General features: G+C 38.0%; 3 long non-coding RNA genes and 1 pseudogene across 7 annotated transcripts; 2 read left to right on the top strand and 2 right to left on the bottom strand.

Moving 5' to 3' along the window:
* Nucleotides 1-2,597: 2,597 nt before the first annotated feature.
* LOC126765430 (uncharacterized) lies at nt 2,598-6,053 on the bottom strand. The gene is made up of 6 exons (XR_007668383.1): nt 4,927-6,053; nt 4,682-4,873; nt 3,828-4,623; nt 3,397-3,687; nt 2,979-3,342; nt 2,598-2,923 (listed from the first exon to the last, which is right to left on the bottom strand). It is a non-coding gene; the product is annotated as an uncharacterized LOC126765430 (long non-coding RNA).
* A 5,447-nt stretch (nt 6,054-11,500) lies between these two features.
* On the bottom strand, nt 11,501-17,368 carry LOC126765436 (uncharacterized). Of its 2 annotated transcripts, XR_007668390.1 has the most exons (4): nt 17,282-17,368; nt 17,148-17,209; nt 11,656-11,717; nt 11,501-11,583 (listed from the first exon to the last, which is right to left on the bottom strand). It is a non-coding gene; the product is annotated as an uncharacterized LOC126765436 (long non-coding RNA). The 2 variants fall into 2 exon arrangements; XR_007668391.1 differs by lacking the exon at nt 17,148-17,209.
* Nucleotides 17,369-33,812: 16,444 nt separating this feature from the next.
* Nucleotides 33,813-34,015, top strand: LOC126765621 (small nucleolar RNA U3; annotated as a pseudogene).
* Nucleotides 34,016-46,025: 12,010 nt separating this feature from the next.
* On the top strand, nt 46,026-55,100 carry LOC126765427 (uncharacterized). 4 transcript variants are annotated; one of them, XR_007668377.1, is made up of 7 exons: nt 46,026-46,881; nt 53,917-53,989; nt 54,056-54,150; nt 54,209-54,309; nt 54,406-54,583; nt 54,652-54,816; nt 54,890-55,100. It is a non-coding gene; the product is annotated as an uncharacterized LOC126765427 (long non-coding RNA). The 4 variants fall into 4 exon arrangements; XR_007668379.1 differs by lacking the exon at nt 46,026-46,881 and having other exon boundaries at nt 51,074-53,989; nt 54,212-54,309; XR_007668378.1 differs by lacking the exon at nt 46,026-46,881 and having other exon boundaries at nt 51,075-53,993.
* Nucleotides 55,101-63,073: the final 7,973 nt, after the last annotated feature.

Here is a 63,073-nt window from a genome sequence, read left to right as displayed (position 1 = left end):
GACGCCTTACCATCGGATTGCGGCGCCTTGGATTCTGCATGTTTTTAATTATTTCCATCAGGTTGCGATTTTGCAGTTTCAACGCTAACAAATGTGGATCAGTAGGCAAAGCAGATCCCACTTTTGATGTCGGAGATGGCTCAATTTCCATTTTTTATTTTACGCAGCAAGTTCTGTTCGTCTCTCGGTGGCACAACACTAACTAACTCGTCGCGCACATTCTAAGCTACTTCACACTACACTTCTATGCCCCTACGAACAGACCTTACTCAGCAGCAGAGTATATTTCTTTCCCTGAGCCGCTGTGCGTTCTGAGAACCGTTAGCGACATCGTGTCGCCATTCAAAACTGTACATGCATGCACAACGGTCCAACTAACCATTCTATGCCACACATATACAGTGGGCTAATTTACCATTCTACGACATATTTATATCCAGAATAGATAATCTTACAAATTGTCACTGAATATCATTAAAAAGTTTGCTAAAAAAAATACTCAATTCTTTTTGTAAAAACCAATGAAAAACTAACTTATACCACTAACATTAAAGCCGAAGTACGCACACATCAGCGTAGCTAAAATTCTATCAATACTCCATGGTTTTGAAAGACGAATTCAACAAGCAAATTAAAGAACTTTTAGATAACAATATAATGCGCCCTTCTGATCACCCCAAAATTCACCTGTGTGGATTGTCCCCAAAAAATTAGTTGCATCAAATAATAAAAAATACAAAATAGTCATTGTTCAAATATCTTTGAACATGCTTACCATTAATATACAAAATCAAACTCATAAATATGTAAAAAGACATACAGTCAACTAAACATAAATACTTATCTATGTTCAAATGTACCCAGCTAGAACAGTGACGGTAACATTACATAGTGACGAGCTGGTAACGCGAGTCAGTCTAATTGTCACACTGTTCTATCACTTTCTTAAAAGCGAATCAAAAAAGCTACCAAAACTTTTGTATATATTCGATCTTTTATCACCGTCTCGCTCACATATTTTCTACTGTAATAAAATTATATCCTTCTTTTTACTCTTTCATTAAATTTGGAACAAATAAAAAAAACTGCTTTCAGCAAAGCGTGGCGGTGCATTCCACAATAGCTAAATGGGTAAACAACTCGCTTGCCATTCCTTCAATCTAAAGTACGAAACTAAAAAATATAAAGATGTAACGAAGCTTTTTTCTGCCCCTGCTTCTTATAAATAGTTTGTTGAGATATACTCGCCGTGTTCAGGGTTCGTTACAACAAATTTGTAAACATTGGTGCTCTCTACGATTCGTAATTTATTTAGCTTTATAGTATAATTTTACTTATAGTTACAATTTGTGATTCAATATTGTCTCCCGCATTGTAAAGTCGTCGCCCGAGGAAAGTGCTATGCCGGGGTAACGGTTGAATGTGGTCTGTTAGTGCAATACCGTTTTCCGCTCTGGTGAACTCCTGGGTGCTAGACGACGTGCTACTCAGTGCCACGACGATCACCCTCGACTACTTTTGCCGGCGCTCGTGTAGGCTTCGATGACGATGTACTGCGGCGTGCGTTGACGCTCGTGTGCTACGACGACAACGCCCGGTTATTTTTTCCGGCCCTCGTGAAGGCTTCGATGACGATGTCCTACGGCGTGCGTTGACGCTCGTGTGCTACAACGATTACGTACAGCTATTTCTGACGGCGCACGTGTAGGCCTCGATAACAATGTCCCGTCACGCTCAACTACTTCGGTCGGCGCCCGTGTAATTGACGCTCCTGTGCTACACTCGTGATATACTGTTGAATTATTATTACTATAGCCGCATAAAGGTACCGGACCACGGGAAACCGCGTCAGCGACCGCAATGTTGAAGGTTGAGTTAGTCAGAGGATTTACTCACTATCAGGCTCATCCCTAACAGACGGCATTCACAAGTCAGGGTACCAAGACTAGTTAGAGGATCAACTCACTGCATAGTTTGTTGCTGAACGTGTGTACGCTATCACAGTTCCGTAAGGGATAATGGGATACCCAACTTATTTCAGTGTGAGAGCGCCTCAAAATAAGCGTTTTTTTATAAGATTTTCCATTGTTCCATTTCCAGATCGAACAAAATAAGACTTTTTGGGCATTTTAATTACAAAACCCCACATTTATTACGATTGCAAATTATTATACTTGTATACTGAAATTTTAATATATGGCGAAACTACTTAAATCCTTTTTTATGACTTTATGGTATATTAAAACAACTGACTTTTGATTTTTCAATATTTAATAAAGTGAATTATGCATTGCTGTTAAATTTGGATTACGATTAGTAATCAATTAGATTAAATTTGAAAAGGAATGGTATTGATTACATAATTCTCTTTTTAACAATTCCTGATTATTAATTAATTATGATTACAAATAATCCAAAAATAAGTAAGATTAGTTAGGATTACGAGAAAATAATCAAAAATAATCAAAAAAGTAATTGGCTACTTTCAAGGATTATTTTTGATTATTTTCGATTATTTTTAAAAAAATTTGAAAGCTCATCATTTTATAAAAAAAATAGAAAAAAATCGTGGAAAAATAATAAAGAAAATAAATACATTCAATTCACAAAAAAACAGTTTTATAATTTACATATATTTACAATTGGCCTTCATTACAACTAATTTTTCAAAAGAAAAATCAAACAATGATTGCCGCCTTGGACTGTTGACGATCCCGGCAAATGAAAACAGTCGTTCAACTGGAGCTGAAGACGTTAAGGGCGTGTTAAAAAAATAAATGCCTCCCTTAATAAATCATATTTTTGGTAAATCTCGTCAGCACTTGCATTGTCATTTAAATAGCTGAAGAACTGCTGTTTTATTACCATCGTTGATCAAATTTAATCTGTTCTTGTGGAGAAGAACTAACTTCAATTTCATCATCTGCAAAGTCAAATCTTTAAAATGAAAAACAAAATAAATGTACGCATAAGCTCACCATCATCACTGAAATCAAAAAAATCGGGCATAGTCGACACATTATTAATTTGCCTTTCAAAATTAAATGTTTTACAATTTTTGGCGTAAAACCTGTAAAGTGTTTCTAAAACTCTGCTGGTTATATTTTCGACAGTTAATTCTGGCAATTACGGATTTAATCTCAGCAACACCATGACCCATTTCATTTTGATGCTTTGAGTTATCAATATTTGCCTCAGGCTTCAACATGAAATATGGTTGGAACCTTTCTCTTAACCTCTGTTCCATTTTTAAAATAAGAGATGATAACTGTTGCAATTCCTGGGATCTGCATAACTTATGCAGCCTATTGCTCAGTGTCACAAGAGTTGGTATTAAAAATCCTGTAATAATATTAATATAAATTTATATTTTAAAGCACCAAAATATGAAAATACCATAATTAATGTTGCTTTCTCCTTGAAGAAAGTCCTTTACAATTGGTTCCATTACCAAATTGTACATTTCCAGGTACTGTATGTCTCTTGCAGCAAACTGTGGCAAAGTCAACTTATCACACAGATTATTTAATTTTTGTTTGTAGCAAAGTGGTTTTTTAACTGAGTCATGCAATGAGTTCCAACGAGTAACAACGGGCAAAACCAACGATGATCCCAGGTGCCCTTCAATTATTTCCGAGACTTTGGCCACTTGCACTTCTTCCAAAAGTTGTAGCATTTATCGAATGTCTAAAAAAATTAACATTAAACACATTTTCACAATTACAAAACGTTTTCTATTGCATTAAAAATAAAAATGTTTCGTTACATTTTTTCAACTTCAACGATTATTTTTTTAATGCAAAATAATAATTTGTTCTGCGACTTACCATCTTATGCTGGATATACAGTGGCTGCTCAGTTTTTAAAATTTTATCGAAGTCGGTTGAAGCAAGCAAATTCAGAGTATGGCTGCAACATCTCTGATGTGTGGGCAACAAACTCTCATTATCAAAGACTGGCATTTCGTCATTAATTTCATCTTCGAAAAAGTCATTTCCCACACCATAATCTCTGAACGCTTTTACAAAATTTGAACCGTTGTCCGTAATGGTCAAGACAATGTTTGAGCTGTTCAAACCAAAGGCAGTGTTGATTTCAGTAATCATCTGCGCAATATTTTCCGCGGTGTGTGCTTTACAAATTCTTCTACATGCCAAAGCTGCCGATTTGCGTTCGAAATTGTCTGTAAGCCAATGACACGTATATCCAAGGAAGCTTCTATGATTTCCAGACTAAACATCTGCTGTAGTACAAAAATATTTAGAGCAAACCATGTTTTCTTTTACATTTTCCATCATGATGGTATATTTTGTTTCCAATTTCTTAGCCGCTGTTTGCCTACATCACCTTCATACCTGTACTTTGAAAAAGATCTATAAAGGATTTCTTTTCCAGAATGGAAAGGGGAAATAAACAATCAATCATTGCATGTAACAGTTTACCATCGAACTCAGATTGCATGTTACCGCCAAAAGGGCTACCTGTTTTATAACTTTTGTATGTTCTAAAACATTCACTATGCTTGACTTGCAAATGTTTGATGAAATTTGAAGTCACTTCACCGCTTCCTCTAATCACTCGATGACATGCAACGCACTTAGCACAAGTTGTCTTATCGGAAATCTAACAATAAAAATTATAAATTCATAGTGTGCTTTAATTTAAAAACTTTGAAACTAACTTTTTCCACTTCTGTGTAAAATTCTTCTTTGAAAATAATTTTTTGTGAATTCACACAGACTTCTTTTAGGGCCGGTCCTGATTCCGTACTTAATGAACTCTTTCGTTTACTTCCAGTAGTATTAAAGTCCAGATCTTCAATACTGTCGTCTGCAGAAAAATCGGTTTCGGAAACATGAACAGACATTTAGACCTAAAAATAAATTTTATTATTAAAAGTTAACAACAATTATGTTTAATACTCACAATTACAATAGTTCACAATTAATGTTTTCCTTTTGCTAGTTAAACTCACACCCTTCTTTATGAATTAAAACGTGATTTCTTGGTGTCTTGCTACTTGATTTGGCACTCTTAAAATTACAACGCAGCTCAGTAGTAAAGCGAGTTAGTTATTATGTAGTACATATGTTTGTATGAATGTTCAAATGCACACTGGGGAGCAGAAAGGAACGCATGTTTGCCTTTTTGAGACATTAGCAATTTTTTTTTACGATACAATTTTCTGGATAGATTTTTATAAAAATGTAGTTCATCCTCTAAAAAATGTCATATGATTTACAGTTTAAAACTGTATACAAAATTTATGACCACTTACAAAATTTTCGTACAAATTTCAAAGACTTTAATAAGACCGTTTATAATATTTTCGGGTATGCAGTTTTATAGTCCATTCAATGCTAGTAAGTATAATAAAGAATCAACATCAAACTTTCAAAAAACCTATCGAAAAAAATGTATCATGAAAATCAATGCTAATACCTCAAGAAAGCAAATATGTTCTCGGTTTTCCACTGTAAGTACATTCAAGCAAAAGAGTTACAAAACAAAGTGGCAAAATTCTAATGAGCACTTATGCTAGCAAAGGTACATATGTTACATACATATGTATGTGTGCAATATCTCTAGCTTATAAGGAAAAGCTAAGCCGACGATACGTAAGCATGCCTAAGTTAAGTGTTAGTTTGTAAGTTTGTTTGTAAAATTGAACTAATGTTACTAAATTGGAGTTATTGAAATGCAATATTTAAGTGAATACTCCCATTTGAGTAACTGTAATGCAATATTTAAGTGAGTAGATACTATTTTTGGAATTGTCAATCGATGGCAAACAAAATCTCACTGACCGTACTTTTGAAATGTTGGTATTAAAGAAAGCAAATTAGAAATAAATTATTTTTGCCTAATTTTAGTCCGGCATAATTAGAAGTCTCTACTCAAATATATGGTTTATTTTGAATACATTTCCTCATACTGCTTCAGCTTCACATATACATACTTCTTCTTCTTAATTGGCGTAGACACCGCTTATGCGATTATAGCCGAGTTAACAACAGCGCGCCAGTCGTTTCTCCTTTTCGCTACGTGGCGCCAATTGGATATTCCAAGCGAAGCCAGGTCCTTATTATCCTGGTCCTTTTAAAGGAGTGGAGGTCTTCCTCTCACTCTGCTTCCCTCGGAGGGTACAGCGTCGAATACTTTCAGAGCTGGAGTGTTTTCGTCCATTCGGACAACATGACCTAGCCAGCGTAGCCGCTGTCTTTTAATTCGCTGAACTATGTCAATGTCGTCGTATATCTCGTACAGCTCATCGTTCCATCGAATGCGATATTCGCCGTGGCCAACGCGCAAAGGACCATAAATCTTTCGCAGAACTTTTCTCTCGAAAACTCGCAACGTCGACTCATCAGTTGTTGACATCGTCCAAGCCTCTGCACCATATAGCAGGACGGGAATTATGAGCGACTTACAGAGTTTGGCTTTTGTTCGTCGAGAGAGGACTTTACTTTTCAATTGCCTACTCAGTCCGAAGTAGCACCTGTTGGCAAGAGTTATCCTGCGTTGGATTTCCAGGCTGACATTGTTGGTGGTGTTAATACTGGTTCCAAGATAGACGAAATTATCTACAACTTCAAAGTTATGACTGTCAACAGTGACGTGCGAGCCAAGTCGCGAGTGCGACGACTGTTTGTTTGATGACAGAAGATATTTCGTCTTGCCCTCGTTCACTGCCAGACCCATTTGTTTTGCTTCCTTGTCTAGTCTGGAGAAAGCAGAACTAACGGCGCGGGTGTTAAGGCCGATGATATCAATATCATCAGCATACGCCAGCAGCTGTACACTCTTATAGAAGATGGTACCTTCTCTATTAAGCTCGAACTATTTTCTCCAGAAGCAGGTTGAAAAAGTCACACGATAGGGAATCGCCTTGTCTGAAACCTCGTTTGGTATCGAACGGCTCGAAGAGGTCCTTCCCAATTCTGACGGAGCTTTTCGTGTTGCTCAGCGTCAGTTTACACAGCCGTATTAGTTTTGCGGGGATACCAAATTCAGACATCGCGGCATAGAGGCAGTTCCTTTTCGTGCTGTCGAAAGCAGCTTTGAAATCGACGAAGAGGTGGTGTGTGTCGATTCTCCTTTCACGGGTCTTTTCCAAGATTTGGTGCATGGTGAATATCTGGTCGGTTGTTGATTTTCCAGGTCTAAAGCCACACTGATAAGGTCCAATCAATTTGCTGACGCTGGGTTTTAATCTTTAACACAATACGCTCGGTAGAACTTTATATGCGATGTTGAGGAGGCTAATCCCACGGTAGTTGGCGCAGATTGTGGGATCTCCTTTTTTATGGATTGGGCATAGCACACTTAAATTCCAATCGTTGGGCATGCTTTCGTCCGACCATATTTTACAAAGAAGCTGATGCATGCTCCTTATCAGCTCTTCGCCGCCGTGTTTGAATAGCTCGGCCGGCAATCCATCGGCCCCCGCCGCTTTGTTGTTCTTCAGGCGAGTAATTTCTATTCGAACTTCTTCATGGTCGGGTAATGGAACGTCTGCTCCATCGTCATCAATTGGGGAATCGGGTTCTCCTTCTCCTGGTGTTGTGCGTTCACTGCCATTCAGCAGGCTGGAGAAGTGTTCCCTCCATAATTTAAGTATGCTCTGGGCATCAGTGACTGGATCACCTTTGGGGGTTCTACAAGAGTATGCTCCGGTCTTGAAACCTTCTGTAAGCCGCCGCTTTTTTTCGTAGAATTTTCGAGCATTACCCCTGTCGGCCAGCTTATCAAGCTCTTCATATTCACGCATTTCGGCCTCTTTCTTTTTCTGTCTGCAAATGCGTCTCGCTTCCCTCTTCAACTCTCGGTATCTATCCCATCCCGCACGTGTTGTGGTCGATCGTAACGTTGCGAGGTAGGCAGCCTGTTTTCTCTCCGCTGCGACGCGGCACTCCTCGTCGTACCAGTTGTTCTTTTGCACTTTCCGAAAACCAATGGTTTCGGATGCAGCTGTACGTAAGGAGTTTGAAATGCCGTCCCACAGTTCCCTAATACCAAGTTGTTGATGAGTGCTCTCAGAGAGCAGGAGTGCAAGCCGAGTAGAAAATCGTTCGGCAGTCGATCAGCCTCAACCCAGTTGGGGATGTTTCCTCGTGGAAGCTGAATTTACCGACCGTAGTGCCAAAGATACCTTCCTTGCCCACCCTGGCGTTAAAGTCGCCAAGCACGATTTTGACATCGTGGCGGGGCATCTCTCATAAGTGCGTTCCAAGCACTCATAAAAGGCATCTTTGGTCACCTCGTCCTTCTCTTCCGTCGGGGCGTGGGCGCAGATCAGCGATATGTTGAAGAGCCTCGCTTTGATGCGGATTGTGGCTAGACGTTCATTCACCGGAGTGAATGATAGTACTCGGCGACGGAGTCTCTCTCCCACCACGAATCCCACACCAAACTTGCGCTCCTTTATATGGCCACTGTAGTAAATGCCGCAAGGACCTACTCGTCTCTGTCCGGGTTGGGGTCAAAATTCTGCTTTTTTGGAAATTCTGCATTCTTAATTCCGGAAGTCGGAACACCGGGAATCAAAGTTATGGAAGTCAATATTCTGGAATTCAAAATTCTGGATAACGAAATTCTAAATTGCAAAATTCTGAATGTCAAAATTCTGTAATTAATGATTAAAAATGCGTGTTGATAACAAAAAAGTGCGCACATTTTTAATCATTAATTACAGAATGGGCAAAATTCATATGTTTTATTGCCTAGTAAGTAGTTTTTTACAATTGCATGATTGTATTTGTTATTGTTATTTCTTTGTTTGTGGTTGTTCATTTACTTTTTTGTACTACCATAATGATTTAGTTTACTGCATTTTCATTAATAAAAACGTGCTAAATATTTTTGTGAAATGATGGAAAATATAACTGTGGTGAAGTTCAATAAAGGAAAAGACATGTTAAACGTCGACGGCTACTTCTTCTATGTATTTGGAACGAAAAAATAAGAAAACATTTATCTGGACTTGTTCTGAACGAATTAAAAACAAATGTACCGTGCGTATTGTCACACAATTCGATGGCTGTGAACATGTTATACGAAAAAAAAAAATGAACATCTCATGATCCATTAATGTAGTATCTATTTGATCTTTATTTGTTAATAATGTTGTTTTTTGTCTTTCCGATAAACATGTTTGAATTTTGGAGGTTATGTTTTGTTTATGTTATATTATTATGTATGTATAAGCAAATTTATATAAGATACACGATTTGGCTAAAATTTTGGGGAAAAAATTAATTCTGGAAAACGTAAATTCCGGAATTATGAAAAACCAGATTTTTGAAACGCAGCCAAAAAAAGACGAAGGAATTGCGGAATTCCGATTTCCAGAATTTTGTCGACCCAGAATTTTGATTCCGGAATTTCGACTTCAGAATTTTAATTTTAGAATTTTGACCGTTTCCCTCTCTGTCCTTGTCCCGTCCATCGCATTTCTTGGACGGCGGTGATGTCAGCCTTTATTTTCACGAGGACATCAACCAGCTGGGCAGCGGCACCTTCCCAATTAAGGGACCGGACATTCCAGGTGCATGCCCTCAATTCGTAGTCCTTATTTCGTTTGCCATGGTCGTCATCAAAAGAGGGGTTTCTCATCCGAGGCTGTTTGTCATTTTTCATTGGGGTAGGCTTTTTACGTGGCGGGTCCCAAACCCAGCGCACAACCCTATGCAGGGGATGTTTCGCCTTCTCACTTTAGCTCGCCTTCGAACGGATGTTCTTAGGCTACCCAGAGGATACTTGGTCAAAGACCGGAAGTAGTGAGCTGCTTGAGTCATGTGTAAAAGAATCGGTTCTAGCCACTCCCAAGTGAATGGCGATCAGAGAACTTTCCTCACTTGCGTGAACTTCTACACATGACTCCATCCTCACATATACATACGTAGTATTATTTTTATTCTTTAAGAAACAGTGTTATGTTACTGAAAAATGTTCATTATAAATAAAGGTGTTCACTATTACTAAACCTTTAATGGTAGTGCAATTTGTTTTTCAATATGAATAAAGGTTTAGTGATAATGACATTTTTTCCACTATCACTAAATTTTCAGTGATAATGGATTTTGCTGTTTAACTACCACTGAAGAAGTAGAAACCTTATTGTACTTATTTTTTAGTGTGCTATGCCCAACCCTGATAACAAGTATGTAAAGTGTAACATAACACTCACAAAAAAATATACGCAAAAGAAATATTTACTTTATACAAAATGCAGAATCAAGAAGAATGCAACAGGTTTTCAATTATCAAATCGATGAACATCAGTAGTAATAACAAAAAGTGAAAAAAAAACAACTAACATGAAACACTAGTGCCATAATTTCGCAAAGAAAAAAAAATAATAATCAAAAACAATCAAAAGTAATCTTCGAAAGTAGTCAAATTATTTTTCGCTTACTTTTTATTATTTTTGATTATTTTTTCGAAATTTGTATTAATCTTAACTATTTTCCGATTATCTGTAATCGTAATCAATTAGTAATCGTCCGAATCTGAAAATAATCGTAATATAATCATTACTTCACCTTTCAAAAAAAAATCTAATTACTAATTATTATGATTAGTAATCATTACTTAACAGCTTTGGAATTAAGCCTGTTACTCCTCAACTAATAAAAGTTTTTAATCATTTGTAATTGAAAATTTATTCTACTATGCATCAAATTGCAAAACGTTTCATGAAACATATTTAAATCATTGTTTTATATGTTTTATTAGCGATCTTGAAGGGCGGCAACAAATTCTTCCGTTCACATTTATTTTTGGTATACTTCCAATCTGTCCGTTCCAGTCATTCCAATTGCGTTAAAACCTACCCAATCCAGTTGTAACGTGGCTTTTACCACCTTACAATAATTTACGTCAACTTCGCTCCACAGTACATCATGTACCTTCACCATACCACCATACGTACTAAACTTCACCGCATTGACTACGCACCCAACTCACCTCCCTACGATGATGAAAGCTGCTAGAGCTTTCCACCATACGTACTAACGCACCACACGCATACAACTTACCTCGCTACGGTGACGAAAGCTGCGCTATGCTGCTATATAAGCAAGCACTTCACACCGAACGGGCCCTTTTTTTTCTCCAGCTCGCCAGCGAGGACGGTCGCCCAGCAGCAATAGGCAGCGCGAAGCCGAAGGACCATTGCCGCCGTATACACCCGTTTTCATCACCGCCGTATACACCACCGTGCCAGCTTTAACAAGCGCCAACGCCTGGCACGTTAGTTTCACCCGTTTTCATCACCGCCGTGCCGACTTCATCAAGCGTCAACGCCGGGCACGCTAATTTCACCCGTTTTCATCAACGCCGTCTACTTCGCCGTACCAGCTTTAACAAGCGTCAACGCCGGGCACGTTAGTTTCACCCGTTTTCATCACCGCCGTGCCGACTTCATCAAGCGTCAACGCCGGGCACGCTAATTTCACCCGTTTTCATCAACGCCGTCTACATCGCCGTACCAGCTTTAACAAGCGTCAACGCCGGGCACGTTAGTTTCACCCGTTTTCATCACCGCCGTGCCGACTTCATCAAGCGTCAACGCCGGGCACGCTAATTTCACCCGTTTTCATCAACGCCGTCTACATCGCCGTACCAGCTTTAACAAGCGTCAACGCCGGGCACGTTAGTTTCACCCGTTTTCATCACCGCCGTGCCGACTTCATCAAGCGTCAACGCCGGGCACGCTAATTTCACCCGTTTTCATCAACGCCGTCTACATCGCCGTACCAGCTTTAACAAGCGTCAACGCCGGGCACGTTAGTTTCACCCGTTTTCATCACCGCCGTGCCGACTTCATCAAGCGTCAACACCTGGCTCATAGATTCCGTTTATTTCCGTCGCCGTGCCAGTTTCAACAAGCGTCACCGCCTGACTCATCAATCCCGTTTATTTCCATCGCGCTGGTCTGGCTGTCCGCATAAGGAGTGGGGGCGTGGATATAACTTTACGAGGATAAAACTCGTCTCTCTTTTGCTAAGGGTTCGTGGGTCCCAAGGCTGACCCTGGAGCGGCTGAGCATACCTCAGCTATGGACGAAACCCCATTACAAATGGCGCCCGAGCAGGGACCTGACTTTGTGAGTGATAGTGAAAAACATGAAACAGTCACCAACGCTCATGAATCAGGTTCGCCGCGCCCCCCACACAATCATAAGCATCGCAGTACTCCAGCGATGAAGGCTCTAACGCTTGAAACGGACACGACCAGTTGGATTTACTGGCTGAAGAAGGACCGATTAATCACCGAGTGCAGACGACACCACATCGCTGTCGAAGGACGCACCGTAGCAGATCTCCGTAGCGAGCTGAGCGCCTGCATCCGTGCAAAGCGCCACCATAAATCCACGGAGGACCTAGTGCAAGCTTTGGAAAGGGAAATGAAGGAGGAAGATAACGCCACCATACTCGTTCCAACCACCACGGTAAGAATCCCAAGCAAAGCGGTAGCAACACGTGGCGACATAACCTCAGCTGCAAGAGTGCCGGATTTGGAGGTTATAAACTCCGTGCGGCGATGGAACATACGCTACAGCGGTCGCGAAAATTTACACGACTTTCTAGAGCGATGCGAAGAACTAGCGGAATGCTACTCTATAGCAAACAACCAGCTTCTTGCCACGATGCCGGAAATTCTGCAGGACAAAGCGCTGCAATGGTTTCGTGTAAAACGCAACACCATCAACACGTGGGACGACTTTCGTTACGAGGCTGAGCGGTTCTTTTTACCGAAGCGTCACCTCGCACATCTGGAGGAAACCATCCACCAGCGCAAGCAATTTCCCAGAGAGAAGGCAAAGGATTATGTGCTGGCTATCCAAACGCTTATCCGCCAGCACCCGAAACTTCGCGATGAAGATCACACCGAACGCATATATGACGGCTTAAGGGTGGAATATCGCTTATATGTCCGTCGGAGCGATTTCAACAGTGTGGACGAACTACTCGAATTAACGGAAGAATTCGAGTTGCTGAAAGGCGAGGAGACCAGGCAAGCGAGAAACACCAATCACTGTTTGACGGCGATAAGTAATAAGTATTGCCGCGAGAAAGTTTGTTGGCGATGCAAGCAGCCGGGACACCGAAGACACCAATGTCGCAACCAGCAGCGAATATTTTGCTCTCGCTGCGGACTCGACGGAACCATGTCGCGGGACTGCACTTGTCCTACACATGTGGCAGTGTGCGCCACTCCGCCCGAACCCCGCACAGCGGCACGCAAAGCAACGCTTCCGCACCCAGAAGGGAAGCAAGATGGCCGTTATTATCTGCCCATCACTATTGCGGGCATGCAGGTCGAAGCCCTGGTGGACACCGGAGCCACGCTCACATACATCGGTAAGGAACTCCAGCGTCATCTAGACAACCACAGGATTAAAGCCAAACGCCAGACCCGTCGCATTCAGCTAGCTAACCGGACGTATATACCTAGCACGAAAATGTATCCCGTTACCATCGAGCTGGGCAAGAAGACGACGCATCTACTCGTATCCGCTTTACCGACGCTGTCGGAACCTGTCATCCTGGGCATGGATTTCCTGAGGAAGAGGGACCTGACTATCACCATCGATGGTCAACCCCTAGCCGCTACACGCCTGAGCACGCAGGCACCTGCCGACCACCTCGCGATGCTAACCGAGAGGCAACATCTTACAGAAAGGGAGAATCACCAATTGAATACGCTCCTCACTGAAAACGCAGCAGTGTTCTCGACGATCACCGGCCCCAGCACAGCCGCCGAGCATGTGATTCGACTTAAACACGATCGCCCACTGAAGCAGAGATATTATCCGCGCAACCCAGCGATGCAAGGAGTAATCAATCAGGAGGTGAACGAATTGATTGCAACCGGCCGCATCGAAGTCTCTAACAGCGCTTACAGCTCGCCCATTGTCTTAGTGCGAAAGAAACAAGGAAGTTGGCGAATGTGTATCGACTACCGGCAACTTAACGCAGCAAGTATACCAGACGCATACCCACTTCCCCAAATAAACGCAATCCTAGACCAGTTGAAGGAAGCTCGGTTTATCTCGACCATCGACCTGAAGAACGGCTACTGGCAGATTCCGCTACACCCCCGCTCACGCCCGTACACCGCGTTTACCGTACCGGGGAGAGGTTTATTCCAGTGGCGAGTGATGCCTTTTGGGCTGCATTCGGCGCCCGCAACATTCCAGCGAGCCTTAGACACCGTCCTGGGATCAGAACTACAGCCGAAGGTCTTCGCCTATCTGGACGACATCATTGTACTGGGAAACTCTTTCGAAGAGCACTTGGACTATTTGCAAGCAGTGTTCACGCGCCTTCAACAAAACCGCATGCAGATCAACTTTGAGAAGAGCAAGTTCGTGCAGCAACGCCTCCATTACTTGGGCCATGTAGTCAGCAACGAGGGTATTCACACCGACCCGGCTAAGGTGGCAGCCATTAGCGATATGGCAGCACCTACCACCATCCGAGAACTACGCCGCTTCCTGGGAGCAGCCTCGTGGTACCGACGTTTCGTAGCAGACTTCGCCACAATATCAGCACCACTGAACCGTTTATTGAAAAAGAACCAGCGTTGGTCATGGGGTGCCGAACAAGAAGAAGCATTCCAGGCGCTAAAGGAAAGACTAACTAGTGCACCCATCCTGGGCTGCCCTGACTTCGAGAGGCCTTTCTGCCTGCAGACTGACGCCAGCGGAGAAGGACTAGGCGTGGTACTATTTCAACGCCATTCGGACCAAGAACGGGTTGTAGCATACGCCAGTCGCAGCTTGACAGAGTTGGAGAAGCGATACTCTGCCACCGAACAGGAGTGCCTAGCCGTATTGTGGGGTATAAGGAAAATGCGACCATACCTGGAGGGCTATCATTTCACCGTAATCACCGACCATCATTCGCTTAAATGGCTTCACACCCTGCAGAACCCGTCCGGAAGACTCGCAAGGTGGGCCCTAGAGCTACAACAGTTTGACTTCGACATCGAGTATCGCAAAGGTACCCTCAACGTAGTCGCCGACGCGCTATCCAGATGCCCACTGAAAGACCAAGAAGGCAATGCGGAACTTTTGCATGCCGTCCATGATCAACCGGATAGATGGTATGAAAGACGTACGCGCCAGGTACACGATCAACCAAAGAAACATCCCGATTACCAACTTATCGATGGCCGGCTCTTTCGGCACATCGCCCCACGCAATACGCTATCCAGGTCACCACGCTGGAAACTATGCGTACCGGAGCACCGTCGACTCGAGGTCCTGAGAGAAAATCACGACGCTAGTACCGGCGGTCACATGGGTGTACACAAAACACTCAAACGCACACAAGAAGGGTATTATTGGCCTGGGATGCATAGGGATGCACTCAGATATGTTCGTCGATGCCAACAATGTGCCGAATATAAGGTAGACCAACGCCGACCTGCCGGGATGATGGCCACCATGCAATGCTCACGACCGTGGGAAGTTGTAACGGCGGATTTTGTAGGCCCACTACCACGTTCAACAAATGGCAACACATGCTTGCTAGTGCTCACGGATAAGTTCTCCAAGTGGTGGAGCTCATGCCAGTCCGGAATGCAACCACCGCCAGCGTTATAAAGGCGCTACGAGAGCGCGTGATATACCGGTTTGGTTGCCCTGACGTATTCCTTACCGACAACGGGAAGCAATTCACCGGCAAGCCGCTCACACAGTTCCTGGAGAGCCACGGAATTCAACATCGTTTCACCGCCATTTACGCTCCACACGAGAACCCAACCGAGCGCACCAACAGAGTCGTGAAAACTATGATCGCCCAACGAGCAAAGGCCGATCATCGGACCTGGGACCACCAACTAGCCGAAATAGCTTTCGCGATAAATACATCACAACACGACTCAACAAAAACATCAGCAGCTGAGATAAACTTCGGGTACACACCAGCTACACCGAAACAAATCCGCAAAGAAGGGAACGTGCCCGACGAAGAAGCCACCACCGTGCCGACACTCACCGAGCTTTGGCAAGAAGTTTCTCGCAACTTGTCTACCGCAGCAAAACGCCAGAAGAGATACTACGATTTGCGCAGACGACCATGGAAGCCACTTATCGGCGAGAAAGTACTCAAAAGAGATCATCCGCTCTCTTCCGCAGTAAACAATTTTGCACAGAAGCTTGCTCCGAAGTATTCTGGCCCATATATCGTCAGAAAATTCAAGTCGACCAATACAGTTGAACTTGCGAATCCGAACGCACCAGGTGGGCGTACCATTCATGTGCATCTGCAAGATCTAAAGCAGCTGCCAACCGAATACTAAACTTGAGTAGCCGCTAGCGCGATCTCTACCGAGCCTACGGACTCTAACTCCGAGCCACCTAGCACCAATGTAACGCAACCATAGACGATGCGTCCTACATTTATACGATTGCACAGCGGAATTTGAAGTGTATTAGTTTAAGGAGCAATGTAAGAATTTGTACGACTAGGCCAATGAATTTTAATTGTATTAGTTTGAGTATCAGCTTATGAATAATATATAGAGATCACTAGTTGTAAGTACGCATAATCGTAGTATAAGGCTCCTTGTACCATAAATTAAGAATTTTCTATTAAATAAAGGTTTCACACCCGCTCCCCGTTCACGGCACACGCCAACCAGGACAGCCAGCCAGCCTCCAGCCGAACCATCGTGGGAGATCGAAACCGCTCCTTCCACCGGCCGCCAGCGAAGTATCATTGTCCGAAGTGAGGGGGGGACTGTAACGTGGCTTTTACCACCTTACAATAATTTACGTCAACTTCGCTCCACAGTACATCATGTACCTTCACCATACCACCATACGTACTAAACTTCACCGCATTGACTACGCACCCAACTCACCTCACTACGATGATGAAAGCTGCTAGAGCTTTCCACCATACGTACTAACGCACCATACGCATACAACTTACCTCGCTACGGTGACGAAAGCTGCGCTATGCTGCTATATAAGCAAGCACTTCACACCGAACGGGCCCTTTTTTTCTCCAGCTCGCCAGCGAGGACGGTCGCCCAGCAATCGGCAGCAATAGGCAGCGCGAAGCCGAAGGACCATCATCACCGCCGGATACATCACCGTGCCAGCTTTAGCAAGCGTCAACGCCGGGCACGTTAGTTTCACCCGTTTTCATCACCGCCGTGCCGACTTCATCAAGCGTCAACGCCGGGCACGCTAATTTCACCCGTTTTCATCAACGCCGTCTACTTCGCCGTACCAGCTTTAACAAGCGTCAACGCCGGGCACGTTAGTTTCACCCGTTTTCATCACCGCCGTGCCGACTTCATCAAGCGTCAACGCCGGGCACGCTAATTTCACCCGTTTTCATCAACGCCGTCTACATCGCCGTACCAGCTTTAACAAGCGTCAACGCCGGGCACGTTAGTTTCACCCGTTTTCATCACCGCCGTGCCGACTTCATCAAGCGTCAACGCCGGGCACGCTAATTTCACCCGTTTTCATCAACGCCGTCTACATCGCCGTACCAGCTTTAACAAGCGTCAACGCCGGGCACGTTAGTTTCACCCGTTTTCATCACCGCCGTGCCGACTTCATCAAGCGTCAACGCCGGGCACGCTAATTTCACCCGTTTTCATCAACGCCGTCTACATCGCCGTACCAGCTTTAACAAGCGTCAACGCCGGGCACGTTAGTTTCACCCGTTTTCATCACCGCCGTGCCGACTTCATCAAGCGTCAACACCTGGCTCATAGATTCCGTTTATTTCCGTCGCCGTGCCAGTTTCAACAAGCGTCACCGCCTGACTCATCAATCCCGTTTATTTCCATCGCGCTGGTCTGGCTGTCCGCATAAGGAGTGGGGGTGTGGATATAACTTTACGAGGATAAAACTCGTCTCTCTTTTGCTAAGGGTTCGTGGGTCCCAAGGCTGACCCTGGAGCGGCTGAGCATACCTCAGCTATGGACGAAACCCCATTACACAGTCAACTGTCAAAGTTCGGTAGGTAAGCGGTTCCCACATTTCCAGTGACAGGAGAGATGGGCATCTCTTTATCTCCGGTTCCGTGTTAGCTACCTGATCATCGGCCATAAAATTCTCCGCCAAGCCTATGTTGCGTGCTAGTACATTCCTAACATGTTGCGTTGGGATGGCGTGCATTGCTCGAACGGCGTATTGCTGGCTGTGGCGAGGTTTTACCGCTGCGTATGCATTCTTGTTATGAATAATAGGGTGTACCTTTATGATATTTATAGATATTTAGTTTATTATTAGATATTTAATAATAATAAAATCAGTTTATTTAGATAACATTAAACTCATTTTTCTTTACACATTTTTTTTAATAATTTAAAAATTGTGTATATGTATAATAGGCCGGGTCGATTTGTATGGGTGGAAAAAAACCAACAAAGCGGTTAGCAAACACGGCCATGATATCGTCTCTATTATTTGCAATAGCGCGTCGGGAAACTGTTGTCAGAAGCTGTACACAACGCTCAGTTGCTTGGGTATGACATGGAATCCCTAGGTCAGGAAGCGGCGGATCATCAGTCTCAATAAACTGCGACAAGTATTCGTATGGAATGTTTGCTGAGAATGGAGGCTCAGACAAAACACTGTTATCATCTACAGTGGCGGACAAAACTCTGGGTACGACCCCTTTTTCTTAAATTTAAATGTCCCAATACATTTGAAAAAAAAGTAATGATGCAGGTTTATTTTGAATCTTATAATTGTATAAAAAATAACAAAATAATATATGTCTCCAATATTAACTTTTAAGGTTATTCACAGAAAGCTCAAAAAAATCACTGACAAAAGTGTACGTACAAATTGAAAAAAAAGAAATAATATTAAAATATATTAATAAATTATAAAATGTAATATTTTGTTGGGCCACCACCAGCATCGATGACCGCCTGCAACCGTCAAGGCATTGAAGCTTTAAATTTTCGAGCTCTTCCGGTGTTATTTTATGCCACTCCTCTTGCAGTTTCTCTTTTAGAGTTGGACCATCACTAATAACGTACTTTCGGATCTTTCCCTCCAAAATTTCCTACACGTGTTCTATTACATTCAAGTCCGGGCTTTGTGGAGGTGAATACGGCTGTCGTGGATCATAATACAGCAGCCAGTCCTTCACTACCTGCGACGTATTCTTAATATCATTGTCTTGTTGGAAGCTCCAGCTCGTTCCTCTTCTTCTTCATTGGCGTACACACCGCTTACGCGATTTTAGCCGAGTTAACAACAGCGCGCCAGTCGTTTCTTCTTTTCGCTACGTGGCGCCAATTGGATATTCCAAGCGAAGCCAGGTCCTTCTCCACTTGGTCCTTCCAACAGAGTGGAGGTCTTCCTCTTCCTCTGCTTCCCCCGGCGGGTACTGCGTCCAATACTTTCAGAGCTGGAGTGTTTTCATCCATCCGGACAACATGACGTAGCCAGGGTAGCCGCTGTCTTTTAATTCGCCGAACTATGTCAATGTCGTCGTATATCTCGTACAGGTCATCGTTCCATCGAATGCGATATTCGCAGTGGCCAATGCGCAAAGGACCATAAATCTTTCAAAGAACCTTTCTCTCGAAAACTCGCAACGTCGACTCATCCGTTGTTGTCATCGTCCGAGACTCTGCACCTGTGCTCTGTGTCAATACTGGTTCCTAAATATAAGAAATTATCTACAACTTCAAAGTTATGACTGTCAACAGTGACGTGAGAGCCAAGTCGCGAGTGCGACGACTGTTTGTTTGATGACAGGAGATATTTCGTCTTGCCCTCGTTCACTGCTAGACCCATTTCCTTTACTTCCTTGTCCAGCCTGGAGAAAGCAGCGTGGGTGTTGAGGCCGATGATATCAATATCACTAAAAAGGGCACAAGTGCAAATATGCGGTGATATTACATAAAAAAGAAATTAGATGACAAAAAATTAAGTCAAATCAAAAAAGAATACACATACATAAGTATATACATAACAGTGCGGTGAAAAAAAAAACACTAATTAAAACTTACAGTACAATAAACAAAAAAAAAAGAAAAGCGGGCGCGAATATAAAACCATATATGTATGTAATTAAGACATATCAATATAAGTAAAAAGAACAAAAAACAAAAAACCAAAAATCACTAGGAACCCACCGCAGCATTCCAGGACAGGACTTGGATAGCTCATAGGGACTCGAAACACACTTGGCCTAACGTAATCCCCAAAATCCCATGACGGATAACAAAGTGAGTCGTATCGATTCCTCTTAGTATTGCATCCTTTATTTCTATTTCTGCACCTTACATATATCATTACAAAAAAAGTTTTTGCGTCAAATTTATTTTATTTGCATAGAATAACACATCCAGGTTTTCTCATTTCGCTTATTAAATTTTCAAACAAAAACAAAAAAAAACGAAACACTTTGCATGGAATAACTCATCAAGTTATTCTCATTTTATTTTATTTCTTTTGCAAAACAAAAAAAAACAAAACACCGGTTGCCAAGTGGTCATAAGTAACTTTCGGTTAAAACCGAAATACCGCAAATAAAACTGTTTGGCATCACAGACAATATATATATGGTGTATTCCATACCGAATCGACCACTTTTGAACCCGACCCCTTTAGATTTTGCTGAAACTTATCCATCCTTTTCTACTCGTTGAAAAACATTTTTGAGAATTTTTCAATATTTTTTGTCCAACTTCAAAAAAGTTATGAATTTTTCAAAAAAATGGCTTTTATATTTTCAAATAGCCATAGCTTTTGTAGAAATTGACTTTTGGGATCTTTTTTTTTAAATATTCGTTTTTGAATGACTTTTCGAAAAAATACACGAAAAAAATTTAACACGATCAGTTATAAAAATTTTTTTAAGTAAAATCGTAATTTTTTTTTTTGGAAGTTAGCCATTTTTTTTTTTGTTTTTTCCTCAAAAAAAAAACTTCAATTAATGTGACAACTATCCCTGCTACTCCCGGAGTACACAAATCTGGTACATGCGTTGATATATTTACACATTGAACATACGTATATATGTATATATATATACGTATATTTATAAACTTAACCATTTGAGAATAGTTGAGTAAAGGCCAATAGGCAGTACTTATATACATACGTACATATGTATATATTTACGGGATATACAAAGAGTGCACATTTACAAATCGAAGTGCACACCCGATTATTTCGTTTTTCAATTCCGTTTATGCGCGCTGATTATACCCTACGAGGGTACCTCAAAATATTACATACCTATTAAACGGTTCGGTAAAAAAAAAGTATAAAGTAGTATTACAATATATTTAAATAAATAAAATAATAATTAAATATTACGAACAATTTAATTTACATGATCAAAGTCCAAATTGGCACATTTTCGGCAATACCCCTTGTTCTTTGATAAGCAAAAACAAGCAGGATTGCGTATTTACATATGTACGAAAAGCACTCGGTTGCAAATACATACAAACCGTTTCATCTATAGGTATACCCTATAAGACATAGTACAAACACAAAACAAATTAATAAAATAAATATTGCATATATTAGCAATTAAATAATAATAAATAAATTCGGTAATACTTTTATACCTTTCCCGTATTAATTAAAACGAAACGCGTTATTTAATTTAATCCGATCAACAAAATAAAACAAAAAAAAAAACATTTTACAATTTTATTATCGCTTTGCAATCAGCAATTTCATTTGAAGTCAATCAGTTTTATTTTTTCTAAATGAACGCAGATTCTAAAGAATCTAAATCTTCACAACTACTGAAAGTTCCAAAAATGATTTCATGATTTCGGACGAAAAAAGTCCATGTACACCTGAAGAAGCTACACGCTCAAAGCAAGGTGTTACAAAACAAAAAAGGGGGAAAGACATTATATACAGTAAACTTATTACTGAGAGTGGCAGTTTTATAAAATACTGCACTCGATTTTCATCTTCTCCGCTTCAAGATAATTCTTTATTATTGTGGGAGCAATCCCTCTGGATGGAGTCATGTGTAGAAGTTCACGCAAGTGAGGAAAGTTCTCTGATCGCCATTCATTTGGGAGTGGCTAAATCCGATTCTTTTACACATGACTCAAGCAGCTCACTACTTCCGGTCTTTGACCAAGTATCCTCTGGGTAGCCTAAGAACATCCGTTCGAAGGCGAGCTAAAGTGAGAAGGCGAAACATCCCCTGCATAGGGTTGTGCGCTGGGTTTGGGACCCGCCACGTAAAAAGCCTACCACAATGAAAAATGACAAACAGCCTCGGATGAGAAACCCCTCTTTTGATGACGACCATGGCAAACGAAATAAGGACTACGAATTGAGGGAATGCACCTGGAATGTCCGGTCCCTTAATTGGAAAGGTGCCGCTGCCCAGCTGGTTGATGTCCTCGTAAAAACAAAGGCTGACATCACCGCCGCCCAAGAAATGCGATGGACGGGACAAGCACAGAGATGAGTAGGTCCTTGTGACATTTACTACAGTGGCCATATAAAGGAGCGCAAGTTTGGTGTAGGATTCGTGGTGGGAGAGAAACTCCGTCGCCGAGTACTATCATTCACTGCGGTGAATGAACGTCTAGCCACAATCCGCATCAAAGCGAGGTTCTTCAACATATCGTTGATTTGCGGCCAAGCCCCGACGGAAGAGAAGGACGAGGTGACCAAAGATGCCTTTTATGAATGCTCGGAGCGCACTTATGAACGCTGCCCCCGCCACGATGTCAAAATCGTGCTTGGCGACTTTAACGCCAGGGTGGGCAAAGAAGGTATCTTTGGCACTACGGTCGGTAAATTCAGCCTCCACGACGAAACATCCCCAAATGGGTTGAGGCTGATTGACTTCGCCGGGGCCCGAAATATGGTTATCTGTGGTACTAGATTCCAGGATAAGAAGATTCATCAAGCTACCTGGCTGTCTCCGGATCGAAAAACTACCAACCAGATCGATGATGTTGTGATAGACGGAAGACACGTCCCCAGTGTCTTAGATGTGCGTGCGCTCCGAGGTCCTAACAACGACTCGGAACACTGTCTTGTTGCAGCTAAGATTCGCACCCGCCGCTGTGCAGCAAAAAACGCACGCCACCAAACACATGGAAGGTTCGACGGCGAGAAGCTGTAATCACAACAGACAGCCGAACGATTTTCTACTCGGCTTGCACTACTGCTCTCTGAGAGCACTCGTCAACAACTCGGTATAAGAGAACTGTGGGACGGCATTTCAAACTCCTTACGTACAGCTGCAACCGAATCCATTGGTTTTCGGAAAGTGCAAAATAACAGCTGGCACGACGAGTAGAGCCGTGTCGCAGCGGAGAGAAAACAGGCTGCCTACCTCGCAACGTTACGATCGCTAGAGAAGCGAGACGTATTTGTAGACAGAAGAAGAAAGAGGCCGAAATGCGTGAATATGAAGAGCTAGATAAGCTGGCCGACAGGGGTAATGCTCGAAAATTCTACGAAAAAAAGCGGCGGCTTACAGAAGGTTTCAAGACCGGAGCATACTCTTGTAGAACCCCCAAAGGTGATCCAGTCACTGATGCCCAGAGCATACTTAAATTATGGAGGGAACACTTCTCCAGCCTGCTGAATGGCAGTGAACGCACAACACCAGGAGAAGGAGAACCCGATTCCCCAATTGATGACGATGGAGCAGCCGTTCCATTACCCGACCATGAAGAAGTTCGAATAGCAATTGCTCGCCTGAAGAACAACAAAGCGGCAGTGGCCGATGGATTACCGGCCGAGCTATTCAAACACGGCGGCGAAGAACTGATAAGGAGCATGCATCAGCTTCTTTGTAAAATATGGTCGGACGAAAGCATGCCCAACGATTGGAATTTAAGTGTGCTATGCCCAATCCATAAAAAAGGAGACCCCACAATCTGCGCCAACTACCGTGAGATTAGCCTCCTCAACAGCGCATATAAGCTTCTATCGAGCGTATTGTGTGAAAGATTAAAGCCCACCGTCAACTAACTGATTGGACCTTATCAGTGTGGCTTTAGACCTGGCAAATCAACAACCGACCAGATATTCACCATGCTCCAAATCTTGGAAAATACCCGTGAAAGGAGAATCGACACACACCACCTCTTCGTCGATTTCAAAGCTGCTTTCGACAGCACGAAAAGGAGCTGCCTTTATGCCGCGATGTCTGAATTTGGTATCCCCGCAAAACTAATACGGCTGTGTAAGCTGACATTGAGCAACACCAAAAGCTCCGTCAGAATCGGGAAGGACCTCTCCAAGCCGTTCGATACCAAGCGAGGTTTCAGACAAGGCGATTCCGTATCGTGCGACTTCTTCAACCTGCTTCTGGAGAAAATAGTTCGAGCTGCAGAACTAAATAGAGAAGATACCATCTTCTATAAGAGTGTACAGCTGCTGGCGTATGCCGATGATATTGATATCAGTTCTGCTTTCTCCAGGCTGGACAAGGAGGCAAAAGAAATGGGTCTGGCAGTGAACGAGCACAAGACGAAATATCTCCTGTCATCAAACAAACAGTCGTCGCGCTCGCGACTTGGCACTCACGTCACTGTTGACAGTCATAACTTTCAAGTTGTAGATAATTTCGTCTATCATGGAACCAGAGTAAACACCACCAACAATGTCAGCCTAGAAATCCAACGCAGATTAACTCTTGCCAACAGGTGTTACTTCGGACTGAGAAGGCAATTGAGAAGCAAAGTCCTCTCTCGACAAACAAAAACCAAACGCTACGAGTCACTCATAATTCCCGTCCTGCTATATGGTGCAGAGGCTTGGACGATGTCAACAGCGGATGAGTCGATGTTGCGAGTTTTCAAGAGAAAAGTTCTGCGAAAGATTCATGGTCCTTTGCGCGTTAGCCACGGCGATTACCGCATTCGATGGAACGATGAGCTGTACGAGATATACGACGACATTGACATAGTTCAGCGATTTAAAAGACAGCGGCTACGCCGGCTAGGTCATGTTGTCCGGATGGACGAAAACACTCCAGCTCTGAAAGTATTCGACGCAGTACCCGCCGGGGAAGCAGAGGAAGACCTCCACTCCGTTGGAAGGACCAAGTGGAGAAGGACCTGGCTTCGCTTGGAATATCCAATTGGCGCCACATAGCGAAAAGAAGAAACGACTGGCGCGCTGTTGTTAGCTCGGCTATAATCGCGTAAGCGGTGTCTACGCCAATTAAGAAGAAGAATCGCTCTTATCACGGAAAAAGTGCCCAACGTGCCAACAAATGAAAGATTTTCTCACTACCCAGTGCGAAATCGCAGAAAGGGTAGACAAAAAAATAACTACAAGTAAACCAAAATGTATTCAGCAAGAGCTTAATCGAAGCTTCCACAAGCCCCAAGCCATCCGAACAGAATAAATATAGATCATGCGTACTTTGTACAGGAGGGCATAAGCTGAAATCTTGCGAGAGATTCAAAAAATTGAATATTATCGACCGCAACATTTTCGTGAAAACAAAAAGACTTTGTACATACTGTCTATCACATGCGCATACACTCAAAGAGTGCGAAAGCAAATTTAACTGCATCTATTGTCATAAACGACACCATTCGATGCTTCATATAAATAATTTTTCCAGCTTACCCCCAAAGAGCGCAAATATCAAAAGGGCCACAGGTTCAATTGCAACAACAAGTTTCGAAGTGCCAAATCCACAAAATTTGCCAAGAAGCACCATGCTGCTCAAAGGTATTAAAAACTCAAACGCTACACAGCGAAAATCAAAGTAGGGTACTACTATCCACAGCAGTCGTCTCCATCGAACATCGAAGAGAACTGTTTAAGCTCAGAGCCCTAATAGGCCAAGAATCACAACGATCTTTCATAGCGTCTAGGGCACAAAATATGCTAAATCTGCCAACAAAACAAGCCAAGGAAGAGTAGTTCAAAATTCTAATAAAATCTGCCCCATTACCCTATTTTCCCCCCAAGCGGATATAAGAATACAAGCAGAAGCTATAGTCTTACCGCCACTAACAAATATGCTTCCAAGCTATTATATAAACAGCAAGCATTGGGAAAAGGTTTCACACCTTAACTTAGCTGATCCCAACTGCAACACCCCTGCTCAAATAGACCTTCTATTAGGCAGCGATTTCATACCACAGATAATACTCGAAGGTATTGAGAAAATTTCTAGCAAACTTTTGGCACAAAAGACTATTTTCGGTTGGATCCTAAGTGAACTAGTTACGGAACCAGTCACAACAATGACAACTCAAGCTGAGGAAATCTCAAACGAGTACCTCAATTCACAATTGAGAAAATTTTGGGAGATAGAAGAACTCCCCCCCATTTCAATCACAATCCTAGAAGGTCAGTATTATGAAGACTTTTACAAAGCCACAACTACTAGATCAGATAATGGTCGGTATGTCGTACGACTACCACTAAAACAACAATTTTCCAACACAATCGCCTTAGGTCACTCTCGCACCTCTGCAATACAGCAGTTTCAAAGTATGGAAAGAAACCTACTTAAAAAGGTGAGCTCAAACCAGAATATGATGGTGTGTTGGAAGAATACCTCCATTTAGATCACATGGAGGAAGTAAGCCCGTGCGAAAAAATCATCAATGGCAAATACTACTCATTTTACTTGCCACATCATGCAGTAGTAAAGCCAGATAAAAAAAAACTAAAGTAAGAGTTGCCTTCAACTCCTCAAGATCCACTAGCTCGGGGAATTCCCTAAACGATATCCTGTTTATGGGACCCACGCTCCAACCTGATTTAATGCTGCTTATTCTAAACTGGCGTATTTTTAAATACGTATACAACGATGACGTCGAAAAAATGTATAGACAAATAGTCGTACATAAAGACGACCAAGATTTTCAACGGATTATGTTCCGAAAATCCCCCAATAGTCCAATACGCGACTTCAAGCTAAACACAGTTACATTTGGCGTTAACTGTGCACCATATCTAGCCATATCTGGCAACCCAGTTATTAAAAACACAAACGTATGTAGACGATATTCTGTCTGGAAGTCACAGTCTTCCACAAGCATACGAATCATTATCACAGGTAATCCAAGCCCTCAAATCCGCAGGGTTTCTATTAAAAAAAATTACGGCAAATCACCCAAATATATTAAAAAACCTACCAAAAGAAAATTTGTTGGACACTAATTTCCTCATATTCGAAAAGGAAAGTACCACAAAAACTCTGGGCATCAAATGGAATGCGATATCGGACCAGTTTTCATATACGACGGAGTCCATATCCGCATTATCCGCCATTACCAAACTCCAAACTCTCCCCTGTGGCAAAACTTTTTGACACCGCAGGATGGCTATCGCCAATTATGATACCAGCCAAAATCGTGATACAAGAATTATGGCTAGATGGTACCGACTGGGACGAGCAAGTAAAACCACTTCGTTTAGAAAAGTGGTCCCAGTTCGCGAGCAATCTAAACGGTATCACACAAATACAAATCCCACGATGGGTAAATTATATCCCAGAGCACAAAGTCGAACTACACGGCTTTAGAGGAGCAAAAGTGGCTCCTCTAAAAACTATAAGTCTACCACGACTAGAACTATGTGGTGCACTACTACTAGCCAAACTAGCATCCATAGTGCAAACGCAACTGAACATGGCAAAAAATAAATTATATCTCTGGTCCTTTCTATATTTCTAATCGGGCGACACGTAGCTAGTGCTGACAATCCTGCTGATATAGGTACAAGAGGATGCAAACCTCTGCACCATGCCACCACCACCCTCTGGTGGAATGGCCCCCGATGGTTAACAGAATCTCCCGATTCTTGGCCATAATCGCCCATGCGCAACATTTTTGCCCCAGAAAGTCGAAAGATCGACTCCCTTCACACAACATTGGATGATACTGACATTCTTGAGAGATTTTCATCTTACCCCCGAGCCCTCAGGGTAATCGCTTACATGCTCAAATTCATAGAGCGACTTAAACTTAGAAATAAGGGAATACGCACAGTAGACCACCAATGCGATACAGTGACTCACCTAGACTTACAAAAAGCAAAGGTCGCTCTTATCGCATCTACTCAAGCGCGCTACTTCAGCCGAGAGCTATCAGTACTAAGAGAATCGAAGCCGATTGATAAAAAGGGCTCACTCCTAGTACTAAATCCATTCATAGATATTAAGGGTCTACTTCGTGCAAACGGCCGGCTTGTCAATTCAAGCCTAACATATAACGAACGTCATCCCATTGTTATTCCAGAGAGATCGCAACTTGCCACATTATATCTCAATTATGTCCACGTACTATTATTACATGCAGAACACCGCCTCATGCAACAAATAGTCCGCCAAGAGTTTTATATCCCAAGACTCAAGCCAAAGATGAAGGAATGCATTTTTTCGTGCAAGATCTGCACTATGCATAAGCAAAAGATGCCAATGTAGATTATGGCAACACTTCCACCGGAACGCTGCAACTTTGCTCTGCCCTTCACCATCACAGGTGTCGACTTTGCTGGGCCTTTTCAAATAAAGGCATCCATGTTAAGGTCTCCCACACTAATGAAAGGCTACATAGCTGTCTTTGTCTGCTTTACGACAAAAGTAGTACACCTCGAGCTATGTACCAATCTGACAAAAGAAGCTTTTCTTGCGGCATTTGCTCGCTTTGTCGGACGACGTGATTTTCCGTCAAAACTCATGAGCGACAATGGCAAGACATTTATAGGAGCTCAAAGAGCCACTGATTAGTTGCCACAGATATGTTCAATAATTTCGAGTTCTGCGCTCAGATATAAACCAGTTTTAACCAATATAAAAATGTTTTTTCACGCATCTTCCATTTTATTTCGTGTTTCCTTCATGCCACTGTAAATTTCCGAAAATGTTGTTACGTTATTTTGCATTTAAGGTGACGAAATGTATATACATGCATACGTATATTAATTTGCAAAACACAACTTACAGTAATACCAACGAGAGCTTTTCATCGGGTCCAATCTGCTGCCTTGGCTTTTTCAAGAATTTCCATACCAAATTCAGAAGCAAATTATAGACGTCCGGCGGCATCCTTGTATGCAAAAAAAGTTGTTCTGGTTCGGTGTGTTTCATTCCCAGAAAAGTTTCTATCTGGTAACCACAAAAGCCCCAGTTTTTATTGATTGGGCGAATTTTGTATCTTCTCTTTCGTTTTTTGTTTTTATACTGTTTATATAAAGAGAACAATTCGCAACATTTCACCACTATTGTCCACTTTCATATGGCTGCTGACAGAATTTTTAGAATTGTATGAAATGTCAAACAAATGAAATGAAAACAAAAGAGAACAGCTGATTTCTGCGTTTTTCCTACGTGCTCAACTGTTTACACATTTTGCTCGCTAGGGAAGGAGAAGGAATGAGGGGAGTAGCGTTTTTGACTGGTTCTACTATTACACACCAGGGCAGACAATCAAAATAACAGTTTAGGATCTAAACTTTCCCCACAATATAAGAAAGAAATTACAAAAGGAAACAAACACACAATCATTATTACAGAAAAAGGGAGAGTTGTGCACAAAAGTAACACCAGAAATGTCTAACTAATAATCTGAAGGTGAATAGTCTGAAATGTTTAATAACAAAACAAAAAATTTAAAAAAAAATCTAACTTTTTGTAATTCACTGACTACAAACACACCATTAAAAGTCTTAAAATAAGCTATCTCTTTCATACTCCAACTCATGAACAATCATTCTCTGCCTTAGACACACTTACTTTCCAAAACCTCCGAACTCTATCAATAAAATGGACTGGACCAGCCTGGAAATATGTTGCAAGAAATACTGACGTCGCACGGTGCTATATCAGGTGAATACGGGGAGTAGTTATTGGTTAAAATGTGATTTTTGGTCAAATAATCGGTCACAAGGTGTCTTTCGAATGTTGGATTCTGAAAAATTTTCGGTCGTCAGTCAATTTATGCGGAACAAACCGTGCACACACCTTTCGTAAGCCCAAATGTTCGGTCAAAATGCGATAAATCGATGTTTTGGAGATGTTCAATTCCATTTCCATGCACTTCAATTATGATTTCGGCTGATTTTTGATGAATTCGCACACAGTTTCGTTGGAATTTCTGGTGATCACGGATTTTGATTGCCCCACATGTTGATCGTCATTTATGTCCTCACGACCACTTTGAAAACTCGTGCATTCTGCTACGGGATAGGCAATCAATAGGCAATCGCCATAAACTTGTTTCATCAATTGAAACGTTTCGGTAAAAGTTTTACCAATTTTAAAACAAAATTTTATGTTGGCTCTTTGTTCGAGGCTCATTTTCGCACCGATAACACAAAACATACTGAAACTTAAAGCACAATAACTCACTTCCAATCAATGAAATTTCATGAAATTCTCACTAGACAATCGATAAAGATAGCAGATTCTAACGAACCAGTCGACATATAGATGGCCCCAAAAGTCTTGTTTACCTTAGAATCCACCTTGTATATACATACTTGGGTACAAGAGCGATCTAATTCCATTTTAACTAACTACACCAATTTTTTGTTTTTTTTTTACTGCACTGCACTTGTTCAACTTTGTGCCTCCAATATTTCGGCACTGCACTTTTAATATGTGTAAGTTTATTTTATATGATTTTGCGTTTTTTAATATATACATATGTAAATGCGTGTGTCACTTAACCTTCTTTGTTTCTTCTTTTTTACTGGCTGTATCGCGGAAATATTGCCTTTACAACAATGTTACAACGATTGATTTAAAGATAAACTGAAGTTGACTGGCGAATTGGTCGTACAGCGCGTCGTCGTTCCAAAGCGATCGGTATCAAAAAGAGACTAAGCCGCTACTCCTCTTCTCTTTTCGTTAATGTTTGGTGTGGGTGTTAGTATGGTGTATGATGTAGAATGTGTGTTGTGAAATGGGTGGTGTGTCAGTGTTGTGCGTCTGCATAAGATCGTGTGCAAGTGTGGTGTTGTTTTTTTTTTGTGCCAGAGGGGAATCTTACATAGATACTGCTCCTTTGCTGTAGCAATATGCACGATTCGTACTGCCCGCTATAGGTGCACCTCATTCGGGATCACGCCCAGTCAATATTACCTACTGTTCTGGACCTTCGAAACGGTACGCCTACGTACTAAACCCTAACTCCGTCTCCTGTAGCTTTACTGAGGCCCTGTGGGAACGCCGTTAGGCATTTCATCGCAGGGCAAGCTTAGCCTGTGGGCTCACGTCATTATTCGCTGCTGTAGATTCACTCCTTCTTTGCTGTTCTGCTCTTCTCAGGTCATGGAGTACTATGGCTGCCATCTTCTCCATTAAATTCCACACATTCCTCGAGTGCAACATATAGGTCACTAGATTCTCTGGTGTTATTCGGTTGGATACTTCCTTTTCCAAAGATAGTCGCTCATTTGCATATTTACGACAGTGAAAAAATATGTGTTCTGCGTCCTCGTTACTGCTACCACAAAAAGAGCAAGCTACTCCCTCCTCGTGACCGTACTTATGCAAGTACTCCCTGAAGCATCCATGTCCTGTTAGGAACTGCGTCATGTAATGATTTACCTCCACGTGTTTTCTTTCTATCCATGCTTGTATGTTACCGATTAAGCGGTATGTCCATCTCCCCTTGCTTGATGTATCCCAGCGTGTTTGCCATTCGTTTAAGCTGGTTTGTTAGTTTCCGGCCTGCGCTTTTACTTTGATCATATATTCGCTTAAGTTCGAGAGCCATTATGTCTGTCCCTTCTATGTTTGCCATGATTGTTGATAAGGCCATGTTTACACGCGCCGCTTTTTCAACATGCATTTTGTAGTTAAGCCTCGCATTCACAGCGGATTGTGTTGCAATGATGTGCCCGTCTATGTCAAGCGAAATGGTTTCCAGTTTTTTCCTGCTAGTTATGAGCACTGCTTCCGTTTTGTGGCCGGCAAGTTCGAGTTTTGCACTCGTTAGCCACTGCTTTATCTTCAGTACAGTATCCCTACAAATACTTTTTATTTGATGGAGCTCCTTAGCTACTATTGTCACAGCAATATCATCTGCGTATCCAACTATTTGCACTTCTTTCGGTAGAGGGAGGCGCAATATTCCATCATATAGTGTATTCCAAAGGAGTGGACCTAGCACAGATCCTTGTGGCACACCACCCGTTACCCTATACTTGTTTGGTCCTTCGTTAGTGTCTTAGATCAGGATCCTATCGGCCAAATAACTTCGTATGACGTACAACAAATAGCTCGGTGTTTTTTTGAGCACCAATGCATGCATTATATGGGGCCTATGGGCCGAGTTAAAGGCGTTTCTCACATCAAATGTGACGACCGGACAGTATTCTTTTTTCCCATACATCCACTTGTCTCCTTCAATAGCCTCTTCTGCTATACCTGTAACTTTCTTGATTGCATCAAGAGTTGAACGCTTTCTACGAAAACCATATTGGTTATCAGAGAGACCACCATAGCCTTCTAAATGATTTTTTAGAAGACAACGTGTGTACAAATACGAAAATGGCTGTAGATGATAGCTGATCGCAATTTTAAGAGCCCTATTCGGAATACCATCTAATCCTGGTGCTTTGCTATTTTCAAAGTGCTCAACAGCTTGAACAACTTCCTGCTCAGTGATTTCTGGCGCTGCTCCGACTTCTTCGCGATAAAAATTTCCTTCTTCTTGGTTTTGTTGCGGGAAAAGGGTTTCTACAACATTTTTGAGTAAAGAAGGGCATGTAGGCGCTTGACATTTGTCACATTTAATCCTTGGCATTACAATTCTATACGCTGCTCCCCACGGATTTTCGTCCACTTTTTCGCATAATTCTTTGAAACATGTCACTTTGCTCTTTTTAATTGCCTTTTTTAGGTCGTTGAATGCTTCTCGAAGACTGTCACAATCTAAGCTGCCTATGCTTTGTTGGAAACGGCGCCTTGCTTTGTGACTATCACTTCTCAGAGATTCGATTTCTCGATTCCACCAATAAGCAGGCTTTCTCTGTGCGGCTGTCCTCTTTTTATTCATAGGGGCATCACAGGCTTTGCTAATGTGTTGTACCAACAATTTAGCCTGTTGGTAAATGTCATCACTTTTGTTTATGTTTTCATCTAGCATTAACTTAAAGAGCTCCTCATCTAGGGTCTCTATTCTCCACCCCTTGAACTGCACCTTTTGATGGCAAGCATTTCGCTGTTGCATACTCTTGCTGATACTTAACATTATAGCCAAATGGTCACTTTGGGTATATATGTCGCATATCCGCCAGTCTATGTATCGATATAGCACCCTGCTGGCAAAAGATATATCGATAATGGAGCCACGCCCATTCTTCTCGAAGGTGTTTTGTCTTCCTGTATTAAACAGTACTACGTCTAGAACAGCAAATGCTTTAAGTAATGCGCTACCTCTCAAATTTGTATTTTGGCTGCCCCATTCTAGCGCCCAGGCATTAAAGTCACCTGCAATTATATTAGGTGTAGTTGTCATCGCATCCTTTACCAAGTCTTCAAGTTTTTTTTCATATTCAGCATGTGGTATACTTGGGTGTATATAGCAGCTGTAGAAATAAATAACCCATATTTTGGCTTTTGTATAGTATGCCTTGTCAATTAATGGTTTGTCTTGCATCATCTTATCTCTGCAAGCCCATATTGCAACCTTTTTTGTGGTGTCGGAAATCCACTTGTCAGGGTCTTTATTGAAGTTATACTTCTTATACGAGTTCGGAAAAAGTTGCGATAGATTCAGGTTGCGCAACCTTGCTCAATATGAATCTAACGCAACCTTGTCTGCGAAGATGTTCGAGTAGCAAGCGAAGCGGTGACAATCGGCGATCGTTTGTTCGTTTCTTTTGGCTTTAGGCTATACTTTACAGGATCATTTCTGTAGTTAGTCTTCATTTACATTTTTTGGAAATCGACCCGCGATGACGAGGTATATCGTTTTATCTGACAGCGTGAGGTTTAAGAAGTTCATTTCTAATTTTGTCTTGTGGCATATTAGAAATGATGTTTCTTCGAAAATCGTTCGCTTACAACGGATAAAACGACTTCTGAGTGGTGATTTTAATGAATAAATTCCTTCTGGTTGAAATGCTCTGCGTTGGCCGTTAAAAGTTAAGACTTTACTTCTCAGGATCATTCATTCCTTTCATTTCTTCAAAGAAATTAATGACCTTTAGAAATATGCATATTTGCATTATTTCGTTGTCATTTCCATATACGTAGCAATAGAATTTCTATGGCATAAGTAAAGTAATGGCCGCTGATTGTCACCCCTTGCCGCTGTAGCAGCTTCGCCTACAAACATGCGTAAATATGTATGTATATATATATGCGGCCGTTAAAAGTTAAGACTTTACTTCTCAGGATCATTCATTCCTTTCATTTCTTCAAAGAAATTAATGACCTTTAGAAATATGCATATTTGCATTATTTCGTTGTCATTTCCATATTCGTAGCAATAGAATTTCTATGGCATAAGTAAAGTAATGGCCGCTGATTGTCACCCCTTGCCGCTGTAGCAGCTTCGCCTACAAACATGCGTAAATATGTATGTATGTATACGTATGATCGTAAATACATATCGACGCAGATTTTTGCGAGAAGCACCAGAAAGTTGTGCAATTTATAATTTTTAGCTTTTGCCATCGTCGCGAAAAGACGACTTCTTGGCAAAGGCATGCTCGGGGAGATGTTACGGCCTCTGTTTTTATGAATGAAGCGAGATCGCTTGTGGTATTTGCGCCTGCGTTCATGAATGAAATCTTTTTTGTTGTAAAATGTACTACACTTGTTCTTCGCCAATTTGGCTGCCATATTGACTTGTGAAGATCAATTTTTTGTTGGTGACATATTCATATGTGTACGCATATATATGTTTGTATGCTTGTGCATTATTTCTTTGGCAATAAATGCAAATATATGTACATATAAGTATATATGAATGTATGAACATGCAAGTCAATGCGCGCACATGTAATAAGTATATTGATAAGATTGGAAATATGATTTCAATATCTGAACGCGCACTGATAACTGCTGGGCCTTCAACGCGTGTTGATGGATTACAAAAGAGAGATGATTACGCTGCATATTCTCTTCCGCAATGAAGAGACAGAACTACTTTTCTAGTCAAAGTTCCTTCATTTAGACTTTGCTTTATTCTTCGTTTTATGTGCATAATAAATTTATAAAATGTGAATTTAAGTTTTCTAGTTTTCTTTCATACAAAATGATATGCATTTCTTGGAATATAACTAAGAAGTATAACTTCATCCGCGCGTAGGGACTCCACGCACCTCTTTTTATACTGTTCACAGATTAATGCAACGTCTATTTTATTTTCGTATATGTTTTGCGTCAAGAGATCCTGGGCCGCTTCGCAGTGGTTCAGGTTTATTTGTAGTATTTTCACCTTCTAGGTTTTTTGAGTGCTGCTGCATATATGGGGCATTTCCGGCTTCCTATCTGATGGTCTATGTTTGTACTTCCACTGTGTTTACATGCCTTGCAGGAAGGATTGTTAACACAATCTTTGGCGAAATGACCCTCCTCTCCGCATTTAATACATCACTTGCTCCTGCCTTCTGGATTACTGCATGCTTTCGCCACATGTCCATACTCTAGACATCTGAAACATTTCTTCAGTTGCGCTTTTTCCCGGATTCTGCAGATTGTACAGCCGATTTTAATTTTTTGTGCTGCCAGTAGGTGCTTTACTTCCTGCGCATGAAGGCTTATAATTGCTTTTTGAGTGCCTGCATATGCTGGTCTGATGCTTTTAATACACTCTTCACTAAATAGACGAAGCTCTTCAAATTCTGAACGAATTGATTGTGCTATATCCTCTTTCGTCGTTATGTCGTCCAAGTCACGCACATCAACTGTAGTTTCTTGTGCTAGAGATCTAATTTGTGCCTGATCTCCTAGTATCTTCACTAGCTCCTTTCTATATTCTTTATTACTTCCTGTCTGTGATTTCTTTAGCTCTAACAGTATCTCTCCTTTAGCTGTCTTTTTAATACTTGAGACATTTTCGCCAAGCACTTGCAGATTTTCATTTTGTTTAACCGCCCGAAGTATGTCTGCGTAAGACATGTCTCCGGTTTTTGCGATAACAATTGCTTCTCGTCGAAGGCGTAGAACGGGGTTTTCCTTCTTCTTGCTTTTATTTTTTTGGGCTTTGCTTGGTATCGTGATCCAAGTATCTTCCCTTGTCGCGTCCTTTTCTCCTCCCCCGAAATTTCTGCTTTCTCCTGCTTTCCTAATTAGTTCGTCCTGTGTTGTTTTAGTCCTTTTTGGAGGGGTTCGTGCTTTTTCACTACTTGTCATCACGTGGCCTTTTCGGTGTGACTTCAGCAGTCATCTGTTCCATAACTACGCTTCTACCTATGTTAGCTTCTCGTTGTCTATTATGGTCATCTTGTGCACGGATGTAGAGCTTCGATATTTCGCTAAGCAGTTCCCTCAAGGGATTGTTGATAGAGCACTGTGGCGGATGCATCATATCCGTAAGCTTTTGTATCATATCACCAAGTTTATACATTGCGACTGTGCTTCTTTCAATATCGGTGTGTTCTCCAGAAGCGTTGGAGGTGACGATTTCGACCCCACTGGTCTTTGTGCGGAGAGCACCTTCACTGGCGATCTAGCCAAACGCGAAGCTTTTTTAAAGGGTTCTACTCCTGAAATCGTAAATTGACTGGTAACACCGCTAAATTTGTTGCTGCTATTGTTGTTCTTGTGTGTTTTTTCATTAATTGTCTCCATTTATTAGTTTAATAAGCGCATCGTGTGCAGGGGGGTGGGCCGAAATAGACAGGAACGGGTGTACCCTCGGAGGCTATGCCCCTACCCCAGTTCCCTGAGGCCTGTCCTACGCTTTACCGGTTCCGGAAAATTCGCCCGGAGCAACGCAGTCTACTAGTTCTGCGCGCAATGTACACTTCCTGACCAGGGCCTGAAGGGGCTGGTTACTGATTCACATCGTGGCTGACACTTCAGCAGAGCTGACTCACAACACCCTCTCTACACCACCAGTGAGAACAGATGGTGATGCTTCAAGGGACTCCCAGTGCGCCCCGGTATGGACCGGTCTTATTAACAGCCGCACCTAACATGGTGAACAGACGCTGACCAGGAAGCCGCTCACTTTGAGTCCGTCGCGCCTGGATTTTGATCGGTCACCTATATTAGAGAGGCGGTAACTATTCGCCTCTGTCGCAGGAGTTTCATCGGATTGGCTGGCTTTTATACCGCATCCTCCACTCCTGCCGCTCATCGTCGGGGATTGCTTATTCGTTGTAACTTATTTCGCAACTAACCTGCTACTACAGGCCGTCCGGCTGTCCGCGACCAAGACCTACCAACGGGAAGTGGTGCAAGTGTGGTGTGTGAAAGCTCATTTGGCCACAACATTTTGAAGAGAGCCTTCTATCTTAAACGTATTAATACATTTAAGTCATTTTAATATTTCGACGGCTTTGCTTGGTTTTATTGTCCGCACATTTGTATCTAAATTGTTCTACTCATCATTGAATTACCTGTCGTGTTGTTGAAACAATTTTAATAATCGACAAACCTGAGGGTTTAGTTCATTGAACAGATCAAATGGAAGCTGCATTTGTTGCTGATCGTCTGAGTCCTTATTTTCTTTCAGTATGCTTAATGGATATCTTCCTCCGGATCTGTCTCATTTGCCGTGAAACGTAAAACATTTTGCCAGCATTTTACCATTGTATAATTGCTTACTTTATTCCATGCGGATTCTAAAATTGTAACAGCATCCCTTAATATAACACTTTTTTGACTCTACTAGAATGTCGTTACCATATCTAAGAGACTGTTTCTGAAATATAGCTTGGTTATTTTGATTGCGCTCTATTCCATTGGTTGGATAAGTGGGGTAACATTTGGAGGAAAAAACATTGAAATTATGTTTCCATCTTCGGTTTTAAGCTCCATTTCACTTGGAGAAGGCGAAGCATTGCCGATGAGGAGGAACGCTTTAACTTTTTTTTTAAGAAAATCTGTTACCTAAACTTAGAAATTTTTAGGTAATTAAAATGACATTTTCTCTGCAGCACAATAAATATTAATCTGCGGCACAATTGATTTGTGAAACCAATCGCTGAAAATGACTGATGTCATCCATGAGGACTTGGAACTTTTTTACTCAGTAGGGCAGTTGAAATTTTTGAAAACTCGTTAATTTTTTGCCTTCCCAATCATCAACTATTTAAGTTTATGAGTTCCGGAAACACTAGCACAACAAAAAAGTGAATCGTTGTTTTTTCAGTTTTTACGCCCGGAGCAGTCTTTTCCGCACTTTATACGTAAAACTTTTCTGGTTAAATTTTCCACTTGTACCCTTTTCTAATAAGTCCAAAACAATACTAATTAGTATTCCATATATTGAAAGCAATGAACTGTCACTTCAGCAGTTTGACAGATCAGTTTTATTTTCTATGAAAATTTCGAAAGGGCAACACATCCCATTTACTCATATATCGACGGCAGTTTCATTTCGGAATATTAAATTTAGTAGAGCGATTATTAAGACGATTGTGTTAAATTATAAAAATAAAGTACATTTTCAAAATAATTGAATACATTTTTTCAAAAAATCAATATTTAGTTTAATATTGTAAATTTGCGTTAAAAATATACAAAATGGATTGGCGAATGAGCGAAGTCATCAATTTAATAAACTTTTACAAGCATAAATCAAAATATCATTGCTGTTATTAAATTTATTATTTTAATTGGTATATAAAATTTATGCTACAATTATTATAGTCCGAAAGTATGAAAAATTTTTTTTTTTTCAAGAAATACATTTGTAGAATAAAATATATTTCTACTTTTTTAATTTTCACATGAATTTTTTTCATCCATATTAATATTTAAACAGCTCAAGAGCTCAAAACATGAGCCACATCAGCTCGAACCTACCTACCCGACGCCTTTGCGCAAATGTTTATGTTATGATAACAAATGCCCACATACAGATTTAGCAATAGATTTGACAGTTAGTATGCCATCGAGATGCCCCGATTCGAAAATAGCAGAGTTGAGCCTTTTGTCAGTGTTAAAAGAGAAAAATAATGATAATTCCAATGTTAATAAATATACGCTAACAAATTTGCTTATTTACTATGCGCAAACGACTCTGCATATAATTTATAGATCGACATACTTTTGGCATGTACTTAAGTATATATAATATGAATGTGCGTCAAAATTGGCAAATTTCATGATGATTCCATACAATTATTTAAAATATATTATAGAGTAAGGTACGTATTATTACTTAAATTGAATTTAATATAAGTTTATGGTAATTAGTTATAAATTTATATATTTACTTGATTAAGTCATTAAAAGTTTTGATATCATCTTAAAAGACCGATGTGTTCACATACATATATAATTATGTGCAATTAACTTTGCGGTAGCGCAGAAAGCGTTTTTAAAAAATAAACTATCTTCCTCTTGACTAAAAACGAAAAGTGTTCTTTATTTTATGATACACTTATTTATAGGTTACAATATTGTTTACTTAATACTAACTGCGCAGTTCAGTCCTTATTGGAATGAAATCGAATTTCTTAACTCCACTTACATACATACTTATGTTTGTAAATTTCTTTATTTTTCTTTATTTTTTTCTTATTTATATTACCAGTTATTCTGTTGAGATAAGGGCAATGTTTAACTTTAATAAAAAAAGAATTTTACGAAATATTTATATCACGGGGTATGCGTCTGGTCCCCTTCCTAATGAACTGCTAATTTTCAAAATCGAAGATTTTTCGAAATTTTCATGGACCACTTGGCGTGGCTTGACCCATCTTTTTTAATTTCATCTATTTCTTTATTTTTTCTCAAATATTTTTACATTTTCACCAGCAACTAAAGTGAATTTAAGAAAAGAATGCTGTCTACTGTCTTAGGCGCTATTCTGTTGCGCTTTTCTGTATTAATATTATCGGCAAGCGAAAATACTCGCTCTGATGCTGCACTGCTAGCTTAAATGCTAACTTGGGCAACCTCAGATATCGTTTGCTATTATTTTGCCACCATTGCATAACATTGAAATTTAAAAAAAAATTGCACATTTTCTCTAGCGACGTTGTTCATCTGACACATTTTTAACTTCTGTTAAACAAGTATTCGTACATGGCAGCAGATTTCGAAAGAAGAAACTCTCTTCGTTATTTGAAGAAGAATTACCTGCTGATAAAGTCATGAAAGATGATGTTGTATGGCTCAATTAAAATATTGAATGATCTTCTGGTGTGTGAATTTGATAGTGATAGTGTGAATTTTTCAGCAGTGGAAAACATTTTAATTTCATTTAACTAGCTTGCAAGCAACACTAGTGGATAAAAATAATAAGCCACTTTTTGCCGTACATTCAAATTTGGAATCCAAGTTCCTTCTATACCTTCCAAAATCTTTAATTTTAACGCAGAAATTGCCTGCATATCATTTTCATCGAACTTCCAAATTTCTTTTATCCTGTTTATTGCGGGAATTACATAGCACAATGAAGGATTCGAACATCCCTGTAGTTTTTTGGAAATTATTTCAAAATCCCAGTAAATTTTAATTAAATTTTGAATTACTCATATATTTAAATTAGAAAGCCTGTTCATTTCTGCATCAAATAAAAATGTGAATTTTATCGGGTTGGGCAGTGGGGTTTCAACGATATTTACAGCATATGTTGCATACCCGATTTCTTAAAATATTTACAAGCTTCTTACAGGATAATGTTATGTCTTTAAGCTCATGTGTAGATTCAACACTAGATTTCAATACGTTTGAGAAAAGATAACTTGAACAGTTAAGCCTATGGTTACTTTCTAACGTCTTTTTCACATGGCTTCCTCTGTCTATGACAAAAAAAAATAGACAGCATTATTAATGCCGAACTGCAGATTTCTCTTAATATTAAGACCTGTAGTTTGTGAATAATCCATGGACTTCATTCCGAGGACAACATCGTATTGTTTGAAATCCTTCGCAAAATGCAGTGTGATAAAAATCGCGTTTAACATATTCTTTCCATAAATCACATACAATACATATTTTGTTATTTCAACAGAAACTTTTTTGTTCGTCTTATTTTCTTATTGCGAGTTATGTGTATTAAAACAACCGATTCGATGAGTGATCAAAACTTAATGATTTATTGTAATTTTAGTTCGAGAGAATCGTAACAGTTATTGTAATAAGAATAAAAAGCTTAAAGAAAATAGGAAAATGTTGTCGGCAACTTAAGTGTAACATAATATACAATGTTTATAAACATAATTTTTGTAGACATGTTTACATACATAATTTCTCCATCGCCTAAATTTAAAACTCTCCTGAGTTTAATACTTATTTTAAATAAATTAAATGAGATTTTGATGTTTTCCTTCAAATTTCAGTTGTCTTTTTATGTTTGAACTATGAACATTTTGTAAATTATTAAATCTAAACTTAGGTTCATTTTTATGTCGTAAAGATTTATAGTTTTTGATATATCCTTCTTTCCTATTATCCATAAATATTTCTCTATTTTTATTTCTTTTTTTAAGATAATTTGTTTTAAATTTTAAAATATTTTCATAAATAATTTTTTTATTACAATTCCCATATTCAACATCGATTGGTTTATATCTTGTAACAGAATGATAGCTATTATTATAAAATTCTACAGCCTTACTCATTTTATCTTTTATGCTTAATTCTTTGTTTTCAATATACAAAATTCTTATTTTTTCCGTTAATGTACTATGGAGTCGCTCAATGTCACTATTGCCTGTGTGGTTATTTGGCTTAACAAAATGTAAATCTATGTTTTCGGTTTTAAGAAAATCTTTTATATTAACGCTTTTGAACTCATTATCAGTTATAATTTTATAAAAATTTCCTCTTTGGGATTTGTAATGTCGTAATTTTTCGATTATCGTTTGATTATTACGATCTTCCAGATAGAAAGCTGTTGCAAATTTCGAAAAACGGTCTATAAAGGTTAAGAAATTGCATTTGGAATTTGTATACACATCCATATGTACTATTTGCTTTGTGTCCGTCGGAATATCTGTAAATTTAAAGTTTTCTTTAATAGGGTTGAGATCGTATTTACATCTGCTACAAATATCGCAATTATTTATAAACTTCTGTATGCATTCTTTGAGTTTAGGGAAATATATCAGCCGTTTTAAACCTTCATAATTTTCGTTTATGCCTGCATGTCCCGTTTCATTCTTATGGTATCTTTGGATCTCTCTATAAACTTGGTCTTCACTTTCTATTTCTTTTGCATTGTACGAACATCTTACAAATTTCACATTTCCGTTCCCTTCGAATAAGTCTATTATTTTTTGTTGTAAAATATTGTATTTATGATCGTCTAATGCAGTAAATATACCTACTTTTCCAGTACCTATATGTTCTGTTAATAAATGTTCGAAATTTGTTTCTAAGTCAGCTGAATTAATAAATATTTTCTTTTTGTTATGTTTATATTCAAAGCCTTTGATTTTATCATCTGTAAGAATTATTTGCGTTTTAAAACGATTAACAACTGTGTTAAGAATGCCAATATGATTATGAGTATCTTCTTCCTGGGAATGTCAATGTCTCATGATCATCGGTATTATTATATAGAGAATCGGCTTGTTCAGTTGATGAGTTAAGTGTATGTATTTCATCGCATCTAATTCTACTCAAAAAGTCTGCAACATGATTATCTTGACCCTTTATGTAGTTAATGTTAATATTAAATTCACTAAGTTTAACGAGCCATCTATACAATCTCGGATTTAGATCTTTTACATGTGATTTAACAAAAAGCCATCGCAGTGGTTGATGGTCAGAAAGAATGTCAAATTTAACACCAAATAAATAAGGTCGAAAGTAACCAGTAGCCCAAACAATTGCTAATAACTCTTTTTCAGTGGCAGAATAATTTTTTTCATGGTCATTTAGGGTTCTACTAGCGAAGCAAATTGGATGATTGTCTTGCTGCAAAACTGCATAGTTGCTAGCGTCTGTTATCAGTTGAAAACGTTTTTTAAAGTCGGGGTACTTGAGTACGGGAGCTTCAGTTATTATTGTTTTAAGTTTTTCGAAAGCAGTGATGAAATTGGGATCATTAGGATTGACTTTAGCATTCTTTTTTCGCAAAAACTTTATTAGTGGATAAGCTACCTTTGAGTAGTCGCGAATAAATTTTCTGTAATATCCGGTAACACTTAGAAACGATTTGATCTGCTTCACATTTTTGGGTAGTTGCAGCTTTAAAATGCAATCAACTTTTGCCGGATTGGGTTTCACTCCTTCTGGGGTGAGTATGTGGCCTAAAAAAGGAGTTTCTTTTGCGAAAAATTTGCACTTATTAATTTGAATTTTTAAGTTTGAATATCTTAATTTGTTAAGAATATGCTTAATGTCGACGACATGCTCTTGTAAACTTGTGGAGAAAATTAAAATATCGTCAAGGTAGACGACGCATCTTTTATTAATATCGTTTTTCAAAACTGTATTAATTAGACGCTGAAATGTGGCCGGTGCATTTTTGAGCCCAAAAGGCATTCGCGTAAATTCGTAGTGACCATGTGGGGTGGAAAATGCCGTTTTCGACCGGTCTTCCTCTTTAACGAGGATTTGGTGAAAACCCTTTGCCAAATCTATCGTGGAGAAATATTGAGCTCGGCCTAGTTTATCTAATATACTTTCAATATTAGGAATAGGGAATTTGTCTTCTACTGTTATTTGATTTAACTTTCGGTAATCTATTACTATTCTCCACTTATCCACCCCTGAACTATCCTTTTTTTGGGCACTATCCACAAAGGTGCATTATAAGGTGATGCACTTTCCTAATGATGCCTTGACGTAGCATGTCGTCTATCTGTCTATAAATTTCCTTCTCGTGTACATGGGGTATCTGTACATTTTACAGTAAACTGGTTTTTCAGACACGGTTTTAATTTCGTGCTCTACACAATTAGTATTACTTAATATTTCACCCTCCATAAAAATTAAATCTTGGAAATCGTTAAGAATGGTCTTTAGTGCAGCTGACTCCTCGATATTTAGGTCACTAAACAGGTTATCCATTACATTTTTCCCTAGGCTTGTTGGCTCTAATTGGTAAATTTCGTGCCTATTGTATGGAAAATTAGGAAGAAATTTTAATACACTATGGTTAATAATAACTACTTCTTTACTCATATCAATTACGGCTTGAAGAGGTTTTAATATATTTTGCCCTATTATTGCGTCGAATTGTTTATCTCTAAAATCTGTTAATTTCCATGACATAGTGGCATTTTCGTTGAACTCAGTTGGTAAGTCGGTTATGATTTCATGATAAATATTTGATTTTGAATTAAGAGAAGAAAATAAAATTGGGTTATGTAAAGGTATTCTTTCATATTGCAACAATTTGTCTTTGTTTAAAAGAGAAGTTGTGGATCCGGTATCAACTAAAGCAATTAATTTATCATGCTTAATTGTAATCTCAATTAAGGGAAGTGTCGTTTTGAGGCAATTGTATGAAAATTTATTTCGTGATCATTTTCGTTATATTGAAAGTTGCTATGATTAGAATATTGTTGATAATTGTTGAAACGTTCAAATCCTTCTACATTTGTTCCTTGATCAAAATTAGCATCTGCGGTATTTACCTGTACGTGAATGAAAAATGTTCTTAATATAGTTTTTTCAACATTTTTTGGGCTAAATTCAATAGGCTTTTCGTCATCGTACTCGAATTTCTCATTTATTTTGCATAAAATATCTCTTAGAGCTAAATAATAATTAACAATATCATTTTTATTTACTAGCATAAATGCCTCTTGATACAACTGGTTATAAGATTTTTTAATACCAAAGTTTCGTATAAGAATATCTCTTACTTCTATCCATGTTGGTGAGGGGCCAAGAGTTCGAACGACGTGCAAAGCTTCACCTTGAATCTTATTGATTATAATACGATGAAACACGTAGGTTTTCTCTGGCGAATCCGTTGGAAAAAACGTTAAGACCATGTCCACTTCTCTTAAGAACGAAGTAAGAGCGCATGAGTTGTCACCTTTATACTCGCGAATGCAATGTGCATCTTTAATTATCTTATTTAATGTAAATGTTAAAGCACCGTTGCTCGTTGCCATGGTAAATTTTGTCAGTTCAATTGTTCTTTATATATTATTTTATGCTTTGTTCGCTCTCCAATGTTTTTTTTTTTTGCGCCCACAAAACCGGTATTTGTGTACATAGGTTTCACAAAAATAAGTTTTGGCGGGAAATCGGTGGCTTCTTTTGCTGGTTTTACCGATACTTGATTACGGAACTCTTTTAGTTTAATTTATTCTATTGTATTTTTATTATTATTTTAATTTTTATTTTTATTTTAATTTTATATTAAATTTATTTCATTTTGTTTTATTCCTTTTTTATTTCTCTGGTTTCACATTTTCACACTGGATGGAAATGACCAAAAAAGTCACGTTCTAGTGTTTTTTTCTGAGCGATAAAATGCAATAGTTTTTTTTTACTTTTAAATCCACACACTTTATTGTTTTTTCTTTAATAGCCAGTCTCACTTATATATAACAATTAGTCATACACTTGTAAATATATTTAAATATATTTTTGTGATTATTTTCTTTTTCGGTTCTTTTTTTTTTTTTTTTTGACTGCGCCAGTTATGTGTATTAAAACAACCGATTCCGATGAGTGATCAAAACTTAATGATTTATTGTAATTTTAGTTCGAGAGAATCGTAACAGTTATTGTAATAAGAATAAAAAGCTTAAAGAAAATAGGAAAATGTTGTCGGCAACATCAACATTTTTTCCTAAAGGCACAAAAAATTTTACTAATTTTTAAATTCCGACCCCTCCACGGAAGAAAACGGACGACATTCTTCAACCACCCAATCAGCGCAAGCTTCTAAAGTTAATTTTTTATTCTCCTCACTTACTTTCTGTCTGGGCACTTTATTTATATGTGAGGTAAAGCATTTGTGTCTATTGAGATTGGAAGTCTGCATACTATGGCATTTATACACTTTTTTACAATTGCGACAACATACCATCTCAAGTAATGTACTTCCGAGCATTTCTGCCCTTCCGTTTTTCGTAATAAATTTAGTAAAATCTCGCATCTTGGCACCCCAGCAGGACTAGTGCGTGATTAAAAAATTTAAAATATATAGAGTGCAATAAAATAATTGTGCAATAAATTATTTTCTTAACCAATTACCTGTGTTACACTCTTCGCATTCCGGTTTTTGGGCTTTCACGGTTCAGTGGTAGTGACAGAAACAAATTACACAAAACAAAACTTTGTTATAAGTTATAAAAAAGGATTAAAATCTATACATAGCATATACATACATATGTATATGTATACAGATAAACTGATATATAATCAGTAAAGTGGAAGTGTGTGTGATACCTAAAAACAGAATCAAAAGTGCAATAAAAAAAATAACAACAACCTGTAACAAAAAATACATCTATATGTACATAGTTATATATATGAAGTGGAGTGCTAAATACTTACCCGTGTACTTACCTAAGCCAATAATAACTAAAAAAAAAACAAAACAAAAGAAAAAAAAAAGTAAGGAAGTGCTAAGTTCGGGTGCAACCGAACATTTTATACTCTTACAACTTGCAAGAATAAGAGCCAGGGCGATGACGTAAGGTGTAAAATGTCAACCAGAGGATCGAAATACCAGAAACTTTATAAATAATACATATCCTATATACATACATATGTATACTTCATATACTGACTGACACATAAGGTTTCTTAAAAAAAATATAATCACTATACATATTAGGGTGCAGCGATTTTATTAATTTCCGATTACTTTGGCGGAGGGGTAAAAAAACCGAATTTCCGTATAAATGGGGTATGTACGGATAGGGGAGCCTCCCCAGCGGAGGAATATCCAAAAATAATGTAAAAATTACTAATATTTTTTAACATATTCACGATTAAAAGTTCAAAAATTTACACTAAGAAAACATGTTATTTCTCTATGTTTCACAAAATTTTTTCACATTTTTTACTTTGTATATTTAAATACACACTCTAAGCTTTGAAAATAAGCTTACATTTCACTTTTATTTTGCTATATTTTACCTAAATTTATTAATTTAAAAATCACTTAGCACACTCATCGTTGAAAAGGTTAGATTGTTTACAATTATGAGGTTAAACAGTAAATATGTAGGATTTTTAACAATTTTTCTTTGTTTGTTTTATCGCGTGATTCTTTTTTCTATATTAACTATAAAAAATATACTTTCTACATATGTATATCTGTAATACGTAATTTATGTGACTGAAGTACTTTCGCGAAGTACTCCTTTCTGCGTTGGCGGCCTTCGGCCGCGCTCTAAAAAATTAACTCTGGCCGAGCGAATACCCGGGGTGACTGAAGTAATATCGCGTAGTACTCCTTTCTGCGTTGGCGGCCTTCGGCCGTGCTCTAAAGAAATAACTCTAGCCGAGCGAATACCTGGGGTGACTGAAGTATTTGTCAGCGATTTCAATTTATTTTTTATGATACTTTGGTTTGTGTTTTAGGTGACGATATATATATTATTATATTTAAAATATGAGTTTTGGATATAAAGTGGTTATATTTTACGGTTATCATGCACTCATATTGAAACAAAATTTGAGTTTTCGTACTGTACTGTAACCTTACACTCTATTACGTAACATTATTATATAATATTACTTATACATATGTATATATAATATTATTATATAATATTACTAATACATGTATATAATATTACTTATTTGCTTAATAAATTTAAAAAAGAAAATATGGCAGCGCTCCATTTCTTCGTAATTTTTGGTAAACAATTGAGGTTCAAACGAGGGTAAAATGTAATTTTTAAAACAAAGATTTTTTAAATAAAAAACCTGCTAAAAGTGTAAAATGTGGATTTATTTAAAAGATTATAGTGTAATTTAATTAATTTGAAGAGAAAAATGTGAATAAAGTGGGTTTAACGTGGTGAAATAGCTTCTTGAAATGTTCCAATTTTGCGAATTTTTGAACTTTAAGGTCGAATATCTCGTAAACTAAGCGTTTGTGGTACCTATAACCCTATATATTTTTTAATCAGGAGGACTTCCTCTTTCCAACGGTACCTTCAAATCGCGGCGTCAAAGAAATCGGAGTTGTGCCTAGATAAATATTAAACATAAGAAAAATTAGCAATTTCATGATTTGTGTAGAGGTGCCTCCATCAACTTGAAGTTTTGCAAATTTATGCCAAATACTCATAAATTGGCAAACATTTTATAAACGTTATTTGATGTTCTAAGCGATGCTATGTTAGAGTAAGATAGAAATAAATGATCTTAAAACATATATATCACTCTCTAACCATATTATAATAACATACATACAGAGAACGTCTATCATAGAGAAGGTTCACGGCGCGAAAAACGTAAAAATATTTTTGGCTAACTCGGTCGAGATGGAGGTGTTTCACCACTGCCACTCGGCAGGAGAAATTTTAACATTTTGCTTGAACAGAGCTGAGCGTGGAATAAAAATTATGCTCAAAACTTAGATATTGCAGTTACAGACGCATGTTCGCTCTTTTGCTTATACATAGTTTTATACGTTTATATGCAAACATGTGTATTCGTATGAATTCTCCCTGCCAACCATGAGCGGGTAAAAAATCAGATAATCAGTGGGTAATCCATAGGGTAATCATGTGTACTTTAGCATAGGCCGAGCGACAATTTTACCCAGTCACGTATGTATACATGTGATCATACATCTTTGTTGCGCTCATTCAGCAGTGTCATATAAAAAAGTATATCTGTCCTGCTCTAATATCCCCAATCGACGGCTGATGCAGGGTTGCATTTTCTCTTTTTAAATAGCTGATGCGGGGTTGCATTTTTAATTCCTACTTTTAAAATTTCAAAGTAAACTTTTTAATTTTTAAAATTTTTATTTGATTTTATTTTTTTTACATTTTTACATAAAATTTATTATAATTTATATATAAATAAAAATAAATTTAATTTAAAAAAATAATTAATATCTGAAAAAAGCTTAATTAAAGAAAAGAATTATTACAACCTGAAAATAAAAGAGTGGACAAATATTATAAAAGACAAATACCTGAAATAAAATAAAGGTTATTAATACCTGAAAATAAATAATAATTACATTGAATTTGTAATATCTAAAAGAAAAAGAAAGATTATTTGTATAAAATGATAATAATATCTGCAAAAGAAGATTAATATTATCTAAAAGAATAAATTATATTAAATACAAATAGAATTTACTCTGAAAGCAAAGATTAATTAAATAAAAATTGTGATAAAATCTGAAAAGAAATAATAATTAAATAAAAATCATAATAATATCTGAAACAAAATAATAATATTATCTGATTATTTAAAATATAAAGCAAACATTTGTTTTCACATATTATATTGGATTGTGCAGGGCGCCTTAAACGCATAAAATACATACATATGTATGTATTTATTTTTGCGTATTATATTGGACTGCGCAGTCCAATTTCAAAGTACACACACTTTTTTCACATACTTACTTAACAATTGATATTTGCCGCTTCTGATGATATAGCTGCTGCTGCTACTTCCAATTCAGTTCTGATTTCCAAAGCTATAAAAATAAATGAATTAATTATTTTAAAAATATTGTTAAACAAGAAAAAACGTTAACTTCGGTTGCACCGAAGCTAAATACCCTTCACAGGTGCATTTCTGTTAGTAACTATGTGTTCAGTTTGTATGGAAGCTATATGCTATAGTAATCCGTTCTAAACAAGTTTTTTAGAGATTACATTGTTGCCTTAGAAAATAACATATATCAAGTTTCGTGAATATATCTTGTCAAATGTGAAAGTTGTCCATACAAGAACTTGATTCCGATCGTTCAGTTTGTATGGCAGCTGTATGCTATAGTTAACCGATCTGAACAATTCCCTCGGAGATTACATTGTTGCCTTAGAAAATAACATATACCAAGTTTCGTGAATATATCTTGTCAAATGTGAAAGTTGTCCATACAAGAACTTGTTTCCGATCGTTCAGTTTGTATGGTAGCTATACGCTATAGTTAACCGATCTGATCAATTTCTTCGGAGATTACATTGTTGCCTTAGAAAATAGTCTGTACCAAATTTCGTGAATATATCTTGACAAATGTGAAAGTTTTCCCTACAAGAACTTGATTCCGATCGTTCAGTTTGTATGGCAGCTATATGTTATAGTGGCCCGATATCGGCCGTTCCGACAAATGAGCAGCTTCTTGAAGAGAAATGACGTTTGCAAAATTTCAAAACGATATCTTAAAAACTGAGAGACTAGTTCGTATATATACAGACAGACGGACAGGCGGACAGACAGACGGACATGGCTAAATCGACTCAGCTCGACATACTGATCATTTATATATATACTTTATAGGGTCTCCGACGATTCCTTCTGGGTGTTACAAACTTCGTGACAAACTTAATATACCCTGTTCAGGGTATAAAAATCACATAAAATTCATTTACTTTCCTTCTTGTTGTACGAGCCTCCTTTACGATGGTACGATCACGAACGATATGCGTCTTTCAATCGTTTTTATTACCCTTTTTGGGATTTTCTATTGTCACTATTGACAATTATGTTTTCTCCTTCGCACTCATTCAAATAAATCAAGAAATGAAACAAACTTTTTTTCATCGCATTTAGGTAAACAAAAAATAACCCGAAAATTTGCGTTGGTGTTAGTGTATAGAGAAAAAATGTGTAGTTGGCTTGGAATATCTGTTACAAGCGGGTAGCCGTGGTTGGCAGGGCTTTTTGTGCATATTAATGAATACATGTGCAATTGAATACATTTGAATTAGCTTACTTTTTCAAAGCAATATTCTTAGTTAATGTGGAAATAAAGCCTATTTTTTAAATAATTTTTTGTATTTGATATATTCATACTTATGTGTACACTTCATTACATACATATGTACATATATAACAAACTATCATAATATATTAAAAAAATTATTTACATATATTATAATAGTGATAAATGTAAATAAATCGTATATTTTATCATTCAAAATTTATATTCACATGTATCATGACCATATGTGTTTATGTTCGCTTTCGCGAATTTAAACCATATTATCACTTATCAATAATAACATGTGCGCGCTGCTCATATGTACTTACATAAATATGTGCGTATGACATTGGCACAAATAACGCATACACAAACCTACATACTTGTATACATATGCGTACACATGCAAATATGTCACCCCCAAAAACTACAAACATTGCCTTACAAAAACAACAATCGTTTGAAATAGCATCATACCTACTTATACGTACACTTGTAAATATGTGCGTATGACATACCCACAAAAATAATGCATACACAACATACATACATACTTATATGTATTCACATGTAGATCCCAGCAAAACCTGCGTGACCGAAACTCCAACACATTTACATAATTTTTACATGTCACTAACGCACCCTCACAATTCTGTCAAGTGAGTAAGAGATCAATCAATTATGTCTTTTGCTTGTTTTATATTACACGCTATTTACTCAACAGATGTTAAGAAAAATAAAACAAAAAAAGACAAACTGATTTTTAAGCTGTCATTGCTTATTGAAAACAATGGATGTGAAAGCGTACGGCATGATACCGTGAATTTGACGTTTGCTTGTTCGTTGCGACTAATTGAATTCAAAGAAAAACGATTTCTTTTATGAACGCGTCGCGATAAGAAGTTTTCATTTTCTGAAATTAAATAAATTTGTTTGTTATAATATATGTACATATATAATATTTGATTAAAGAATTTTTAAGTGGTTACTACAAACGTGTGTGAGAAAAGGATAAGTTGCAAACATAACAATTAAAATGAAAAAAAAAATACATGCAGTACTTATATGAGCCGAGAAAAAAAGGCTTTTAATCTTAGTGCGTCTCAGTTTATGAACTTTTCTGAAAAAGATATAAATTCTGAATTTGATCCTATTGTGGAGGGGTGCACTTTAAAAAGCTCCCTTGATTTTTCGCTAAGCAGCGATAGCGATATTAGTGATAGTGATAGTGTAAATTTAAAAATGATAGAAAATAATATATTTAGCTTAGAATTAAAAGCATGGGCTTTAAGAAATAGGGTATCCCACAATACATTGAGCGATCTGTTGCAAACGCTGCGAAAAATAGGTTGCACTGATTTACCTTTAACGGCTAAAAGTCTCCTAGGTACCAACCGAAAAAAGGTAAATATTCAAACGATTCCAAGTGGATCTTTTTTATATAGAGGAATTCAAAATTATTTTAAGAATAATTTATTTCCTCAACTGGAAAATACGAATACCATTTTGCTTGATGTGGGAATAGATGGCCTTAAATTATTCAAAAATTCAAATAAAGTATTGTGGCCTATTTTAGCGTCCATAGTTGATTTTCCAAACGTATTTCCGTTTACAATTGCGTGCTTTTCTGGAACAGAAAAACCTTGGAACATCAATGATTTTTTGAAAGAATTTTGCGGAGAGGTAAATTATTTAAAAAAAAAAAAGTGGCCTTCAAGTTAGTGTTTATCCTATAAAGAAAAAATCTGATATTCGTTTATTTTGCAGCGATGCTCCTGCTAGAGCTTTTGTTACAGGTGTGCAATCGCACACTGGAAAAAGTAGCTGTTCTAAATGTGATCAAATTGGTGACTATAAAGAACGGAGAGTTTGTTTTTCAAAACAAATAAAAAATTTAAGGACTGACCTGTCTTTTAAAAATAGAAATGACAGATCACATCACATCACTCCTTTTAAATTTAGAGAAAGCATTTTAGAGTCAGGAAATTTCAAAATGGATTCTCAATTTCCTTTAGACCCGATGCACCTTGTAGATCTTGGTGTATGTAAAAAGTTGCTTCAATTGTTGATGAAAAAAAGCAATATAAACGTTAGCAAAATTAACGAAAAAATAACATTTCTCTCCAATTTAGTTTCTTCAGAGTTCGGCCGAATATGTAGAAGTTTAGATGAAATCAATATTTGGAAAGCGACAGAGTTTAGGCAGTTCTTATTGTATATAGGTATATTTGTTCTAAAAGATTGCGTTAGTGGTGACCATTACTACCATTTCCTCTTATTGCACTCAGGTATAAGGCTACTATCATGCAAGAAGTCATATAGCACTGAAGCCAACGTTGCCCAACAAATCTTGGAAGAATTCGTTGATTTGTTTGGAAATATATACGGAGACCATTTAGTTAGTTACAACATACATGGTTTACTCCATTTAACTGAATGTACTAAGCTATATGGGCCTCTAGATAACTTTTCCGCTTATAAGTTTGAAAATCACATGCAATTTTTAAAAAAACTTATATGTAAATAAGCCCAATAAAATCCTGCAGCAATTTCATTTAAGGCTTGAAGAAAGAAATAGTGCAGCTTTTAGTTGCAATAAAATTTCTAAAATTAATTCATTTAATATAGATTATAAAAAAAAAAGACTCTTATTGTTTTAGTAAAAAATTAGGCCCCATAAAAGTAATAGGCATGACAGACGAGTCTGGTAGTGCTATAGTATCGTCGCATTGTTTCTTGGGTGTTGAAAGCTACTTTCAAGAACCATTGGAATCGTCAACTGGCTTAGGTATTTTGTTGGCAAATAAATTAGATCCACAATTGTTTAAAATCGAAAAAGATGATATAGTTTATAAATATTTTTCTATTCCACATGAGGGCAAGTTTCTTCTTATACCAATTTTACATCATCTATTTCATGAATTTTCAAATTAGTACTATTTAAAGTAATTGTGGTATTTTCCGAATGTATTTTATTTCATGATATGAATTATTTAAAAGAATTTTGATACTGCCAATTTTTTATTTTACGAACAGATGGATTCACCAGCCCTCTTTGATGCAATTGATTTTGAAGAATTCCCAACAACGTCTTCGACTCCTGTAAAAGGTATGTATGTACATGTAAATTTGGCGTTTTAGTTTTCACTTTATTTGTACACATTTGTTAATGTAGAACAACTGACACTGAAGCGCAAAAAATTTGATATTTCTGGTTGCTACAACTCAGAGGAAAACGAAATGAAAACAATTTGGCTGTGGATTGAAATGGTAATCCAATACTTTTCTAAAATGCATTGTTCTCTATTATGTTTATAACTTTTTTCAGAAGTTTTTAATATGTTAAAAACTATTTCTGCACAATTAGAAGTATTGCCGACAAGAGTATCCAATATGGAGAAAAAGATGGACAGCTATATGAAAGAAAATGTAAGTTTATATTGTTCTATAAGTATTCACCAATATAGAGAACGTATTGTTTTGTTATTGTATCCTCTTACTGCATACGTACATATCTCTTTTCAGATAATTCATAAAAGCGAAGAAATGGCCCAAAAAAAACTGTGTGAGAATGTAAGGTTTTAATTAGAAAAATTCACCATTCAGTATGCCGACTGACTGGTGAAGAAATAGATGGTATGCAAACCGAAGTTGCCTCCACGCTACCAATAAACTGAAATGCGAGGAATTTGCTACTGCAACGGTTAGTAATGTATACATTTTTTTCAATAAATATTATTTAAACTTTTGCTAAATATATTCAATTTACAGAAACAGTTTATTTTAAAAACAAAGGGAAATTCAGATAATTTACATGATATGCTGAGACATACATACATATATACACTGACGAATTTTTGTTTTTGTGTAACTGGGACGGTAGAGGAGGGAAACAACCCCTATCGAAATTTCTACTGGCATCTAACATATTATATGGTAAATTTATATACATATACATATTTAGTTAAGAGGATGTGTTTTAATTTGTCTCTTCATTATAATTTATTAGATTCTTTCGTTACTTGTGGACTGGCGAATTTCGAAAAATAAATTCGGAAGTCCATCGAAATGAGCCACCATAGGTACAAACAAAAGAAATACAGGAAGCGAAAAGCTGTGGAGGAATCGAACGAATCCAAATAAATAGATAATAATTAAAAAAAAAATGTAGTAGGATTTAAGAATGTATAAACAAAAATGAATTTTAATAGTGTAACTATAATAGCTTTAATATGAATGTTTATTTTAAAAATATTATTAAAAGATATAGATCTTACTATGTAATTAAATTTTTCTTTAAAATATTTATAAAAATGAATTTAAAGTAATCTAATGTAATTAGAAAAATATAATATTATAGATTATTTTTAGTTTCTTAAACTCAAAAAATTATAATATAAAAGCTATTAATGAAATTAATATAAACATTTTAATTAAAAAAAAAAAAATTCGCGTTTCGAACTCTAGACTGAGGGAATGGCAAGCGAGTGGTTTGCCCACTACGCTAATATGGAATGCACCGCCACGCTTTCCTGAAAGCAGTTTTGTCGATTTGTCTTAAATTTAACGAAAGTGTGAGAAAGAAGTATATAGTTTTATTACGGCAGAAAATATGTGAGCGAGAAGGTGATAAAAAATCACATGTATTCAAAAGTTTTGGGAGATTTTTTGATTCACTCTTAAGAAAATGATAGAAAAGTGTGACAATTAAACTGGCACGCGTTACCGGCATGTCACTAAGTAACGTAACCGTCACTGTTCTAGCTGGGGATATGTCATCCGCAAAAATTGCAAATATTATTCTACAAAAAAACAAATGTCTGAAATAGCATCAGCGGCGTCCCAAGTCAATATGGCCGCCAAATGTAGTAAATCTTACAGCAAGAACAACTTCATTCATGATCGCAAGCGGACTTTCAACAAGCAACTAGCTTCATTCATAAAAGCGACCACCTTCACATCTCCCCGAACAAGCCTTTGCCCACAAGCGTCTTTTCGCGACGATGGCAAAAGCTAAAAATCATAAATTGAACAATTTCTGATATTTGTATGAGAAGGAAAAAGTGACAACCCCGCAAATATAAGTATTCAAATATATTATAATAAAATTGACAACATAGTTTATTTGTCGATTTTCAAGTCAGGAAATGTGTCAAAGAAAATGTTCAACATTTTTTTGATTTATGTGTACAGTGGATCCCGGTTAAGTAGTACTCCGCTTAAATGAAAATCATCCCTCTTAACTGCCTATATCTTGCTGCATCTCACGGTTTGTTTTTTGAAATACAAAGAAATTATTGTTTAAGTACCATTCGCTTAAGTATCCGTATCTGTATCTTTGATTATGGCACATAATCGGGATTGACTGTATTTGTCAAGGAATGTAAAAGATATTTTTTCGCGGCTTGTAAAAATCTGCGTCAATATGTATGCAAGCTCATACAGAAAAATACATATTTAGGCTAGTTTGTTGGAGAAGCTGTTAGAGCGGCAAGGGAAGCGGTGAAAATAGACGATAGTTTGTTTATTTTTTCGGTACAGCTCGGATTTTCTACCAACAACACAATGCTGTGTCGACAGATTGACTCTTTGACATGAAAGCAAAAAACGCGAGCTTCGCCATTGGTTGTCCGTGTCAACGGAGATTTCGCATGAAGCATCGAGTGTACATATTTAGATACATATGTACATACATATGTTGCATCTAGACAAATTTACAAACATTGTCCCTATGGTCTGTCATATTTGTTTACATGCACACATAATTATATATGAGCACATGTGCGACCGCTTGGTCTTTTAACATAATATCGAAACTTTTAATAACCAAAGCAAATATACATATGTACATATATTTTTGTATATAAATAAATATGACCTGTCAAACCCATATAAAATGTATATTTAGGTAGTAATACTTGCAAAAATTTTACGGAATACATCATAAAATAGGTCAAATTTAAAATACACACTTATGTACATATGTGTTTTCATAACAAATACGTGTGTGTATACCGATCTATAAATTATAAGCAGTGTCGTTTGTGCATAGTAAATAAACGAATCTGTATGCGTACATTTCTTTACACTGAAATTAACATTATTTTTCTCACTTAACACTGAAAATGCTCAATTCTGCTATTTTCGTGGTGAAACACGTGGTGAAACTCCTCCATCTCTGTCGAGTACCCCTTCGAAAAGTTACGATATTTGAAACGTGAACCTTCTCTATGATAAACGTTATCTGATACATAGCTACGTTCTGCACTTTACAGCCCTATTCTCATGCCCTCACAAAAGTCACCAACCTCACTACAGTGATGTTTCTCACTATAGTGAGGGTTACCTTATTCTGGCGAAAATTCAAAAGCTCAAATGCTCACTATTATCACAAATATCTGTGACGTGTGAAAGCAGCCATCATAATAGAAAACATCTGTGTTTGTTTTGTTTTACATCAATATTTGACATTTTTTAAAAAATATTTGAGTGTTATAACTAGCATGTAGGAACAGTTCTTTGTGTATGCGGCAATTGTTGAGGAGGAGGAATCGGGGGGTAGAAGGAACATTTTGAAGAGTTTACGAGACAAAAGCGATCCTTTTACTATGCAAGACACAACATTTATAAATACATTTCGATTCCTAAAATCACTATGTAAAGTACTTAGAGGTGAATTGGTGCCGCATGATGTGCAGAAGTCGAGTATATCTTTTGATCTGCGTTTCCTGGCGTGTTTGTATATTTACGGGCATGGCTCTTACAAAAAATGGGTTGGGATTAGTTATATGCTTTGGGATCAAGGGCACAATCGGCGCAATCGATTGTACCCATATTGGGATTGTTTCACCCCCAAGCATAGACGCCACTACTCCTCTCTCACTTTTCATGAACCGGAAAGGATTTTACAGCCTTAATGTAGAACTGTTTCTAGAACGTAATGTTCTATATTATACAAACTATTTACCAATATTTCTATTAATACATATGTTTAAAATAAAGCCAACATATACATACATATATCTAGTTTGGTTAGCTATAATTTTATTAATAACAAAATGTAACGTGATGTGAAATAAGTTAATTAGAACAGCGTGTGAAATATAATATCAAACTCTGCCTAATTAAAGCAAAAATATTTAAATTTTAGAAAGCATTTTCAAATCTACTGCATCCGGTAATTGAACAAAAAATAAATAAAATATTTCATTAGGCACCAGAGTTCAATTTTATGATTTTCTACTATCGTTTATATTGTTTGCAACAATTATTTCCATCTATTTTTATGAATGCATAAACCAATATTGGATTTATTTTTTATTTACTGGTTATCAGCGATATGCATATGTAGATGATAAGCAATGTACGTAGAGGTGGATTTTTGTTTGCTTATTTTTATTAAAACAGCTGTTTGACAGCGAAAAGCTTTTTACCTCACGTGGTGACTTTTTTAAGCTTTTTTCTTATGAGGGTTGAGCAAGAATAGCCTCACAAAATATGCCTCACAAGAAATCTCTCAAATTTTTCATCTCAACTCAGTTGACAGGTTTTTTCAGAATAGGGCTGTTAATTTCACATTCCAAAACTTCCCACATTACATACGTTATCCTTATTCCATTCTAAGGTGCTGAACACATTGAGCGCGACACAACATGGCAGCTCGACAGTGGACTGTAAATGGCGTCGTGAATCTTTCTACACGAACATTTGCAAGAAGGCAGTGACATAACAATGGTCGGCATGTACACAAGACAACGCAGCTGTCCATTTTGCATGTACACAATTTCGTTGTGGCCATACTAGTACCTTTCTTTTCAATGAAATTTTAGTATTTTGTTCAAAGTGAAATTTTTTATGCAAAAAATAAGAAAAAATGTAAATTTATTTCTTTTAAATTATCAATTGTTATTATAAATGATATAATAGAGATATTTTATGCGTTTATTTATAAAATAATATCAAGTTTGTTAGAGATTTGAATAATTTTACATTTTACATATTAGTGGCATCACCACTCTACCTCATCTCTCTACTGTCAACACTACTGTCGCCCTACTGTCGACAAAAATATATTGAAGTTAGCGAGAGCGACAACTGTCGGCGTACAGTCGTGTAGTCGTACAGCTGTCAAAATAACTGTGTTTATAAAAACGTGTGTATTTTAATATTTGACAGATGTCGTTTGCAAACTGTCGCGCTCAATGTATTCAGCACTTAAGACACTCACTTTCCACAATCCCAGGCCAACAATATCCAAATAACGGTAGATTTAAGTAAGCAACTGAGTGCGATCTATCATTTCTGTACAGTCTTAAGTTTGAAGCCGAATAAATGGGTTTGATTTAAAAAAAGTAAAAAAACCTAAGTTGATACCTCCATATATAAGTAAGTCGCGCGCTTACAGCAGTTCACTTCTTCGTCGTTCATTTATTTGCTACATCAATTTTACAGCTGGAATCGGAATATTTACTGTAAGTAGTATTTTTCATATATTTTTGATGCTTTTAGCTTAGCTTATAACTGTAATTATTACTTATTTCTTGTCTTGATTGTAGAAATATGTCTCAAGTTAACTGTTTCTCACTTACTTACGTATAATGATCTGATGAAATGTTATCTGTTCATAAAACATGAATTGAAGTACGATAAAACAACAAAGGAGTCAACAGTTCTAGAAATATCTAAAAGATTACGGGTGAAGTTCTAAAAATATGTCAAAAATCTTCACTGCCAACTGTAAGTGTACATTATTTTGCCCACAACAGGGCAAGGGAAAATTATCACCACCCCTGAAAAAAAAGAGATTGAACTTTCCGTCATTAGCCCTTGCATGTGATCGTACTGGAGTTTCAGATAGAGCCGCTGCAATAATAGCTTCTTCCATCTTATTATTATTCGTCGAACGATTCAGGTTGGCATTGGTCGTTCAGAGTTGCGCCGTGAAAGAATTAAGATCAGATCAATTTTACAAGAAGCGGACTGCAATAAAATACTTAGTGGTTTGTATTTTGAGTGAATTAACTGTTGTAGGGTGCGATAGTACAGGTTTCAAAGGTGGTGTTATTCGTCTGATGGAGGAGGAATTCAACAGGTCATTACAGTGGTTTATCTGACAATTGCATCTGTCATCTTTTATTACATTAGCTGAAATAACTAGGGAAGAGCTTAGTACTTACTACTTAGTAAAGTATTTAAACGACATAATGACCGCTATTAGTACTGGTATATTTTCTTCTGATTTAGCTAATATGGAAGCTGGAGCTCTTAACCATTTTAGATGGCTAACAACAGCTAATCGAATTCTAAGATTGGATGCCACTAAAACTGACCCAGAAGAAAAGCTAGTTGAATTAGCCACGTACGTTATGAAAGTTTATGCACCAATGTGGCTTACAATAAAACGTAATTCTTCATGCATTAACGGAGCCAAAAACATATGACAAGCCATTAACCTAAGTCGTTATTTGAATTCCGATACTTTGATCACCCAGAAAATCTTCTCATTGCCATGCTTGGTGATGACTTATAAGAGATATTGCATATCGAAAAATTGTAAAAGCAAGATCAGAGATTAATTTATTAACTAATTAAGAGAATTCAACTTAGATGTCAAAGATTACACTGAGATTATTACGTGGTAAGACTGTAATATAATTGAGCCACCTCTAACTTTAAATTTGACTTATTAAACCTTGGAAGCCATTGTCTTGGTACATGTCAGAATATTACAGATTTTCTGTGCCACACCCAATCTGTGGAGCGTCAGGTTGGTAACAGAAGCATCGAGTGCAGTTTGTGGGGAAAATAAACGAGATGGTTTCATTCGGGCAAGACTGCTATCAATACAAATAAACAATAGTTTGATGTTTAAATAGTATTTTAAGTAATGTAAGAGACTATTTTTCGTAATAAATGCTTAGAATGCCAGTTTTTGTTTTATTTAAATGTTTGTCAAAGCATTAAGCCATTTGTTTGATATTTTGCATGTTTGTTTTATGTATATTATAACTGAACGAATCAAACGGAATTTAGAATTGTGCTATATGGGAAGTAGGCGCTGTTGTAGTCCGATTTTCATTTTCACAATTTGACATTAGAATGAAAAAAAAAATTCCACGTACCAAATTTCGTCGAAATCGGTTGGTCGAGTCCCGAGATATGGGATTTCACCAAAAAGTGGGCGGTGCCACGCCCATCATCCAATTTTCACAACAGATCCCATAAGACTTCCTCATACCATCTCGGTTGCAAAATTTAATATCTCTGGAGTATTTAGTTATTGATTTATAGCACTTTCAGTAGTATTTAACAGTACCGTTATATGCGAAGTGACCGGGCTTTCCATTTTCACACCATCGGTAGAAGTTCTTATAAGATTTGTATTCAGCAAACTTGGTTATTGTCGCTTAAGTGGTGTAGGATATACATATGTACATTAAACTTGTTGTAGTGCGGGGCCTCGCCCACTTTTTCAAAAAACACAAGCACCTCTTGCTACTTGGATCCTCTGTACCAAATTACGACTTTATATCTCAATTTAGTGCTTAGCTATAGTATTTTTTATATCGCAGTGGTCCGATTACGCCCATCCACGAACTCGAAATTTGTTTTTATACTAAGGAACACACATACCAAATTTCGTCGAGATATCTCAATTTTTACGCAAGTTCCAGCCTGCACGGACGGACAGACAGGCCCTATATCTATCTCGCTTAGTTTTTGGTGATGCGTACAACATTTTATTAGCCCAATAAAAATAACTATCTACGAAGTGTGTATATTTCAAATTACAACTCTTGATAGCTACTTATACATAATAGATAATTATTCATATTTTTACTACAATAATGGTAGCTGAAAAAAAAGAAATTAATCTTTTAGCTCATAGGGTGTACAATAGTCTTGGTTAGTTTGTCTTTAGCCAACACAGACAAACTATATTTTTACTATCAATTATGACAGTTGAAAAAAAAAAGAAATTAATCTCTTAGCTCAATAGAGTGTAAGTTAACACATAATGCCCAATTTCCAGTTGGGTACGAATGTGGTGAGGCCAATACAACATCTTGTCTCATCAGCAGCTTGTGTGGGCAACGACCGCCACTAAAGCAACGACATATCATTCGCCGTTCTGCAGATTACGTAAACAATAACAACCACCAAGGCGGCGAGGCGGACGGACAGCAAGCCGCACGCAAGTGAGCGTTCTTACATAAACAGTGTCAATAGCCGATTGCGTAAACAGTTGACTAGCGATCGTTGCTTGCACTATCACCAATTGGATAAACAATTGTATGAAGCAGAGTCAGCACGACGCAGATGTCAAAGCCGGCAGCGTCGACTACTGAATATGCGTTCTTAGGGCTTAATGGTTAAGTTAGGTTTTGGGCTAAGTTAGAATTAAGTTGAGCATAAGACGGAGCACATGGGTCTGGGCAATAAAGTGTATTTGCAAAACATACAACTAGTGTAATTATTGCCGCGTCCGACGACCAGCTCATACACATCATATAGTGATTACAGCATACATCATTAATTGGCGCCCAACGTGGGGCACGAAGAGGAAAATTAGCGATCAACAATCAACAACCCAGCCACAGAGCAACGGAATTACCATATATATTGAAAATCATGAAAGTGAAGGGCACAGCCAATCGTCATCATTTGCGAAATTAATAAAGCAGCATTATATAAAGAGTGAAGTGACTTTTTTTTTATTTTTTTATTGTTTTGGTGGCCGTTAACGATTGTGCCGCGTTTGAGTGAAAAAATACTTGTGTGTGTTAGTTTGTTCAGGGTCTAATGAGCCACCCCCCTCACGATAAAGAGCTTTACGATAACTCAGTGCAGGAATTGATAAACCATACTAGCAGGTTACGTGTGGCAGACGTAGTGGAAATAGAAAGGGGTATGGACGGAAGACAGGTACAAGTGGTGTTAGAAGCCGCATTGGCGGCACAGGCCGCTCAATGGAAACAGGTTATTGATGAAAAAATTAGTGAAGTTAGGAACGAGATGAGTGCATTGAGGGTCACGACCCCTGAAGTAGAAAGCTACCAGAAAATTGGGATAGTGCAGGGAAAATCGTTTAGTCAGACGTTAGACCTCGTCAAGTCATTGCCAGTGTTTGATGGTAAACAAGAGGAATATATTTCGTGGAGCCAGGCAGCGATGGCCGCCTACGAATTATTCG

The sequence above is a fragment of the Bactrocera neohumeralis genome, unplaced genomic scaffold, assembly GCF_024586455.1.
Source record: "Bactrocera neohumeralis isolate Rockhampton unplaced genomic scaffold, APGP_CSIRO_Bneo_wtdbg2-racon-allhic-juicebox.fasta_v2 cluster10, whole genome shotgun sequence".
In the NCBI taxonomy this organism is placed as follows: Eukaryota; Metazoa; Arthropoda; class Insecta; order Diptera; family Tephritidae; genus Bactrocera; species Bactrocera neohumeralis.
Note: the sequence above shows the minus strand (reverse complement) of the source record. Positions and strands in the feature narration are given on the sequence as shown.